At 39.1% G+C, this 72,089-nt stretch overlaps 3 protein-coding genes and 1 non-coding gene across 5 annotated transcripts; 2 read left to right on the top strand and 2 right to left on the bottom strand.

The window, feature by feature from the left end:
* Positions 1-4,108: 4,108 nt before the first annotated feature.
* Positions 4,109-4,215, bottom strand: LOC133827963 (small nucleolar RNA R71). The gene has a single exon (XR_009890611.1). It is a non-coding gene; the product is annotated as a small nucleolar RNA R71 (small nucleolar RNA).
* Positions 4,216-21,155: 16,940 nt separating this feature from the next.
* Positions 21,156-23,239, top strand: LOC133822907 (eukaryotic translation initiation factor 5A-2). Its single transcript, XM_062255372.1, has 5 exons — positions 21,156-21,542; positions 22,106-22,228; positions 22,322-22,378; positions 22,603-22,677; positions 22,925-23,239. The coding sequence occupies exons 1-5, from the start codon at positions 21,420-21,422 to the stop codon at positions 23,024-23,026; spliced, it is 480 nt and encodes a 159-aa protein (XP_062111356.1). The 5' UTR covers positions 21,156-21,419; the 3' UTR covers positions 23,027-23,239.
* Positions 23,240-24,097: 858 nt separating this feature from the next.
* LOC133822906 (isopentenyl phosphate kinase) lies at positions 24,098-27,716 on the bottom strand. 2 transcript variants are annotated; one of them, XM_062255370.1, is made up of 12 exons: positions 27,562-27,716; positions 26,836-27,066; positions 26,435-26,532; positions 26,118-26,160; positions 25,932-25,993; positions 25,763-25,819; positions 25,213-25,248; positions 25,052-25,129; positions 24,832-24,898; positions 24,659-24,718; positions 24,445-24,548; positions 24,098-24,363 (listed from the first exon to the last, which is right to left on the bottom strand). In XM_062255370.1, exons 1-12 carry the CDS (start codon positions 27,617-27,619, stop codon positions 24,268-24,270), a joined length of 990 nt encoding a protein of 329 aa, XP_062111354.1. In that variant the 5' UTR covers positions 27,620-27,716; the 3' UTR covers positions 24,098-24,267. The 2 variants fall into 2 exon arrangements, with proteins under 2 accessions (XP_062111354.1, XP_062111355.1); XM_062255371.1 differs by lacking the exon at positions 24,098-24,363 and having other exon boundaries at positions 24,444-24,568.
* A 24,669-nt stretch (positions 27,717-52,385) lies between these two features.
* Positions 52,386-55,647, top strand: LOC133822908 (probable WRKY transcription factor 4). Its single transcript, XM_062255373.1, has 4 exons — positions 52,386-52,996; positions 53,409-54,109; positions 54,197-54,355; positions 55,033-55,647. Exons 1-4 carry the CDS (start codon positions 52,562-52,564, stop codon positions 55,310-55,312), a joined length of 1,575 nt encoding a protein of 524 aa, XP_062111357.1. The 5' UTR covers positions 52,386-52,561; the 3' UTR covers positions 55,313-55,647.
* The last annotated feature ends 16,442 nt before the right edge of the window (positions 55,648-72,089 follow it).

Genomic DNA, 72,089 nt, shown 5'->3' on the forward strand with positions numbered 1-72,089 from the left:
TTTTTTCTTTTTTCTCTGAAAGTTTAAAATACGAAAGTGAGGGGAAGAAGATGGTATGGGCATATTTATAGACCATAAAGAATGTCAAACGACGAAATGATCTGGATCGTTGGCCGAACTCGATATTTGATCGAACGAATGGGCACAGACGTCACAATGGCGGCATAAAGGTGGCAGATGAATAGATGTGGGCATGGTACAAAAGCACTCAAGTGCTCTAGTTGAGCAACCCCTGGCTAACACGTGTCCACTCTTGAGTACATTAGACGGTACAGTTTCCAAGGAGGGCAGTTCAAAAGTTTCCTTCTCATAGGATTCGAACTGATACTTTTGAGGGGGCAAAATGTTACACCTATATTTCAAGATTGAGGAATTATGATCTCGAATTCTAGGCTCGTTAGGTGTAAGCTCGAAATAAGAACAGTCGTCATATGATCCTTCAGTCAGACAGTTTCGCGATAAATGACGACCTCGTGAGCTCGAGTAGTGTGTAGCCTCAAAGATTCTCCGAGCTTGTGAGGTAAGCTCGCAATAGCAAGGTTTCAACACTTTTATATATTTCCTGATGCATCTCTTGCCCTCAGACAAGATGGTTCGAGCTCGTAATAGACAAATAGTCTCGGAGGTGGACTCAGTATCTGAGCTAGTCAGTTATGGGTGAATGTATTTATTGTTATAGAATCCCTATGGATAACATTATGTAATTTGTTAACCAATCCCACATTTTTTGAATTACAGAATATCTTCCCAAAATATGTGGGAATGAATTCTGAAACCTTCTCTATAAATAGAGAAGGAAACTCCATTTGTAAAGGATCGAAGTTTTGAGATCTTGAGAGAAAACTCTGGGCAACTATTCTTTGAAAGTTTCTAGAAGACTCCCAAGGGTTAATAACACAAACTCATGGACTAGGCAGATTTAACTGCTGAACCACGTAAAAAGATTTGGTTTTCATCTTCTTATTTCATTTCTTCTGATATATTCTTGTTTAATTGCTCTCCTTTTTAAGTTGACGAAAAACAGCGTCAACACTTGGTTTTGATGGAATGATTTGGAATATTTGACATGGATATAGTATTGTGATTGTGTGCTATTTATTAGTTAAGGCTAATTTTCATAGCAAGGATTGAAGTTGATTATTGAATTGATTTTACTGAAATTCTAGATGAAATGTAGTTGAAAATTCTAAGCTTGTATTGCATGGTTATCATGAGGTGGAGGCTTGTTAGGTAAACTTGATTCATGTGTGTGATTAGTTTGTTTTAGAAAGTGTCAATAGATTTTACTCGCAGACTAGTAAAAGTTATGTTTGGGGGAGTTTGATAGAGTATTTTTTATAGTGTTTTAAAGGGTTATTTTATTTAATTTTTGAGGTTTATTTAGTAATTTTTTGTGCATTATAACATTTTGTTGCCTATGTTTGATAATATTTCAGATTTATGAGACGTAATTGATAAATGGCCGCATTTGGTGTTAAAAAGATGGAATTTGATGAAAAAAGACATTTGAGTTGCGACGCTTCGAGTTAGAGCTGTGGCATTGCGATTAGACAAAGAGGTCAATCTATCGAGAAGCAAAGAGTCGCGGCGCTGCCTTTGAGAGTCGCGGTGCTTTTGGTTGATGAATTTGAGCCACGGCGCAGGTCTATTAGAGTCGCGACGCTTGAGCAAGTCAAAGACGAGAGAATTCAAGATTTTGGATACGGGCCGCGACGCCTCATTATAGAGTCGCGGCGCTTGAGAGGCATATTTCGCAGAAAAGGTCATTTTATGCAGAGGCAAAAGCAGGATTTCACATCCAAAGCACAAATTACTATTTAATCATCATTATGAAGATTTCTGAAAGAAAAAAAAACCCCTAAGGAGACTGCTTGTTTGATCTATTTATTGTTCTCTAGATTTCTTCTTCATCTTAGTTCTTTAGGTTATTTTCTATGAACAATTATTTGAATGTAATGGTTATTATGTCTGATATGAACTAAATCCTCTATCTAAGAGTTAATGTAGTCACTTCGATTTCTATTTAATGTTATTATGATGTTCTGTTGATACTTCTTCTTTATTCTAATTGTTTTGGTGATGTTTTTAGTAGTCTTTTATTTTGTTTTTCCTTCATTTAGCGTGGGTTTATGCTTTGTTTGGTTGTTTTTGTGAATATCAGGAAGAATTGAGCATGTGGAAGAAAATTCCAAAGAAAGGGAAGAAATAACCGAGTTTTCCATCATATTTCGATCAAGAATGGTTTTTAACACAATTTGGAAGTGTTGGTGAAAATTTGGGATGAAAACTTGAAGAATTGGGAATTCCCTTAAGAGCCACGGCATGAGCAAAGTGGAGCCGCGACTAGGTGGGAAACAGAAGCATTGTTTTTCAGGAAGTCTTCGGGCCACGGCATGGATGGGCACTCTGCCCAGAAAACGACGATGTGGGCCGCGGCATGGCTTCAGAGGGCCGCAGCATTGAGAGGATCTTCTGCCCAGAAATTGTGATACGGGCCGCGGCATAGTGTATGTAGAGCCGCGGCCCGCCTCTTTAAAATTTGAAGATCCTAGGTTTTAAATGACGAAAAGGAGAAGAAAAGGACGAACGGACGAAGGGAGGAGTTCTGGTTTTGAAGGCTCAAGCTTAGAGTATTTTTACATGTTTTTCTTCCTGATGTTATCTTTAGTTTTTGTTGTGATTAGTACTATGACTATGAACTAATTTTCTGTTTAGGATGTTCAATTGAATCACTTGAATCTCTGTTATGACCTAATGCAATTTTAATTTCTTTCTTCTTCAATCTTCTTCAATTCCTTATAACCTGTTCTTATAGATTGATTATTGATTGGCCATCTTTAGTCATATATATATGTTTTCAAGTCAAAATCTGAGAAGTGAGATTTAATTCTGCTGTGGTTATATTGGACATAATTTTAATTTAGAACGAAAGTATCTGAATTAATTGTGTAACTGTTATTAAGTTGATTGAGATTAATGCTACCTTTGTGGTTCAATTTACCATAGAAATATAGGAAATTGTCACCTAGGTTGAGTTTATAATTCATAGTATGATTATAGGCTGCTGTAACAACTTGTTAATTGAATTAGGTAAAAATAAGAAGAATTCACACTTTGCATTAGGGAATAATAGGGAGGATAGTTGATGAGATTGAATATCCTAATTGTTTCTCAGTGATTAAATTAAAAGTTTTACTATTAGTTATTATTCTATTTAATTGTCGATCATTATTTCTGCACTTTATTGGTTCTTTTGCTGTATTTTACAAAAATCAAGAATTTCAATTCATCAAATAGAACAAGAAATTAATTGACTGGTAATTGATAACTCAGTCCTTGAGGACGATACTTGGTTTTACCATTTTATTACGAGTTTGCGACTGTGTGCACTTGCATAGCAAAATTATCGCAACATGGTTTTGGCGTCGTTGCCGGGGACTGGAAATAATTATCAATATCAGTCTAATTAATTTTTATTCTAATTTGATTTTAATTTATTTGCTTCTAATCTGTTTAGTTGCTAAATTTTTCTGTCTCAGGTGAATTTTGGTATATGCGTGGCAGAAAAGGAAAAGCCACACTTGTTCCTTTGAATCTCGAGATTGAAAAGTCCTGCAATCAAATCAGAAAGAATAAGAGAAAGGCCCAGAATTCTGTGAAGATGGCACAAAATGATGGGGATGGCAGGAATGGTCTAAATCCAGGAGTTGTACAAGGGGTTCAGGCTCAGACCAACGCTGAGAGGAGCCTGAGAGATTATATGCTACCCACTCTGACGGGAGTACAAAATAGTATACGCCCACCAGCTGTAGAGGCCAACAACTTCGAAATCAAGCCTGCTATTTTACAAATGGTGCAGTCCTCTGTGCAATTCAATGGGTTGCCCTCTGAAGATCCTCACACCCATTTGTCCAACTTTCTGGAGTTGTGTGGAACCTTCAAATATAATGGGGTGAGTGATGACGCAATCAAGCTTAGGCTCTTCCCATTTTCTCTAAGGGACAGAGCTAAAAGTTGGCTGAACTCTCTGCAGCCAAACTCCATTGTCACTTGGCAAGATCTAGCTCAGAAATTTTTATCCAAATTCTTCCCTCCGTCAAAGGCTGCTAAATTGAGGGGAGAGATAAATAACTTTTGCCAGAATGACGGAGAGTCACTGTATGAAGCTTGGGAACGGTTTAAGGAACTCCTGAGAAGATGTCCTCATCATGGCATTGAACAGTGGATGCTAGTACAGAATTTGTACAATGGTTTATGTCCAACAACCATAACTATTATAGATGCTGCAGCAGGTGGCACTTTTATGAGCAAGAGCGCAGCTGGTGCTTATGAGCTGCTGGAGGACATGGCTACAAATAACCATCAGTGGTCTGAGGAAAGATCATCAGGAGTCAGAAAGGTAGCTGGGGTGCATGAGCTGGATGCAATCACTGCTTTAACAGAGCAAGTAGCCTCTTTGACCAAGCAGTTGCAACAGAGTAGTGTATCTGCTAATGTGGTTCAGATGGCAGTGAGGTGTGAAATGTGTGGTGGTGCTCATTCTGTTGATCAGTGCCCTATCTGTATTAATAATAACACCCCAATGGATCATGCCCAAGTTTAGGCGGTGGGAAATTTTCAGAGGCCACTCAATAATCCATTCTCCAACAACTACAATCCAGGGTGGCGAAATCATCCAAAATTTTCATGGAAGAATAATCAAGGCCAACAACCTCAGTTTCAGGGCCAGTTTCAGAATAACATGCCTCAACCACCTATGAATCAAGCTTCGTCATCACTGCAGCCTAGGCCTCAACAATCAATGCCTCAACCTGAGAGACCTAATGAACTGCAAGCTGCCCTGTTGACTCTTACTAATACTCAGACTCAATTTATGACTGAGACCAGATCATCTATTCGAAACCTTGAGACACAGGTTGGGCAGTTGGCCAATATGCTCAATAACAGACCCCAGGGAAACTTGCCTAGTAATACTGAAGTCAACCCCAAGGAGCAAGTTCAGGCAATTACTCTGAGGAGTGGGAAGCAAACAGAGCAGCCTAGACCTCCACAGGCAGTGGTTCAGAAAAAAGAGATGGGTGCACAGTCTAATTCAGAAAGGGTTACTGAAGACCATCAGAAGTCAGAACAGAGTCCCCCAGTTGTCATTGAGCAGCCAGTTAGAGTTCCATACCCTCAGAGGCTTAGAAAGACTACCCTTGATAAACAGTTTTCTAAGTTTCTTGAGGTGTTTAAAAAGCTGCACATAAACATTCCTTTTGCTGAGGCCTTGGAGCAGATGCCCAGTTATGTTAAGTTCATGAAGGAGATTTTGTCAAAGAAAAGGAGAATGGAGGACTATGAGACTGTAGCACTCACTGAAGAGTGCAGCGCGATTTTACAAAGGAAGTTACCCCAAAAGCTGAGAGATCCGGGGAGTTTCACCATACCCTGCACCATTGGTAAGTTTGAATGTAAGCACGCCTTATGTGATCTGGGGGCAAGTATCAATCTGATGCCCTTATCTGTGTTTAAAAGACTTGGTTGGGGGGAGGCAAAACCAACAACTGTCACTTTACAGCTCACAGACCGATCGTTAACACATCCACGAGGTATTATTGAGGATGTTCTTGTGAAAGTGGATAAGTTCATATTTCCCGCTGACTTTATTGTTCTGGACATGGAGGAGGACACAGATGTTCCTATTATTCTTGGTAGGCCATTTCTAGCCACAGGCCAAGCTCTTATTGATGTTCACAAAGGAGAGCTTAAGTTGAGAGTTCAAGGAGATGAGGTGGTCTTTAATGTCTTCAAGTCTATGAAGTATCCGGTGGCTAGTGACAGTTGCTTTAGTGTGGATATGATAGAAAAGGCAGTCTCCAAGAGAAGGATGAGCAGTGATGCCTTAGAGGCAGTATTATTGGGTGATGAGGGCGATGATGATGAGGATGCTGAGATCAGAGAATGTGTAAACTGGATCAACTCTTTCTTACCATATTGGAAAAAGTTCCAAGAATTAGCGGATGCGACTGATAAACCGCTAACCTCCATTCAGCAGCCACCACCGTTGGAATTAAAGGTCCTCCCAGATCACTTGCAATATGCTTATTTGGGAGAGAATGAAACTTTACCGGTCATTGTGTCAGCTGACCTGTCAAAGGTAGAATTGGAGAAATTGTTGAGGGTTCTAAGGGAGCATAAATTGGCCATTGGGTGGACATTGGCAGATATTAGAGGAATAAGCCCAGCGACAGTGATGCATAAAATTTTATTGGAGGAGAATAGCAAGCCATCCATAGAGGCCCAGAGAAGACTCAATCCAGCCATGAAGGATGTAGTATTGGAGCAGATTCTTAAATGGTTGGATGTTGGGGTGATCTACCCAATTTCTGATAGTGCATGGGTGAGCCCTATGCAAGTGGTGCCTAAAAAGGGTGGAATGACTGTAGTGAAAAATGAGAACAATGAACTCATTCCAACAAGGACTGTAACGGGGTGGCGGATTTGTATAGACTACCGCAAGCTCAATAAGGCAACAAGGAAGGATCATTTTCCTTTACCTTTCCTTGATCAGATGCTTGACAGATTGGCAGGCCATAGCTACTACTGTTTCTTGGATGGGTATTCTGGGTATCATCAGATCGCTATTGCACCAGAGGATCAAGAAAAAACAACCTTTACATGTCCTTATGGCACATTTGCTTTCAGGAGAATGCCATTTGGACTGTGCAATGCCCCTGCAACATTTCAAAGGTGCATGATGGCCATATTTTCAGACATGGTAGACCGGTGTATTGAGATTTTCATGGATGATTTCTCTGTTTTTGGCTCATCATTCGACCTCTGTTTGGGTAATTTGGAGAACGTGCTGCGTCGTTGTGAGATGGCTAATCTGGTGTTGAATTGGGAGAAATGCCATTTTATGGTGAAAGAGGGGATTGTTCTTGGCCATAAAATTTCAAGTGAGGGAATTGAGGTAGATAGAGCGAAAATTTCTACCATTGAAAGGCTGCCTCCACCAGTTTCAGTCAAAGGAGTTAGAAGTTTTCTTGGTCACACTGGGTTCTATCGAAGATTCATCAAAGATTTCTCAAAGGTGTCTAAGCCTCTCTCGAATCTGCTTATGAATGGAGTTGTCTTTGATTTTAATGACGAATGTTTGAGGGCGTTCAATTTCTTGAAAGAAAAGCCGATTTCTGCTCCAATTGTGATAGCTCCGAATTAGGAATTGCCTTTTGAGTTGATGTGTGATGCCAGTGATTACGCAGTGGGGGCAGTTCTGGGACAGCGGATTGACAAGGTATTCATGTCTATTTACTATGCTAGTCGGACTCTAAATGATGCTCAGCTGAATTATGCCACTACAGAAAAAGAGTTACTAGCTATTGTGTTTGCTTGCGATAAATTCAGACCATATCTGATTGGTAACAAGGTGATTGTCTACACTGATCACTCTGCCATTAAATACTTGATGTCAAAGAAAGATGCCAAGCCCCGCCTGATTAGATGGATTCTGTTGCTTCAAGAATTTGACATGGAGATTCGTGACAAGAAGGGCAGCGAGAATGTGGTAGCTGATCATCTCTCTAGACTTGAGGTGGAGGAGACTGAAAATAAGAAAGCAGTGCAAATCAATGATCACTTTCCTGATGAGCAGTTGTTTGGGGTAAGTGAGACTTTAGCTGTCTCGTGGTTTGCAGACATAGTGAACTTTTTGGTTGCAAAAATTGTGCCTTCTGAAATGTCAAAGCAACAATTAAAGAAATTCTTTTCTGAGGTGAAACACTACTATTGGGAGGAACCTATTCTCTATAGGCACTGTGTTGATCAGATTATCAGAAGGTGTGTTCCTGAAGAAGAGATGCAGTCCATTCTTAATCCCTGTCATACTCAACAATGCGGAGGGCATTTTGGAGCATCAAGAACGGCGGCTAAGGTATTACAAAGCAGTTTCTATTGGCCTTCATTATTCAAGGATGCCAATGTGTTTGTCAAGGCTTGTGATAGATGTCAGAGAACTGGCAATATCTCGAGGAGAAACGAAATGCCTCTACAAGGGATTCTTGAGGTGGAACTGTTTGACGTATGGGGCATCGATTTCATGGGGCCTTTTCCATCGTCTTACAACAATGAATATATTCTATTGGCAGTGGATTATGTATCCAAATGGGTGGAGGCTACAGCAACTAGAGCCAATGATGGTAAAACTGTGCTTAATTTTCTGCATAAACATATTTTTACTAGATTTGGCACTCCCCGAGCTTTGATTAGTGATGAAGGGAAACACTTTGTGAATAAGCAATTGGATGCACTGCTGGCTCGTTATGGAGTTTATCACCGAAAAGCTTTGCCTTATCATCCTCAATCAAATGGGCAAGCTGAAGTTTCGAACAGAGAAATCAAGAGCATCCTTGAGAAGACCGTTGACAGTTCGAGGAAAAATTAGTCGAAAAAGTTAGATGATGCGATTTGGGCATACAGAACTGCATTCAAAACACCAATAGGCATGTCTCCTTATAGGTTGGTGTTTGGTAAAGCGTGTCATCTACCAGTCGAATTGGAGCATAGGGCATTTTGGGCTATGAAAAAGTTAAATTATGATTGGAGTGCCGCTAGTGAAAGAAGACTGTTGCAACTGAATGAACTTGACGAGTTCAGAAATGAGGCTTATGAGAATGCCAAGATTTATAAAGAAAGAACAAAGGCTTGGCATGACAAGAACTTAATCAGAAAAGAGTTCCAACCAGGGCAGCAGGTACTTCTTTTCAATTCAAGACTGCGGCTGTTTCCTGGCAAACTGAAGTCAAGGTGGTCAGGGCCATTCACTGTAGTTCAAGTTTTTCCATATGGTTCTGTAGAAGTTCGGGGCAACTCAGGTGATTCCTTTAAAGTCAATGGTCAGAGATTGAAGCTCTACTTGGGTGGTAGTTTTGATCAAGCGAAGTCTATCCTCCTTCTGAAGCCTCTCTGAAGAGGGGTTCAGCGTCCGGCTAAATGACGTTAACGACAGCGCTTGTAGGAGGCACCCTATATTTTACTTGTTATTTATTTTACTTTTGTATTTGTAAACAATGGATATTTGGTTTAATTTTAGACTTTTAGAATCGTGAAAAACGTGAAAAATGAAAAAAACTTTAAAAAATCAAAAAAATAAAAAATTCCTTAAGGGCCACGGCATAGCCATATGATGCCGCGGCATTGGGGGTTCCAGAGGCCCACGGATTTGGCAGTATAGGGGCGGGTCGCGGCATTAAGCCCCATTTTTCCCAGAAAAACAAGGCGGGCCGCGGCATATGTTTGAGAGGGCCGTGGCATTCAATCTTGGAAATTTTATGCGGGCCGCGGCATAGTCAAGGTAATGCCGCGGCCCTAGTCCGAAAATTGGGATAAAAAGCCCTAAATCAGCCATTGTCTCATTCATTCACTCTCACAATCTACATCACACTCCAAACTTCTTTTTCTCTCTATTTTTTTGAGACTTCCATTAGTCAAGGCGACCAAAAGAAGAATTTTTGTGCCATTCAAGTAAGTGTATCATCTCTATTCTAATGCTTTTGATTGGAGAATTAGATTGCATTGTGGTGTTGTGGATTGTTCTATGTGTTTCTTGTGAGAAGATTAAGGGTTTTGCCAATTGTTGATTGTGGTAATTAGTGTTTGGGGCTGTTGATTGTGGTAATTAGTGTTTGGGGCTATTGATTGTGGTAATTAGTAAGTTTGGGGGGAGTGACACCAAAAGGAAATTATACTCAAGTTCTTGAGAGCATATTTGGGGGTTTAGTTGGTTCTTCTTTTTGGAAAGAAACTATGGGTCCTAAGCGAAATCCCCCTAGAGGCACCTCCTCCAAGAAAGCATCCTCATCACGCACTCAGCCACCACCAACACCACCTGCCCCAGCTGAGTATGACACTAATTTATTTGTCAATAAGGACGCTGCCGAGTTGTTTAAAAAGATTTATAAAAGATCGGTGGTAAGGGAAAGGGGGTTTGACCTTAATGAGGCCCCTGCTGTACAACACCCTGGTTATGAACTTATCAAAGCTGAAATAGTGCGACGTAAATGGAATTTGTTTTGTGACTCGACCTATGTGGATTCAGCCAACTGCTCTATTATATATGAATTTTTCGCCAACTTCTCATATCAAGATGCAGAACAGAATAATTTTGTCAGGGGAAAATTGGTGCCTACAACATCTTATGCATTCAACCAATTACTGGATCTTCCCTCATTTTCTGTACAAGAGGATGAACACTGGCAGTTGGCCCATTTCGAGGAGCCAGACTATGATGCGGTGGCTGCGGTCTTAAGTATGGAAGGGGCGTGTTTCAGTTATCATAATGGGAGGCCCAAAGAGTTGTTCAGGTGGCAGCTAAACCCAGTTGCGAAGGCGTGGGTTTATTTTGTGAGTGCACGTTTACTGCCGACGTCTCATCTGTCTTCTGTTGATCGAGAGCGTTGTTTGTTAGTGTATGCTATCATGACCCAAAAGAAGGTCGATGTGGGCCGCATTATTCGCTATAGCATTCGCAACATCAGTAGATTCAACACTACAGCTGGTGTCGCCCATGGTACCTTCCTCTCGACTTTATGTAACACTTATGAGGTACCAACCTTTCCCAGCGATCTAGTCTGGAGGCCAATGGGGGCAATCAATCAGACCTTGTTTACGGCCTTCCCTCCAGCCTCTCTTACGCAGCCTGCCTCGACTCAGCCAAATAAGCGCAGCCGGGCTGATGAAACAGGGGACCCTGATCAAGTTGAGGAGGAGGAAGTAGAAGAAGCAGGTCCCAGCAACCCACCTGAAAATTTGGCAATTGGAGGACCGATTGATGAACACACGCAGCGTACGCATGCTCGATTGGATTACATTATTCAACAAAATCAGTATTTAATCCAATCGCAGCAGGCGCAAAATCAGCACTATAATGACTTTATGGTGCAACAAAATGAATATGGGCGGGCTCACATTGAGGAGTTGAATACTTTGGTCACGAGGTGGACTATGAGTTCAGCTGATGAGAATTATTTCACTCCACCGCCACAGTACACTCCATATCAGTGGCCACCTTCGCCACCTCCACCGCCATACTGATGTGGCGTCAGGTAAGTTCTCTTCCCTTGTTCTTTTCTTTATCACATTGGGGAAAATGTGCATCTTAAGTTTGGGGGGGAGCTTATTTTGTTTTATTTTTTGTTTTCTGCGTTGTTTAGTTTAGTTTTCTGTAGTGTAAAGGTTAAACCATCATTCTTGTCTGTACTTGCTTTGTCTTTGCTCGTGAAAAGGAAATTGAATTCAACTGTGTGCTTGGTTCAATTGTTTTAGAGTTGAATTTAGAAAGTTTTGTGGGAAATTTTTAATATGTTTTGAAAAGACAACATTTTGGATTGTATTATATGTGTTTGACTAGGGTTGGTGGAATGACAATTTGAATCTAATAGAACTTGCATTATTTGGCTTTTGAGGCGAAATTCTTGATGACATGTGTTTAGAAAAGTGATTTAGGCAATTTTATTGGATCGATTGTGCCTTTCAAGCCGACCGTGAGTTAATTATCCTTAGTTACTCTTTTTGAGCCTTAAACTTGGTTTTTGTTCTTGATCATACTACTTGAGCCTAAATTTCTTAACTTCTTTATTTGTGTTTTCCTTTCCTTTTGTTATCATAAGCATATAATTTGTGGGGAAGAAGAAGGAAAAATAGTAAGAAATTGGTATGATTGGGAATATAGTATGATTGTACAAAAAAAAAAAAAAAGAGAGAGAGAAGTCTTTGAAAAAAAATAATAATAATAATATCACTTTGTCACACTCCTTGATCATATATATATAGAAAATAATAAGTTTGGGGGAGTGTGATTTGAAAAAAAAAAAAAGTGATAAGTCTAGAAAAGAAAATAAAAGAAGAAAATAATGAAAAGTGTTGTAATCTCTCTCTCTCTAATTGTATAAAAGGGTGATTTTTGGTGTGGTAAAGAGAAATTTGGTGGGTCTCAAGGTTTTTTATGCTTATGGTAACGACTGAGCCTAAATGAGAATTTCATCTACCCTTACCTAAGCCTAACACTATAACCTGTGAAAGTCCTTTTGATTTCAAAACATGTGTTGTTGACATTAGTGGAGAAGGTCAAGTAATGCAAGCATATTGTAGAGTTGGTTTGTGGAATTGTCTGGAATGAGTTGAGCATATATGATAGAATCCAAGTGTTGTAGTCATTTTCATGATATATTATTGATTTCCCTATTTGAATTGTATAAGTTGGACTTTAAGGCAATTGAGCTGAAATTCTGGTTATAAATATTGCAATTGAGATTTCATGAGTTTTGGCAAAGCAGTGTAGATGGTAATGATGGTTTAGCTTGTTCGTTTGTGTTTGTTTCTTTTTGTTAGTTTAACTTGGTCTTTACTCGAGGGCGAGTAAAGGTTAAGTTTGGGGGAGTTTGTTGAGTCTAGTTTTTATTATGTTTTGGTGATGTTTTTAGTAGTCTTTTATTTTGTTTTTCCTTCATTTAGCGCGGGTTTATGCTTTGTTTGGTTGTTTTTGTGAATATCAGGAAGAATTGAGCATGTGGAAGAAAATGCCAAAGAAATGGAAGAAATAACCGAGTTTTCCATCATATTTCGATCAAGAATGGTTTTTAACACAATTTGGAAGTGTTGGTGAAAATTTGGGATGAAAACTTGAAGAATTGGGAATTCCCTTAAGAGCCACGGCATGAGCAAAGTGGAGCCGCGGCTAGGTGGGAAACAGAAGCATTGTTTTTCAGGAAGTCTTCAGGCCACGGCATGGCTAGATAGAACCGCGGCATGGATGGGCACTCTGCCCAGAAAACGACGATGTGGGCCGCGGTATGGCTTCAGAGGGCCGCGGCATTGAGAGGATCTTCTGCCCAGAAATTGTGATACGGGCCGCGGCATAGTGTATGTAGAGCCGCGGCCCGCCTCTTTAAAATTTGAAGATCCTAGGTTTTAAATGACGAAAAGGAGAAGAAAAGGACGTACGGACGAAGGGAGGAGTTCTGGTTTTGAAGGCTCAAGCTTAGAGTATTTTTACATGTTTTTCTTCCTGATGTTATCTTTAGTTTTTGTTGTGATTAGTACTATGACTATGAACTAATTTTCTGTTTAGGATGTTCAATTGAATCACTTGAATCTCTGTTATGACCTAATGCAATTTTAATTTCTTTCTTCTTCAATCTTCTTCAATTCCTTATAACCTATTCTTATAGATTGATTATTGATTGGCCATCTTTAGTCATATATATATGTTTTTAAGTCAAAATCTGAGAAGTGAGATTTAATTCTGCTGTGGTTATATTGGACATAATTTTAATTTAGAACGAAAGTATCTGAATTAATTGTGTAACTGTTATTAAGTTGATTGAGATTAATGCTACCTTTGTGGTTCAATTTACCATAGAAATATAGGAAATTGTCACCTAGGTTGAGTTTATAATTCATAGTATGATTATAGGCTGCTGTATCAACTTGTTAATTGAATTAGGTAAAAATAAGAAGAATTCACACTTTGCATTAGGGAATAATAGGGATGATAGTTGATGAGATTGAATATCCTAATTGTTTCTCAGTGATTAAATTAAAAGTTTTACTATTAGTTATTATTCTATTTAATTGTCGATTATTATTTCTGCACTTTATTGGTTCTTTTGCTGTATTTTACAAAAATCAAGAATTTCAATTCATCAAATAGAACAAGAAATTAATTGACTGGTAATTGATAACTCAGTCCTTGAGGACGATACTTGGTTTTACCATTTTATTACGAGTTTGCGACTGTGTGCACTTGCATAGCAAAATTATCGCAAGACTAATCTATATGATGTTTGCTTAATGCTAGTAAATACTTTATCACTATTTGCTTGATTTATGATTTTGATTCAAAATTCAAAAGATGCGAATTGAATATGTTATCGTTATATAGACATAGGTTACATATTGGACGAAAGTACATGTATGACTTGTGTAGCAATTAGGTTACCAATCTTAATGTCTGCTATGTGTTTAAGTTTATCACAGAGATGTAGAAAACTTGCATATAGGTTGAGATCTTATATCTTAAAAAGAATAGGAATCAATTTTTGTTAACCTGCTATTAGAATAGGAAGAAGAGATTTAGAATTGATTAGTAAAATTAATAGAATGAAAAGTTGATGAAATTAATTCCCTAGGCTTTTTATTATTTATTTTTAATCTGTTGATTCATTGTTCTATTTACATTGTTTAAATTGTGTTCGTAGTTAGAATTATTCACCTTAATTTTAATTAACAAATAAAAAGTGAAAAGCAATTATTGGCAATTAAGTTATTGTCTATGTGGGAATGATTCTTATTTACTATCTATATTAATTGAATCAATTGTGTATACTTACACATTACATTTTCGCTATCAACCTCCTCGTGGCGCACAACAAACCATGACTGAATTGTGAAACGAATGAAGTTCCACAAAAGTAGTGACTGGGAAGGTTCTTGCATCTCTAGTTTTGTTGTTGAAGCTTTGAGTGTAGTTGCTTGTCATTACATTACATTGTATCGATTCCTAGGAAAGTAAGCACGAGTCCACTTATCCAAGCCAATTCCCTCGAGATATCGAGCGATGGCAGGATCAATTTGCTTTATATTGTTGAAGAACCTGTGAAATTTTGACTTCTGAAATGCATAGGCTACATTCCACATCTCATTGTGACAGTGATCAATCTTGAACTTAGCGATTACATTCATACTTATGTGATGGTAGCATGCACCGTGGTAAGCATCAGGGAAGACCAACTCAAGAGCATGAATAATGCTAGCATTCCTGTCTGATACAAAAACCAAATTATCAACAACTCAAATGATTTCCTTCAATTTCATCATGAAATACTTCCAAGAATTATGATTCTCACTGTCCATAATCGCAAACTCAATTGGATAAATGTGGTTATTTGCATCCAATGCAACAACACACAGCATGTGGCCACCACACCTTGCCTTTAAGAAAGTGTCATCCACACATATAACTGGACGACATGATGTAAATCCCCTTCTACAAACTCCAAATGAGAAAAAACAGTAAAGAAAGTGACCGTCCTCTGTGACAAAATCATTTATTGTACCTGGATTCTTTTGTTGCAGCATGTACAAGTAAGAAGGTAACTTGAAGTACGATTCTTCAGGCGTCCCCCTAACATAACCGAGTGTCTTCTCTCTGCATCTCCAAGCCTTCATATAACTCATATCGATCCCAAAATTATTTTTCATATCCTCCTTTATGTTGTTTGCCGGGTAACTAGTGTCATCAGTAGCATATTTGTTCTTGATAAGGTGCCCAATGACCCAAGGTGTTGCTTGACGATGGTTTTTATGTCGCAATTCTAGTGAGCACGTATGTACACTATTATAAACAGTGATCTCAAACATCTCCGACCGCGCTACATTTTTCCCCCTTATTCTCCAACCACAATCAGAATCATTGCAGGTGATATACAACACATCAGTACCAGACTTCTTAACCATAAATTCAAAATTATTCTTCATTGCGAAGAAAGCTGCTTTGGTTTTCAAAGCCATCTTGTTCTCAAACGTCTTCCCAAGGTGTAGTTCTCCCAACGGTACATCGGATGAGGGTGTTTTAGATCGACCAGAGGCCATAAAATCTTCTTTTGTAAACATGGGAGCACTCCATCTTCTGTGATCTTCTATTGAAAATATTGGAACATTCCCTGTATTGTTATATTCTATTCCACCAGGATGACTAGAGCTGGTGCCAGGTGTTTGACGTCCTTGACTTGGTGGGTTCGCCCGTGCAATAGGACATACTGGCTGTTCTTGTACTTGTTCGACTTGTAAATCATTAGACATGTCAATCGGCACTATAATATGCCTCTGAATCGTACCCTGAGTCCTCATTATGTTCAGCTACTGGATCTTCATTCACATAGTTGTCATACTCATACTGGTTGTCCCTCAGGTCACCAATAGGACCTCTTAAAGTAGTTCCCTCAGGTTCAGCAGGATCTCCCACAAGATCTTTTTCTGGAACAAAAGTGCCCACCTCACTATGAACTTTATTAACATTGGGACCGAGAGTGGAATATGGATCTACAATGATAATCTTCTTAACAGGAGTGACACATAAAACTAACCTTTCTTTAGATGTTACTCCTAAGAATGCACTGACACTTAGATCACTTTCAACATGAACGCGTGTAAATGGTTGGTCGCCGCATATGTAAGGAACCTCCAATTTCAACCCATACATCTGTTTATCAACTATAAGTTCCTTGTGCAATATGTCAAGAAGTTGCAAGTACGTTACATTATCCTCCATCAATATCACCATGCATCGAGGGTCCTTGAAAATCCACTTCTTCCCTTCTAATTCCCAAACACCATTGTAAGATACAAAAATATAGACAATGGAACCTGTGTTGAAAAAAAAATAAAGAAATTGTTAAAAAAAACTATAAATTTTTCACAAAGTCATGAAAAATAATACTATCGAGCTCCAATCGAACTCTATCGAGTTCCCATCGAGCTCTCATCAAGATATTATCGAGCTAACAATTCTTAAACCGAACATAACCCTTACTAAAACCTTCATTGAACCCCTAAATAGCACTCACCATCGAGCCACAATCGAGCTACCTCGAACTCGAAACATTACATATGTAACGCCTTGGGTAGCCAAGACCGTTACACTGTATGTTTATAAATGTACAAGACTTGCTAATCAAGTCATTTAGTTAGAAACGTGTTACTGAAACCATAATTGAACTAGGGTTAAAAGATTTTGGTCATAAAAGATACATTTCATTTAGATAAACATTTAGTACATGGGATCCCAAAAGAAATAGAGTTTAAAAGATAGTTTACAAAAATTCCAGGTTGTAAGCAAGTACTGGCCACTCTAAGGGCAAAACAAACATTTAGGCTTCTCCTGTCCTGTACCACTCCTCGGTCATGGCGGACGATCAGCTGACTATGTACATTCAGCCTCAAAGCTCTCCAACTCAGGACTGGTCCACCTTGCTCTTGACTTTACCTACACCACGAAGCACCCATGAGCCGAGGCCCAACAAGAAAGCCACAATACAGAGTATAAATGGTAAACAACAGTCAGATATTTCATGAATTATCAATCAGATACAAACAAGTCATATTGCTCATATAAACGGTGATATCAATCTACAAGCCAATAATCAGTTATTCAGATAACATACTCGCCACAACCATCAATTTAAACAACATTAAACATATCACGCCAAAATCCAGGGTCGGCGCCCTTAGGCCGCACCCTCTGATTATCCCACTGACTTCGGCTTGCATAGGCCGAGCTCAGTGATTATGTACTTAACCTCAGCTACCAGTGGCTAAGCCGCGCCCTATGTGCAAATGTTGATTCCGACACTCTTAGGTCGTTTATCACATGTCCCCATGGCATAATACCATCTCACAACATCACATACAAATATAGGGAACTCTTAGTCCCGACATATTCACATAACCGGGTGCAGTTTCTTACCTTTGATTCCGATAGCTTTGATTAGTGAAATCGACCTTCAAGCACGATCCCGTCCGAGCCCTAGCGTACACCTAGTCACAGCCATTAATTAGAACCATCACTAAACTTCAATTCCGTAACCTAACCTCGTGACCAATTCCGAGCCCTCGGGAAGCCCCAATTCCACCAAACGGGGTGGTGGAATCAAACCCCGAGCCCCCGGGAAAAAAGCCTAAGAAAATACCCAAAAATCCATTTATGAAGACAGGGTAGCGCTATAGCACCACAAAGTGGGCGCTACAACGCTACAAGCAGAGACAAAAACACCCATGAAAACCAGGCCTAGCGCTATAGCACCCTAAAGCTAGCGCTACAGCGCTACTCTCAGCACTAGAAAACCCCCTGAATTTTCCTTCGAATTTCCCCGAGCCAAACCTCCCTAAAACCCCTCCAAACCTCAACCACACTTCAAAATAAGCCTACCATCCACTACATCTCATCCCACATGGCCCAACAACATCAAAGTTGGCCACATGCACCATCAAACATAGCAAAACAAGAATTGAACTTAAAACTCAAGAACTCATCAGAAGAACCAGAAATAACCCAGCAACTCAGATGATCAAGCTTAGAATTCCTTACCTTTGATGGGGAATTCGACCCTAGATTGTCCTCTAAGCCTTTCCAGCCTTTAACTCCTCAGTTCCCAAAGCTTAATTCCCTTAACTTCCATCCAAAACCCAAGTTCAGAAATCAATTCTAACAAAACTCAAAAAAATCATCAAAACCTTTAAACCTTACCTCAATTGAGTAGCTAATTCCTGCTAAATCCTCTAGCTTCACCAAGGATCCTAGCCCCAAGCTCCAGCTAGGGCTGAGCATCGATCAGTTTGGGCGGTTTTTTTATAGTATTAAATCAAGAATTCGATTTTCAGTCCGGATTGGTGCAATCCAAAAACCGACCGTTTTGGACTGCGGTTTGGTCTGTTAAACCGACCAAACCATTTTTTTTTTTTAGAAAGTTTTAGTTAAAAAAAACTAAATTTTTTGGATTATTGGAATTCATTCTTGTGCGTTTTTAAAACATAAATACATAGAACATAATTACATTCACAAATTTGAAAGTTTAAAACATAATTAAAAGTCCATAAGCATAACATAACCTCAAATCACAACACATCATCAAAAGTCCAATACTCCAATGTCTATTGTCCAACTCCAATCCAAGACACAACACAATTAAAACCAAAAGCCAACACATTTAAAACCAAAAGCCTACAACCACAAATCTCAACACATGGTTAAATTTTAAACTTAAAGTCCAAAGTCCATAGTCCATTATAACACAAAAAAAAAAAAAAAAAAATCTAAGTCTAGTCGACTAAAACAACACAAATCAAGTTCAAAAGAGTAGATAGAAAATAAAGTCCAATCCATTTCTAATTTTATAACTTCATTTTTATTTAATAATACAATATATATTATATACAAATTAAAAAAGTATAAGGCATAGGCCTTAATCGGTCGGTGTCGGTTATTTGGGTCAGTTTTCCCTATAAAAAAACCGACCATCTAACGGCGGTTTTAATCGTTGTCGGTTTTTTCGGTGTTCAATTTCAACGGTTTCAGTTTTATCGGTTTTCGGTCAGTCGGTTTGTTCGGGTTTTTGGATTTTTTGCTCACCCCTAGCTCTAGCCTAAGCTTTCTCTAAGTTACAGCTTCAGAAATCCTCAAGAAATGGTGAAAAATTGGCAAACCGAGTGGAGGAGAAGGAGGTAAGCTCAAATGTTCTGTTTTCTCTTCTTTCCTTCTTCTTTTCTTTTCTTTCAGCTTCTACTACTTTCTACAAATTCCACTAAGTCTATAAAGGCGGAATGACCCCTTATCCCTTTTTAAATCAAATGACCATTTTGCCCTCCCATTAAGACCTAAACCTTTAAACATACCAAGGGCATTTTGGTCATTTGCTCCCAATTCCTGCTAATTCCTCAAGTGTCCCTAATAATTACTGCTTAAACCCCGTCACCTAATTAATTACCAATTATTTTCCTCAATGTCAAATAGTCTCCAATATATTTTCCAAATTCCCAGAATACCCCCAGGCTCCCCCAAGCCGAGTATAAATCCCCACCGTGACTTTTTCAATAAACCGCTCACTAGGATCGCCTCGAGTCACAAGCTGTAGATTTATCCACATAATAATGTGGTTTCAACAATTTATCACAAATAATTACATTTATGCACTCAACTGGCCAAAATTACGAATATGCCATTATAATCTAATTAGGGCCTACATGTATACTAATACTCATAACCATGCATCTCATATATCCATATAATCATATAAGCATGCTTATCACATAATCATGCATTTAATCATTTAAATCACACATAATCCAGTTATGCCCTCCCGGCACACTAATCAAAGTCCTTAAGCCTTATTAGTGATTTTGGGTCGTTATAACATACCCATCTGCCAATTATCGAGCCCCTATCGAGCTCCTATCGAGCACATATCGAGAAAACTACTAAACTAAATATTCTAGGGTCCAATCGAACCCCTATCGAGTTCATCGAGCACAATTGAGCAACAAAACTTAAAACTATCAAGCTATAATCGAACTATATCGTGCAACATCGAGCTCATGAAAGAACCATCTTCTACATACCATCGAGCCCCTATCGAGCTGTTATCGAGATCCTATTGAGCTGTTATAGAGCTCATATCGAGCAAAAAAGTTGCAGAAAACCCAGAAAAATGCAGACCTCGAAATCTCTCTAACAAACCCAAAAAACACACCAATATAGGCTCAGATCTGTTTGAAATAGAAAAAAAAAAGTAAACAAACAATACCCAACACAAAATATGAACAATCTTCTTACCCGTGGTTTTTCTCCTCAAAAAATCCTCAAAATGGATGTTGCCTTTGATATTGGGGACTTCATAGAGACATTGGAGATGACTAACAACGATTTCAGCTAGAAAATGATACAAATTTGTGGGTTTTGGCGAGGATTTCGTGAGAATGAGAGAGAGAGAGAAGAGAGAAGAAGAGAAGATTGATTCTTGATATAATGGGATGGGTATTTTGGGTATGAGAGGAATGTTTAGCATCAAATTGAAAAGATGAATAGTGCTATAATAGTTTGATAATATTAGACACTATTAAGTATAAATAATGAAATTTCTCTACCTAAAAAGGTATGCACCGGTGCATACCTTTTGTGTTTCCCGACTCGTTAACAGTTTTCGACACGATTTTTTTATGACCGTGTATATTGTAGTTATTTAGAGTATCATGAAAATTTTTATGAAATTCTGAATAATTTACCGTGCTGAAAACTAGGTTCAAACATGTTGTTTTTCTTTCTTAAAAAAAAAATATGTTGTTTTCCACGTGCATAAAAAAAATTAGTCACGCATGTAACAACTTATTTAAACCTAGTTTTTATAACAGTACATTATCCAAAATTTCTTAAAAATTTACATAATGTTCTAAATAACTACAATAAATATGATATTAGAATATAGAATTATCTTATACATATAAATATTTAAAAGAAAAAGTTACTGCCCTTTTTAAGAGGCGAATCGTGACAGAATCCCACATGCGCAAGCGTCACCTAAACGCTGATTAATAAACATTCGATTCCCTTCAGCTCATTCCATCCAACGGTGGAAAATTACTTAGAAAACTGCTATTCCTAATAAGATTTTATTTTATTTTTATTTTTATTTTTATTTTTTGAAACCCTAGGTTTTTTTGAGATCAAGTCCCACTTCTTACCTCCTTCTTCACAAATATTATTTCAAAACTTGTGGTGGCTATATATAAATTCTCACACTCCTGCTCTTTCCCAGCCCTTCTTTTCTCTGCCTCATTCTTTTTTAGGGGTTTTCTTCTTCTTCACCTTCACCTTTTCCGCTCAGTTAGCTATGTCGGACGAGGAGCACCAGTTTGAGTCCAAGGCCGACGCCGGAGCTTCCAAGACCTACCCTCAGCAAGCCGGTACTATCCGCAAGAACGGTTACATTGTCATCAAGGGCAGGCCCTGCAAGGTTCTCTTTATCATCTTCCTTCTCTCAGATTGGATTCATCCCGGATCTGGGACTTGGATTTATATTTGTTTATTGTTTATTTTAACTAAGCGATGAGGGGCGTGGTTTGCTTTTTTTTTATTTTTTAACTTTCTGGGACTTTTGCGGTTAGAAGTTGTTTCTGTATATTGGGGTTTGTCTGGGCTTGTGGTAATGATAAGCGTGTGTTAGTTTTGTATGATAACTTGCGGTTGATGATGAGAAATTTGGTGCCGGTTTTAAAAAATGTTAGTTTTGAAACCCTTAATAATTTTCTTATTGCATGCGTTGGGACAATACTCTAGGGATTATTTTTCATTATGAATTAAGAATGTATAATGAGCGTGAGCGAATATACTCCTTTGATTTCGTTTCGTAATGGTGGTTCAATATAGCTAAGCTTCGTTTGATTTCTCTAATAAACAAATTATTGGAGAAGACTTTGGAGGCGAGAAAGATCTTCACATGGAAATTATTTTTTTAGTGAATCTATTGGATGAGTTTATTATTGTTCTTATGGATCTTTCACTTTGCTATTTGTACAGGTTGTTGAAGTTTCCACTTCCAAAACTGGAAAGCACGGTCACGCTAAGTGCCACTTTGTTGCAATTGATATCTTCACTGCCAAGAAGCTGGAAGATATTGTTCCATCTTCCCACAATTGTGATGTATGATTATTCCCTTTTCTTCTATTTTGTGTTCTATCGTTTTGATATCTTTTCTTATCTCAGTCTCTGTATTTTCATGTCCTTGTATTGCAGGTCCCCCATGTTAATCGTACTGACTACCAGCTGATTGATATCTCTGAGGATGGATTCGTAAGATTTACTTTCCCTTTTTTCTTCTTTGGTTGCTTTCTTTTGGGTCATATTTGTGTGCGTTTGGTATTGTATTGTATTATATTAAATTTTATTGTATAGCATATTTTTTTATACAACATAGTTCAGTATAAAAATATGCTATATACAATATCGTATCAAACGCACTGTACTGTTTGGCTTTTCATATAAATATTGGGCTAACTTAAGTTCAATTACTGTAGGTGAGTTTGTTGACTGATAATGGAAATACCAAGGATGACCTGAAGCTTCCAACTGATGACAGTCTTCTCACGCAGGTTAGTTGACTTTAATGCTATATCTCTGTAGATATCTCCGTATACATGATGTGTCATTAATACCATTAAAGTTTAGATCTTCACGCTCTTTTGAGAATTGATGTATCTGTCTAATCATTCTCATGTTTATCTTTTCTTTGGGGCCTTTGCTATGCAATGGTGATTTCTTTTAATGTTCATTAATGCTAATAGAATTATTTATGTCGTGAGTATCAATGCTAATGGTCATGGTTTTGGAATTGTACAGATCAAGGATGGATTTGCTGAGGGGAAGGATCTTGTTGTGTCTGTCATGTCCGCAATGGGAGAGGAGCAGATCTGTGCCCTTAAGGACATCGGCCCCAAGTAGTTCATTGCTTGTTGCTTATTAAAAATGTTTTTTATTTTAAGACCATAAATTTATTATGATACAGCTTTGTTGCTGAGGGTTTTATTTGCGTTGAGAATCTGTGGTCACCTTTTTTTTTCTAGCAAATTATTCTGATTGAGAAGCTGCCTGGGTCCAAGTGCGATGCTACCAAAATTATCATGTTCAACTTCAATATATATATTTTTTTTCTAATGTCGTAAGAACCAGCAAAGACTTGCAATCTTGTCTACGTTTCTATTTTGCCAGTATTGGCTAACAAGTCAGATAGCCACCCAATGCCACGAACTAAGCGAGAGAGGCTCCCCTGTAGCATAACTTTATTGTCTCTGGTTCGTGCATATGGGTGCGTCTCTATATTGTAGGTGACGAGGGAATGTTAGCCTAGCTATCGATAGTGTCTCTAGTTTTAGGCTACTATATCTGTCTTGTGTTGGTTCTCTTCTCTTTAATTTGGATTTGTGTCATTGATACGAATTTGGCCTGATTTTACTGTTGTGATGCATCGAATGGAATTATGATTGATAAATTCAAAATCAAAAGAGCAAGCCAATATTAATGGCCAATAACTAGGACATTCTTTTACATTGTTTTGGGAGATTTTAATTGTTGTGTCGTGTTTATCTTCTCGGCATTGTGGGATTTAACCCATTACTATCGATTTGATTTTGTTCTTTCTGATTCCGTTGGATCAGTAGGCCTAATTAGAAACCCTGCAATTACGTCTCTGTTTATTTTCTTTTTGGCTTGTTTCGGCTTTCCAAATAATCTTAAATCTCTGGTATATATCAACTTCTAAATTTTCTATGTATTTTTTATACCATTTTAAAAAAAACTGATTATGGAATTGTTTTGGGGATGGTTGCTGAACCCTAACAATGCTCTTCCTTCCGATCCTTCTATTTTTTAGATGAGCTTTGTTTACAAAATTCATGTGTTTATATAACCGGTCAATAAATCTCGAAAGAAAAAAATAATAGTAGCAAGTGGAGTTATTTTCATTTAAGCAATCAAAAGTACTTGAAACTCATGATTTGAGTGAAAACAAGTATGTGCTTGCAATATGAATTTGTCAGAATTTATTGCGTCTTCATCTCATTTTCCCCACAAAATAATAGCTTTAGCGTCTCTCATTGAAGCTTCAACAATGGGTTTTGTACGCTTTATCACCAAGTTAATGGCCCATGAGGACAAAAAAAAAAGTCATTTCAATTCAAGTTAGATCATTTTAAAAACCGAATTACTGTCCCAAGCCAGTCTTCAGGAACATTGCCTCTCAATTCACCACGCAAGGCCCTCAAAGAATGGCTTGTTCCTGCCTGTAATGGAGATAATTTCAACACCCTGAACATGATATCTAAATTGAGGAAGATTGACAGATTTCTTAAAAAAGAAGTTACCTCGACAATGTAGACATCGATTCCGAGTTTCGCAATCATGGCAGCTTCCAAAATCTTGGTCTCCATGCCCCCCGTTGTATCGTGAGCTGCTACATCTGTTTTCACTGCAAATATAACCAACGAACTGGATATTTCATAATTGTTGTTTTATGTGCTGAAACTGGCATATCTTATATTCTGATACAAAACACAACAACACTTGATTTTTACTAACCTTTATTCATGTTCTCAAGCGTTGGCTTCACAACTGACCAACTCCCATCTTCATGCACCGCTGTGGATTACAGAGTTTTTTTTTTCAGGAAAAGAAATAATTCCACAATTTCAATTCATCATTACAGAACATATTTTTGGTCTAAGAAAGCAAGGTTTTGATGGACTCATCACCAATTTCTCTCAAGAGTACTGCACTGCTATCCAATGGTGGTCGGTCGTATACCCCCAGAACATCTGTCTTCAATCCACATAAAATGACAGAACAAAATTATGCTTTATTTCTTGTTTTTTGTTCAAGAATAAAAAGTTATTGATTCATCTATAAATTTAGACACCCCTTCCTAAAACGTCAAATATGTGAGTGAAAGTTATAACTCAGCAGAGTTGATACCATAAAAACCACAAACTCGGGCTTGAACTGTTCTGCAAGATGTCGTATGATGACATCTCCACTCAATATGGTGCATCCCTGATTAGGAAAGTCAATCAGCTAGACTTCCTTACAAGTGAACAACAAAACTGAGATGATTAATTTAGATAAAGGGACCGCACCAGTTCATCATCAAGTACAGCATCTCCATGGGTAACCTATTAAGCAGATAATGATCATCAATAACTTATTCATGCATTACTCAAAACACAAGGATATACAAGGTGGATGTTTATTCTGTCGCAGTCTTCAAGAATTATATGCACTATGACATGTGCATGGCTAACTTCTACTGGTTAAATAATGTGACTTTACCATTAAAACCAAGTACACTAAACCAATCCCTTAATGCTATTTGTTTTTTTTTTTTTGGTCCTTTTAGAGGCATTGGCTCTCATAACAAACCTCCCTTCATGAAATGCCTCCACATCTATAGAATTTTGGAAAGAAGCTAACTTTATTAATATATTACAGTAGCCAATTTCATTTGTAACCAATCTCAGTGTCAAGTAATAGTTCTAAACTTCTTTCAGCTTAGCACGACAATGAGTATCCTTTCTTAGGTGAAAAAAAGAAGGGGGGTTTAAGAGAATTCATAAGGTGAAACAGAAAGAAGAAGTTAAGCTAATTATGATGAAAAAGTACAACAATAATTATAGGCCAAAAACTTACAGGTACAAAGCCAGAATCAATGGCGTTAGTCACCGCAGACAAATCAGCTGAAACTATCTGCCAAAAAGATCATTTTTTAAACTTAAAAAGAGCTTTAATGTCCTTTTTCTTTAAGAAAAGGTAAAGAATAATTTTAGCATACGACAACTGGAGTAATAAAGTTACTCACATTTCTCATACTGGTTGACCATCCACATGAAAATGGAGACACTCCAATAGAAGGAATACCCTCTGAAACAAAAGTGCAAACAAACTGCATTGACGTTATCTTATATATTTATCAAATTAGTGCAGAGAATAACACTAATTTGAAAGAGAAATGGTTATCACTATATTGTATTAATTGGCTTGTCACCTCTAGCTAGAGCTCTAACAATTTCAAGATTGAGCTTTGTAACCTGTAAGAGCATCAAGAAATTAACAAAAACATAGAAATCTAGTAAACTTTTTATGCATGATATGTTGGAGAGAAAGGCACAAGCAAATTCTAAGATGAGTAGAGTTGCTAAACACAGAAACACAACAACTCAAGGAGCTGACTTTTATCAGGTCAAAAGAATCATAAATGTTAACTTTATTTGTATCTATCTCCAATAACTTTGCAGTTTCTAGTAGTGCCTGAATATAGAACTTCAAAAGAAACACAAGAAATAAAAAAGAGGCAAGTCTTACAGAAATGCGTGTAGCAACAAAACCAGCCTTAACAAGAGGTTTGTTCAGTCCTCCTTTATGAACCCCAGATTTACTAGCTTGAAAGTGCCCAAAAGAACCTGAGGCCATAGTGGTGGAAGACAAAACCGCTTATTGCATATCTTCTGTTTAAGATTTCTCATGTGGTAAATCCTATAAATAATGGTGTTTCTATATTGTTGTTTCCATATTATGATAAACCATATAAAACACATGTCCAAGCTTGGTTTCTAAAGCCTAAAGACATCAAATTTGTGGTTTGATTTTGAAAACTTTCTACTGACAATATAAAGGGTCAATAGCTAAAGTAATATGCAATATGAATACCCAGTAATTAATCTCATATATTTCAATTCGTGAATGAAGCTTGCCACAATACTAACCTGCACCGTGAACAACAATAAATGAGCTGGAATCCACTGCTGGCTCAGCACTAAAATCATTTATGCTGCATGAAATTTCTGATTCTCCAGCTCGTTTGCTCCAATCCATCCCGAGAAACTTGCCAGAAGGCGACTGCGCAATCATGGATTCCCTCAGCTGCAATGAAACCTCCTTGAGATTTTCATCATGTATTGTCTCTAGTTCATTCTTGCAAGTAATTGCTGCCCCACCTACTCCATAAAAATACCACAGTGGGATGGTGTAGGATGCATTGACAAATTATTTGCAAATGCATTCTATAGCTCTTACTTTACACTGACCCCAACAATCCAAAACAAACAAAATATATGGACCACATATTTACAATCATCCATTTATCGAAATAGCCAAGTGAACTTGTGAGTACCTTATTTGGGGTAACCAGTGTAATGGGTGCATGAAAAAGCAACAAATTTAACTAATGTACACTGACCCGAATAAGATCCTAATCCCAAAACAAACTACTGTAAATTCACAATACACCCATTGATCTAATAAGCTAAGTGAACATGTGAGAATCTTATTTGCGTTAATTAGTGTAATGGGTTTCATAAGAAATCAATAAATTTGAGACCTTGTATCGGATCATATCAGAATATGGGAGACTGAATTTTAAAAAATAATAAATAAATAAAAAACTAATACTCTTTCATTGATGAATTCTAAACATTTATAAGATGACAGACCAAGCTTGACGATGCATCTGATTGGTCTGGAGAGATTGATGGAGGCGCTCTGTTCCATCGTTTGGTTTCTTTCCTCCTTTTCTTGCTTTTTTTGGGTTTTGAAATAGCTTCGTTACTGAGTTCTTAGGTCCTAAATTTGTGGCCAATTATGGGAGTGCCACGTGGTTTAAGTCAAACACACTCAACTCTACTCGACTCATGTAATGCCTATTAAAGAGGGAATAAAACAAGCTTCAAGTGAAAATTTCCATATAAAAGACTAATGAAAAAGAAAAAGTTTATTTTATTAATCACATGTTTACTAATCAGCAAGTTGAATAAACTATTCACATTCATTTTTACTTTTATTTCCACATAAATTTGTGCCAAAACAATAAAAATATTTATCCTTCCATTTTCATAAGTAATAATAACATTACTAGTAATTAATTTTTATTTATTTTATTTTATTATTAAAAATTAAAAGACAAATTTATCCTAAAATATATTATTTTAAAAAAATATATACATTTTTTGATAAATAACAATTTAGTCAAATTAAAACATTTCGATTACCTTTCCTAATTATGTAAACAAAATAAAATATTTTTGATTCCCTTTCTGCTAATTTAGTAAACAACATAATCAAATAGTGATTTTGATTCTGTTGACTGTGTTTTTAGCCAACGACGTGAGAACGTCAATAACGACAAGCCTTCAAGAGAATGTAAACGACAACAGACAGTTTTTGCAATAAAAGTAAATAACACGAGATTTTATAGTGGTTCAGCCCCGATAGTCGGTAATAGCCTAATCCACTTAGAGATTTTATTACTCTAATCACACTCAAGATCAGATGAACCCGTGTCAACTGAGTTTCTTAGTGTAAATATTCCAGAATACAAAAAAAAAGGGGTTCTCTCAAGAAAAACACAATTTCTCTCTCTAGAACACAGATTAACTCTCAATTTGCCAAAAAGTCCCGTTACGATCCTCCCAACCCTCTATTTATAGGTCTGGGATCCTCAACTGATATCCCCTTTAGATAGGGATATTTTATTATTCATCTTATATTTATATTACAGGAAATATTTAAAATACAACTGATTCCTCAATTTGAGTGAGGAATGAGAGATTCCCGGGTGCTTAGACCAATTCTTGCTGAAGCCGTTCTGGGGATTTTGACGTAGTCTCACATGCATGTTGATTACTCCTTCAAGCTTTCCTTGGACCAAGGCGATATATGCATGGCGCTCCTCGGACCAAAGGTCATGCATGCTTGGCTCTCCTCGGACCAAGGTGGTCCGAGCCAACTCCCTTGGCCTCCCTCCTCGGGTAAGTCCGAGCCTACCTCCTTCAATCAAGGTCCGATTGGACCTTGTAGCCTTCTCCTCGGACCAAGGTGGTCCGAGCCATCCTTCTCATGCCTTCTCCTCGGACCAAGGTGGTCCGAGCCAACCTTCTCTCTTGCTTCTCACCTCGGACAAGTCCGAGCATACCCCCTCCAATCAAGGTCCGATCGGACCTTGTGGCCTTCTCCTCGGACCAAGGTGGTCCGAGCCACCCTACCTGGCATTTCACCTCGGACAAGTCCGAGGCATCTCTCCCTTTGGCATCTTCAACCATGTCCGATCGGAGATTATGTGGCCTTCCCTTGACTGAAATCTAAGTCCCAATCCTTGGCTTGCATGGGACTTCTTTTCCTTAGCCTTCTTACCTCGGACACATCCGAGCCAAATGCTTGAGAGGCTCCCAAGCTAAGGTCCGATCGGACCTCCTGCCTTTATCCCTCGAGCCAAAATCCAAACCCCTCCTTTAAGCTCCTTGGACTTGGGTTTGAACCAATCAATTGGGTCTTCAAACTGGGGTCTGAGCCAAGCACTCCTTAGACCAAATATTCTCCTCGGGTGTATTTGACTTGACTATGCATCTCTCAAGCAGTCCAAATTCTTAACTGATGCATTGGGCTACTCCTAAGCCGGATCACCCAACTAACTCATGCCACGTGTCAATTTCATTGCCGCATCATCCTTTTCAAATTTTTGGGATAACATTTGCCCCCCAAGTTTATTATATGATACATTCACATAATAAACTTTTTCTCCAGCTGACGTCATTATAAAAAATAATTAATTGTTCATCTCCATGCAGCAGACCCACGATCACTGCAAAAAACCACCCATGATCGTGGAGAGAAAAATAGTCCCAGAATGCCAAAGGTCCAAAAGTAAATAAAAAACCCACTTTTTTCCCTTTAATTAACCCAACTTTACACACTTTTCTTCACACAAGCAAAAAATCGCATCTTCAAAAACCTCTCATCTTCTTCCTTCCCTTTTGGCCGAAATCCCCAAGAATTTTCTTCTCCTTGCCGATTCCAAAAACTTCAAGGGGAGCTCTTCATCTTCAAGCAAACCAAAGGTCCTCCAACCTTGAGTAAGTCTTCTTTTCCATGCCTTTACATTGTTATAATTTTTCAAAAATTTTCTAAAAAAACCATGCCATGGCCGAAACTCCCCATAGCTTTGCTTGTTCTTGAAGTTCTTGTGAATGCTTTGTACAATGTGTTAGCTTGTTGCCTTGATGATGTTTGTGGCATGGGTAACCCGAAATTACCTTTAATTTCATAGGAATTTCAAGACAAATGGGCTAATTTGACATGAATATGAGTATGGGTTTTGGGGTTTTTGATAGTATAATGGGTTTTCAATAACATAAGAAAAACCTTTCATTTCCATGCTTTGATCTTGTTTTTGCATGTGTGAATGAAGAAATGTGTTTAAAATAGGGATTCTAGGGCTTTGCTTACACGGTTTGGGTTTGAGGTATGAAAAGTGTATAGTCAATGATTTTGCTCATTTAATTTGCCAAGAAAAATCTGGGCATGTATGTGGTCCGATTGGACCACATTTTATCTTCCTTGGGATCCCATGTCCGATCGGACATGGTGGTTCGCTGCTAGCTAGTACCCTTGGAGGCGTAAGATGCGCCAAGCCTTCAGACACCACTCATTCGGACCTCGAGGTGTGCATCTCCTTGGACGAGCCAAGCAAGTATATCCGATCGAGCCATTGAGAAATCTGGGCAAGTTACCACACTTACCATTTTTTGACTGCCCATGTCCGATCTGACACGTTAGGCTTCGGACGCTCGAACGCCACCGTTCGGACCGCGCGGCATGCCTCTCCTCGGGTGTGCTTCGTCCGATCAGGTCTCTTGGGAGGACTTCATGCTGGGCTCGCACGGAGGCATCTTCCTTGGTCTCCCACGGCTGCTGAACGCCCCTTTGGTCACGTGTACTTGGCATGTCTAGGCATCCGATCGAATGCACTAGGCAAGGCCACTTCGTAGAGTCCATAACATGGTCCGATCGGACCACACCTAATCTCCTAGGCCTCGGCCTTCTTTCCTTTCTTTCAAATGCATACCCAACCCTTTGGCATGCTCACTCACACGCATAAGGAATTAAGCCTCAAAGGAAGACCCCAAAAATTTCCATTTATGTAAACTTTAATAACTTTCAACACCCAAGTACTTCTTAGGCATTCTTGGGCATTAAGATTATTTTTCCTTATGTGTTATATTTTTATAACTTAGATAAATTTTTCTAAGTATAAAAATAAATTTTATTCTTGGTGAATTTTTTCTGTATGGTTACTCACCTCCCCATGTTTTATTCATTTTTGTAGATGAATCGCTCTGACTATAGGGGAGGTGACAACCATACGGACTCTGATATATCCATCCCGCAATCAATCGACACTCCTCTAAATAGCGATTCCTCCTCAAACTCGTCCACCGGTTGCACTCCAGAGGACCGCCTCCGCCGCTTCAAGCAAATCCTCCCTCGCTCAGCTTTGTATCTCCTTCACGAGGAACAGTTCCTTCAACAAGTTTCTCAGTCGACGATGAGGGTGAAATAGTCCAACAGACTTCCTCAGGAACATGATCCACAGGTTGCCCGCAGGGCGGTGCAGAAGGTGGTAAAGCGCAGTCACGCCCGCACTGCCACAACTTCAGACAAGCCTTCCCAGAAATTTGCTACCGCGATCCAGGACTTGGCTGTTCAAAAACCACGCAAGGAGGGAGAAGAAGAACCCTCCTGGTTCATTGCCGAATCTTCAAAGCTTAACCCCGCGTTGTTCCAAAAATACATCGAAGCTTTAGGCTTGAGCGAGGCAAACGTGATATGTCCGAGCTCTCATCAAAGAGCCAATAGGCCTGGTGGAACATACTGCGCCTGGTCCAGGCACCATGTGCACGCCGGAGCGACACTTCCGCTACACCCATACTTCCGGTCTATAGCGGATTACTTCAATGTTTCCCCATTCCAGATTGCACCGAATGGGATCCAGGCACTCTCTGCGTTGTACATCCTCTACTTCCTGCATGGTTGGGACAAGCCCACCCCTCACGAAGTGCACTACTTGTTTGACCTTAGGACCAATCCCTCCCACAACAACACGGGCTTCTTCCACTTCTACCATAGGCATAGGGGGATTACATATCTCAATGGTATCTCTCACAAATCGAACCTCGGGAAGTATCACAAAGAATACTTCCTTACATCGGACATTGAGGCCAACAACTTGGCCTTTACAATCGGGAGTCCATTCGAGCGACCATTGCCTACTAAGGGGATGTTTGAGCGGGCCAAGAAGTTGGCTAGCATGAGTCTTAGGGAGAAGGATGTGAAAAAATTGGTCACTTTGGACTTCCTTCAGATGGTGGGCCTGGTGCCGTGTGACCAAGATATGGTGGTGAAAAGTACCACCGGGGAGAACAACATGACTGATCAGTCCAACGCGGACACGGAGCTGGTGACCGATCAGCTTTCTCCTGGACCTTCTCCGCTTTCTCGTAGACCTGGTGACCTGGTCATTAGGGAGCCTGAACCTCAGCGCAGATCTGCCATTCTCGTTCAACCCGGGAAAGGAAAGGCTATTCAGGTTGAGGAGGAACTTAGCTCATCCTCGGAAGACGAGGATGAATTCCTCGATCAGATCCTCAATGCAGATAACATATGTCTAGCAACTACAGGAATATTTTTGATAATTTGGTGATTCGAGAGTAACAAAATTGTAGTATATACTTATGCATATTCTATTATGTTTATATATCTAACAACTTTGTGTTTTCCTCTTTTGCAGATCTAGACATGTTCAGACAGTGCGTTGCTTCTGCGCCAAAGAGGAAAGTTGGCGATGGAAGTGGCTCCATGCCACCGAGGAAGATTCAGAAGGTAGTACCGCCCAGTCAAGGGAGACAACCTGATGGACCTACCACACTCCCGCCACTGACTCCCTCTTCACTTCCTTCCTCTGCGAGCTTAACCCCCACTCGCCTGGGTAGCTCGAGTGAGGTCCTTCACGCTGCCAGTGACTTAGGAAAAGGACTCCTTGAGGAGATCGACCATGACGCTTCAATGCTCCAAAACTTCGAATCCTACCCTCGGCTTAGCGTTGAAGTCGTCCTGAGAAGAGGGCTTGCTCAACTGATGAAGGTAGGTATTTTGTCCTAAGACAATTTGTTATTAATATTTTTGCTTGTAATAACCTTTACTCTTCTATGCAGTCACTTGTCACCATCAGTCATGCTCAGCTTCGAGCGGTGAATTACAAGGAGTTGATCAAGGTGCTAAACGATCAACTGGTGGAGGCCCGGGCTACGGTAGAGACTTTAACGGCTTCAGAAAAAGACTCCAAATCTAAGTTGGAGCAGGCGGAAAGAACCGTAGCCGAACGGGATGAGTCTCTCAGGAAACTTTCTGAGGAGAATCAGCAGCAGGTTCAAAACAAAAATTCCTTGACAGCCCAACTAGAGAAGCTGGCTCGGGATAATGAGAGACTGATCAGCAAAAATGAAGAGTTGAAACAAGAAAAGGAGCTTGATTTAATTCGCTTTGAGGAGGCCAGCTTCGATTGCTTTTATCAAGTCTGGAAGCTGAACAAACCTCTCAATCTCGACTTTTTCACCAAGGAGGTCCAGGCAGAAGAGCTTGCCAGATGCGAAGCACGGGCTGCTGAAGAAGCTGCCAATCCTCCTGCACCTGCTCCCGCCTCCTCTGCCTTATCATTCCGAGCAAGAGGAGCGGCCGAAGCCGAGTAAGGGGTTGATCAACCCACAAGAGATGCACACCAGTGACTCCTTAGCATAGTCTATCATAGTTTGCTTTACTTTGTATATTGTTGCTCGGATCAGTGAGCTATTTTGACACTTAGCACTTTACTTTTTTCTTTTTTGACTAATTCTAAACTTTTAAGTCTTTATTGTGAATAGTAAAGTTTCTGGATGCCTTGAATTTCACATGAGTATTTAGTTTTCTAAATTAGAAATTCTAACCATTCCATAAGTCCCTACTAAATATGCTTCCTCATGCTCTTATTGCTCTAACCTCTTATGAGCATAAATTTTGTCATTACACGAATATCTGTTTCTAACTAAAAAATTTTATTAAAAATTCTAAGTTACTCAAGCTTTGTTAAACAAGTTAGCTTAATGGCCTTTTTAGACTTCCAATCATACAAGTCAGCCCAAAAACAGATATACTTGCTCGTGCTCTTATTGCCTGTGTTGAAGTGTTGAAGTGTTGAAGTAAACCCAGTATACCCTATGTGCCCCCCAAGTGATTGAGGGTTGATAAATCCTTGATCACTTGCTACTTGATCGAATTTGTCCGAGTAGTCACTACTCGTGAAACACATAAAATATACGAACATATTTCAGTAGTTGACCACTACAAAAACATTATTTAAACGTTGGTCTTTTGTTTCATGATACCGACCAGTTGAACACCGCCCGGTATATATTTACACTTAGTTTTTAGAAGACCTGTTTTGTTTAAATTATTATGACAGTTGAACACTGCCAAGCAAGAATAATCAACACATATGCAAAATTTGTAGCAAGATTCGGCCACGCTACGCGTGGTCTCTTTTATTACTCGTAATAATAAGTGACAAAACGTGCCTAACAACAAGTTCTAAACAGAATAACATTGTTCAAAATAATGCGACTGGGTAGCAAATAACCAGTTCACAAACGAAAAACTTAAATAACAGGTTAAGCACTTGATACAAAGCTACTACTCTGCAAGCAGTATTTATTGATAATATTTTCTCAAGTGCTCGCCGTTCTAGTAGTTCCTGATCAGCTCTCCATTCAACCGAGCAAACTTGTAGGTGCCAGGCGGTAAGACTTGCTCAATTTGATACGGCCCTTCCCAGTTTGGTCCTAGCACACCAGCTGCTGGGTCTCTTACAAACACCTTTCTAAGGACCAAATCTCCGACCTGGAACTTTCGATCTCGCACTCTGGAATTGAAGTAGCGTGCTACTTTCTGCTGATGAGCAGCAACTCTTAGGCTTACCTCCTCTCTTCTCTCTTTGAGGAAGTCCAATGATTCTGCTAACAACTGATGGTTCTCCTCTTGGTTGTACATGGCCCTTCTATGAGATGGTGGATCTATTTCCACAGGTAGCATGGCCTCATACCCATATGCCAAAGAGAATGGGGTATGACCAGTTGCCGTCCGAGCAGTAGTCCTATATGACCAAAGGACCTCTGGTAGCTCTTCTGCCCAAGCACCCTTAGCTTGCTCCAGGTGCTTTTTTAGAGTGTCCTTCAATGTTTTGTTTACCACTTCAACCTGCCCATTGGCTTGAGGATGGGCTACCGAGGAGAAACTTTTGGTGATGCCATGCCGAGTGCAAAAATCGGTAAATATGTCGCTGTCAAATTGGGTGCCATTGTCAGACACTATCTTCTTAGGCAGACCATAGCGACATATTATGTTCTTAACCACAAAGTCCAATACTTTCTTCGATGTGATTGTGGCCAATGGCTCGGCTTCAGTCCACTTAGTAAAATAATCTACCGCGACCACTGCAAACTGCACTCCTCCTTTTCCTTTGGGAAACTTCCCGATCAGATCAATACCCCACACCGCAAAAGGCCATGGACTTTGCATTTGCTTCAAGACATTTGGGGGCGCTCTGGGTACTTTAGAAAATCTTTGGCATTTGTCACACCTCCTCACATATTCCATAGAGTCCTCGTTCATGGTAGGCCAGAAAAATCCTTGCCTCAAGATCTTTTTAGATAGACTCTGCCCCCCAGCATGATCTCCATAAAACCCTCCATGCACCTCAGCTAGTATGCTCTTTGATTGGTTGGGCGTTATGCACCTGAGCAGAGGTAGGGAATACCCTCTCCTATACAACACTCCATCTACCATGGTGTATCTAGCAGCTTGCCTCATAACCTTCCTTGCTTCATTACGACCATCTGGGAGGGTCCCTTGCTCAAGGTAAGCAATGATGGGAGTCATCCAGGTATCGGCTATCATGATTGGCATGGCTTCTTGTTTATCAATGCTCGGTTCTGCTAAGTATTCTACCGGTACTATATTCAGAGTTTTGGCGTCCTTTGCACTAGCAAGCATTGCTAGAGCATCGGCATTGGAATTCTGCTCTCGTGGTACTAGCTTGATGGTGTACTCCTCAAACTGGGCTAACAAATCTTTGGTTTTGTTTAAGTATGCCACCATGCGTAGGCCCCTTGCCTGGTATTCCCCCAATACTTGATAGACCACCAATTGGGAATCACTGCTTATTTCCATCGATCGGGCACGTACATATTTAGCCAGTCGCAAGCCTGCTAGAAGGGCTTCATACTCCGCCTCATTGTTAGAAGCATTAAATCCGAATCTTAGTGCACAGTGAATTCGGTGCTTCTCTGGTGTGACTAATATTATCCCAGCTCCTGAGTGGTGCTCATTTGACGACCCATCAACAAAAAGTTGCCAAGCAGGAATTTCTTCTTTTTGCCCAGTAACACTCTCCTGCTGGTTGGGAACATCAGTGATTCTAGTGCATTCAGCGATGAAATCTTCCAAAGCTTGACCTTTAATAGCAGTCCTCGGTTGGTACTTGATTTCAAATTGGCCTAGCTCAACCGCCCATTTAAGTAGCCGACCAGACGACTCCGGCTTCTGCAAAACTTGGCGAAGAGGCTGGTTAGTGAGGACCTTGATGGGGTGTGCTTGGAAGTATGGCCGTAATTTTCGTGATGCAAGTACTAAGCAGTAAGCCAACTTCTCAATCATGGGGTACCGGGACTCTGCTCCTATCAATCGCTTGCTAACATAATATACCGGGTGCTGCACCGTATCCTCCTCACGTACTAAGGCAGCACTAATAGCGTACTCCGTGACTGCTAGGTACATAAATAGGTCTTCTCCATCAACTGGCTTAGAAAGAACAGGAGGTTGGGCCAAATGCTCCTTTATCGCCTGGAAAGCTTGTTCACACTCTGCGGTCCACTCAAACTTCTTGCCTCCTTTAAGCAGGTTAAAAAACGGGACGCACTTGTCCGTTGATTTCGAAACGAACCTACTTAGAGCCGCAATCCGCCCAGTCAAGCTTTGCACATCCTTTATTTTTGTTGGAGACTTCATCTCTATGAGAGCTTTGATCTTCTCTGGGTTTGCCTCTATTCCTCAGGAGTTAACAATAAACCCATGGAATTTTCCAGAACCCACTCCAAATGAACACTTGAGGGGGTTTAACTTAATGTTATACTTCCTCAATATTGCAAAGCACTCCTCTAAGTCTCCCACGTGCCCCTCAGCTTGCTTTGACTTCACCAGCATATCGTCTACGTACACCTCCATGCTCTTGCCGATTAAGTCACGAAACATCCCATTCACCAAGCGCTGGTAGGTAGCTCCTGCATTCTTCAATCCGAAGGGCATCACTCTATAGCAGTACAACCCTATATCCGTTCGGAAGCTGGTATGCTCTTCATCAGGAGGATGCATGCTGATCTGGTTGTACCCCGAATACGCATCCATGAAGGACAAGGTCTCATGACCAGAGGTTGCATCTACCAACTGGTCTATTCTCGGTAAAGGAAAGCAATCCTTCGGGCACGCTTTGTTTAGATCAGTAAAATCTACACAAGTCCTCCACCTTCCATTGGGTTTGGGCACCAACACTGGGTTTGAAACCCAAGCTGGGTAGTATGCCTCTCTAATAAACCCGTTCTCCTTCAATCGCTCTACCTCCTCCTTAAGAGCCTTTGCTCGATCCTTGTCAAGCAATCTCCTCTTCTGCTGTACTACTGGATATCTTTCATCCACGTTGAGCACGTGGCTGATCACAGTTGGTGAGATACCCACCATATCCTTGTGAGACCAGGAGAAGACATCTTGATTCCTTCGCAAGAATTCTATCAGCTGTACTCTCACTTCAGCTTTCAACTTCTTCCCAATCTTGACCCCTCTCGTTGGGTCATTCTCATCTATAGGGACCTCCTCCAACTCTTCGGACGGTCCCACATCACTTTCATAATCCCCAAAGCGAGGATCAAAATCTCTTCCCTCGCTTTGGGCAACGCCTTATTTGGTGACTTCATCACCAGATGGGGTCTTCTGCTCTTTTAAACTAGGAGTGCTCTTCTGGCTACACTCCTCTAACATCTCTTCATCATTCACCACTACAAGACTCTCGTCTACATCCATCTCATCCACCTCCTCTTTCTCAACACACACAATCATGTTGTTCTCCTTGGCACCTTTCTTCGCCTTAGCTATCGGGTCATTATAGCACTCTCTAGCTTCCCTTTGGTCTCCTTGGACACAGCCTATGCCAGCGCTGGTCGGGAACTTCATAGATAGGTGCCAAATTGAAACTACCACATGCAAGTTGGTAAGTAGTGGCCGACCAATAACCACATTGTAGGCGGACGGGTAGTCAACAATCAAGAACTCAGTCATCACGGTTTCATGCTTGGGAGCTTCCCCTGTCGTGACTGGTAACTTGATTGTCCCAGCTGGTGGCAGTCCTTCTCCAGTAAACCCATAAATGACGTGAGAGCAAAGCTTCAAGTCATTGATGGATAGCTTCATCTTTTCAAAAGAGGACTTATAAATAATGTTTACGAAGCTTCCCGTATCAACCAGGCATCTTTTCACCTTCATATTAGCTATTTGGACTGTCACCACAAGAGGATCATTGTGAGGATACCTCACGTGTTTGGCATCTTCTTCAGTGAAAGTGAGGGACTCACTTTCATACCTTGGGTTCTTGGATGGTCGCTCCTCCACCGTCATAACCTCGGAGGTGGATGCCGCACCCAACTCATGACGAAGGGTGCGAGCATACCTCTCTCTCACCTTGTTGCTATCCCCAGCAAGATGGGGTCCTCCACATATAGTATCTAATGTGAAGTCCACAGGTTCAGGTTGCAAAGGTGGGGAATGTTGCTGCTTGAAACCAGGATTATTGTTGCTTCCCTCTCCCTGGGTCTTCTCTGCTTTGTACTTCTTTAGTTTTCCCGACCAGAGGAGAAACTCTATTTCATCCTTAAGGTGATTACACTCATTCGTGTTGTGACCATAGTCTCCATGGAAACGAAAGAACTTGTTCTTATCCCTCTTACTCATCTCCTTCTTGATTGGTGGGGGTCTTCGGTAAGGGACCTCCTGATGACTGGCTAGATAGATCTCCGCTCGGGTCGCCGAAAGAGTGGTGTAGTTGGTGAATCGAGGTTCATACTTCGTTGGCTTGTCATTTGATCCCGACTTAGCTTTTTTCTCACTGTGGCGGTCAGACCCGTTATTCCCACGTTTCTTACTACCGCCTTGATCATTTCCGCTATCCTTCGGAGTATCATCTGATCCACTTGGATTGTTCAACCCATTTTCTCCTTTCTCAATAGCATCATCCAACTTCATGTATTTATCTGCCCGGTCCAAAAACTGCTGTAAAGTTGAAATTGGATGGCGGTGGATGCTGTCCCATAAAGGACTTCGATAAATAATACCGGAGGAGATTGCCACCATTTTCCCTTCATCTCCAACCGCGGTAGCCCAATTAGCTTCTCTCATAAACCTTTGAATGTAGTTCTTGAGAGACTCATCTTTACCCTGCCTAATATCCACCAAATGGTTGGCATAAACAGGAGGGGTTCAGGCAGTACTGAACTGCCTGCAGAACTCCTTCCTAAAGCTCTCCCAAGAGGTGATGGAGTCTGGTTTGAACTTCCAGTACCACTCCTGGGCAGTGTCTGATAACGTGGTGGGGAAGACTCTGCAGCGGTAGTCATCACTCACACCAAGCAGCTCCATCTGATCTTCGAACTTTCCAACGTGTCTTACCGGGTCTGCCTTTTCTATATAAACTAGCAATACTGGTGCTTTGTATTTCCTTGGTGGTTGGGCTGCTCTTATTCTAGCACAGAAAGGGCTACCACTTCTGTAGTCCACCGGATCAATAACTGGTTGTTTTGACAAACTTTGGACTGCCACCGTCAAAGCATCAAGCTGGGCTTGGATGCCCGGGGCCACTGCTGGGGACGCATCCTCGGGACCGCCTGGTCGGGCACTCCTATCCGGCACACCATCATCGAGTATTTCTACTCGACTGGTAGGACAGATTGGCTCCTGCCCTTCGATCGGGACGGTCCTCCTTCTGTCATCTATGACATCCCTCAGGTCCTTCTGAGCAGTGTTCTTTCCCAACCGGTCGAACACCGTACTCCGAGTCTTCTCTGAAGGTCTGCTAGGTGGAGCGTGCTCCTTGCCATTACGCTGGTTGGGATGCCGTGGTGGCTTTCCTGTTTGAGCTGGTTGACCTTCTCCTCCTCGTCAGTTATTATTCTTCTCCTTCGACTGGTTGGTGTGGTGACTGTCAGCTTCATCACGCCCATGTCCATCTTTGAATTGGGAAGTCTCTTTGCCACGAGGAGCTTTATTGTGCTCCTGCTCAGAAGGTGTTTTCTTGCTGCCTGACCTATGACTCCCTAACCTGGAAGTCTCTGATCTGTGGCTCCTTGAGGGGGTCTTAGAGTTTCCCCTCTGGGTTGAGGCAGTGCGCGAACGAACTCCCTCCTCCTCATGACCAGGTGGGTTATCACCATCCCTGCCTGGCCTATCAGTTTTCTTACGACCAGCTTCTGTGGTCCTTGCCTCTGGGGTGGGTGTCACCCCAGGTGCAGCTTGAGCATTGGCTCTGGTCAGTTGCGTAGCTTCCTCCAGAGCAAGTGCAGCTTCGCAATGTCACCTGTCGGCCTCCTCCTGCTGTCGACGGATCTCCTCACTCCTAGTGTCCATTTCCCGTCTCTGTTTGGCCATTTCCTCAGCAAAGGCCTCCTGCCTAGCGTTGAACTGAGCTAGTTCCTCCTGGAATGCACTCATGGTCTCCTGGAGCTCTTCAACTTCTGGAGCTACATCCTCGAGCACGACCCTAGGCTCATTCTCACGATCTTGAACGCTGGGACCCTCTGATCTAGCATGCTCCTTAGAGGTGCTTGCCCTCTTGGAGGCCGCGGTGGTGTTCTTAGGCGCCATATTACTTCAGGGACTGTCTGTCTTTCTCTTCAGGCTCTCAATGAAAGCACCAAAATGTTGACTGTGTTTTTAGCCAATGACGTGAGAACGTCAATAACGACAAGCCTTCAAGAGAATGTAAACGACAACAGACAGTTTTTGCAATAAAAGTAAATAACACGAGATTTTATAGTGGTTCAGCCTCGATAGTCGGCAATAGCCTAATCCACTTAGAGATTTTATTACTCTATTCACACTCAAGATCAGATGAACCCGTGTCAACTGAGTTTCTTAGTGTAAATATTCCAGTATACAAAAAAAAAGGGATTTTCTCAAGAAAAACACACTTTCTCTCTCTAGAACACAGATTAACTCTCAATTTGCCAAAAAGTCCCGTTACGATCCTCCCAACCCTCTATTTATAGGTCTGGGATCCTCAACTGATATCCCCTTTAGATAGGGATATTTTATTATTCATCTTATATTTATATTACAAGAAATATTTAAAATACAACTGATTCCTCAATTTGAGTGAGGAATGAGAGATTCCCGGGTGCTTAGACCAATTCTTGCTGAAGCCGTTCTGGGGATTTTGACGTAGTCTCACATGCATGTTGATTACTCCTTCAAGCTTTCCTTGGACCAAGGTGATATATGCATGGCTCTCCTCGGACCAAAGGTCATGCATGCTTGGCTCTCCTCGGACCAAGGTGGTCCGAGCCAACTCCCTTGGCCTCCCTCCTCGGGTAAGTCCGAGCCTACCTCCTTCAATCAAGGTCCGATCGGACCTTGTAGCCTTCTCCTCGGACCAAGGTGGTCCGAGTCATCCTTCTCATGCCTTCTCCTCGGACCAAGGTGGTCCGAGCCAACCTTCTCTCTTACTTCTCACCTCGGACAAGTCCGAGCATATCCCCTCCAATCAAGGTCCGATCGGACCTTGTGGCCTTCTCCTCGGACCAAGGTGGTCCGAGCCACCCTACCTGGCATTTCACCTCGGACAAGTCCGAGGCATCTCTCCCTTTGGCATCTTCAACCATGTCCGATCGGAGATTATGTGGCCTTCCCTTGACTGAAATCTAAGTCCCAATCCTTGGCTTGCATGGGACTTCTTTTCCTTAGCCTTCTTACCTCGGACACATCCGAGCCAAATGCTTGAGAGGCTCCCAAGCTAAGGTCCGATCGAACCTCCTGCCTTTATCCCTCGAGCCAAAATCCAAACCCCTCCTTTAAGCTCCTTGGACTTGGGTTTGAACCAATCAATTGGGTCTTCAAACTGGGGTCTGAGCCAAGCACTCCTTAGACCAAATATTCTCCTCGGGTGTATTTGACTTGACTATGCATCTCTCAAGCAGTCCAAATTCTTAACTGATGCATTGGGCTACTCCTAAGCCGGATCACCCAACTAACTCATGCCACGTGTCAATTTCATTGCCGCATCATCCTTTTCAAATTTTTGGGATAACAGATTCTTTAATAGTTTATTTTCATTCATTAATTTATTCCGAATACGATTATAGTTTAGTAAACATGTCATTAGTATACTCGATAATTGTTGTTGTTTTTTGAAAGAGTTTTTATTTTTGAGTGGCATGACAATTAGTTACACCTATATACAGTGATGGAATTAAGGGGACTCAGGCACCATGACCCCTCCTAGCTTTTCTAAAAAAATTAGAGTTTATATTATTTCTGTTAAGAAAGTTTAGTCTGTGTGCCGCTTGTGTACCAGCACCACACCAGATTGTTTTCTAGAATATTTTGAGCACTGTAGTACAAATTCTATTAATTCTTATTAGTATTATTTTATATTTTGTGCCCTTTTGTTATTGGACCACATGTAAGCATCACAATGGCTCACCACTGATACTATGTACCATACCCTACATATAAATAAAAAGTTTCTCCTCAGCCTCCTTTGAGCTGAATTTAGAATTATTCTGCTCCATAGTTTTTATTCACTTGGTATCAAAGCAAAGCACCGCCTAGCACCGATTATGTCGACTGGGAACAGCCAAGGCAGCCAAACACCTTAGCCAAGTCAAGGTGGAGCTCAGCCAACCACCATGGCAACAAATGCCACACCTCAACAAGTTATTGTTGCGCAGCAACAACGTGTGACTGTACCTCCTTTCTACAACACCCTCCATCAACCCTTCTTTGTGAAATTAGACAGAAATAATTTCACATTATGGAAGACAATGGTCTCGACTATCATCTGTGGTCATCACTTGGATGGCTACCTGAATGGAACCAAGCCCTGTCCTCAAGAATTCATTCCCGCTGGAGTTGCGACAGGAGACGGCACACCAGGTTTCGGACTACGCAACAACCCAGAATTCGAACAATGGATTGTGAACGATCAACTTCTCATGGGATGGCTATGGTTCAATGACAGAAGGAATAGTTACGGAAGTGATGGGCTGTAACTCAGCAGCTGCTCTATGGAGATCTCTGGAATTGCTTTATGGTGCCCACTCAAAGGTGAAAATGGATGAAACCCACACAAAGATGCAAACCACAAGGAAAGGAAATCTGAACATGGCAGAGTATCTTCAACAGATGCAAACGTGGGCTAACATCTTAGCCCTGGAAGGTAGTCCTTACCAGAGTCCCATCTGATTACTAATGTTCTAAATGGGCTAGATGCAGATTACTTGTCTATCTTGGTTCAAATTGAAGCAAAAGAAAACATGACTTGGCAAGAATTGCAAGATATCCTACTGAGCTATGATAGCAGATTGGAGAGGCTTAATGCTCTAGCTCTTTCAAACAAATTCCTGAAAGATATTGGGCATCCCTCAACTCACTTTGCCATCAAGCCTACCCATCTGAACCAAGGAAAATGCCCAACTCAGAACCAAAACTCAGGAGGACGAAACTTCAATCAAGGTCTGTCAAGAGGAGGAGGTAACTGTTCTAGAGGAAGAAATGGAAGAGGAAATGGTTCTAGACCTACATGTCAAGTTTGTGGGAAGTATGGGCATTCGACATCTGTCTACTACAACCGCTTTGATGAAGCCTACATGGGTTCACCTCCATTCACTGAAAACAACTTAGAAAAAGGGAACACTACAACTTACTTGGCCACACCTGAAATCATAGAAAATGAGGGGTGGTATGCCGACAGTGGTGCGAGTAATCATGTCACCTCAGATGTTGATAACATGAGTAGCAGGCCTGACTACCATGGTAAGGAGAAACTCACTGTGGGAAATGGAAGTAAGTTAGCCATAACTCATGTTGGTACTGGTATACTGAAATCTGAGAACCATGATAATTTGATGCTGAACCAATTACTACGTGTTCCAAAGATTTGTAAAAATCTTATTAGCATATCAAAACTTACTGTCGATAATGATGCTTATGTTGAATTTTTCTCTGATTGTTGTTTTATGAAGGACAAGGAAACATGGAAGGTGGTGCTGCGAGGGACACTTAAGGATGGTTTATATCAGCTGGAAACATCGAAATCAAAGCCAACACTCAATGCAAACTTTCAGTCTAAGTTAGGTAGTCTAGAGTCCTTTTCTTTCTCTACTGAAGCATCTCTGCAGAACAACAAAGTCAGTCAGCCCAATCTAGTTGAGTCTTCAAATTCCCTAAAAGATGTTTGGCATTGGCGTCTAGTTCATCCATCAAGTCGAGTCTTGAGTCAAGTACTAGGTCAAATCAATGTAAAAAGCTTAATTAATGAAAATAGCAATTCTGTGATGCATGCCAATTTGGCAAATCTCATTCTTGACCATTTGCACTTTTAGATAATGGAGCCAAAGCACCTCTTGACTTGATTCACACAGATATTTGGGGACCCTCTCCTATCATGTCAAATACTAACCTGAAATTCTACATTCACTTTATAGATGCACTCATGCCTTCATTCAATTTAAAAATTTTGCTAAAAACCAATTTGACAAGAAGATCAAAAAGTTAAGAACTGATTTTGGGGGAGAGTACCAAGCTTTTAATGATCTAGTCAAACAAAACGACATAATTCTCCAACATTCCTGCCCATATACCTCAGCACAAAATGGTAGAGTAGAGAGAAAGCACCGCCCCATAGTAGAAATGGGCCTAACTCTACTAGCTCAAGCAACCATGCCCTTAAAATATTGGTGTGAAGCCTTTACCATTGCTGTCTTCTTAATAAATCACCTACCTACACCTACTTTGAAAGGGAAGTCACCATTTAAGCTGCTGAACTCTAAGAAACCAGACTATAAGTTCCTTAAAACTTTTGGATGTGCTTGCTTTCCTTGTCTTAGACCTTACCAAATACATAAGTTTCAATACCACTCAATCAAATGTGTCAACTTAGGGTATAGTGAGTCACATAAAGGGTATAAATGCCTAAGTTCAAATGGTCGGGTATACATTTCTAGAAATATCGTGTTCAATGAATAAGTGTAACGCCCTACTTCCTTAGAGCCGTTACTTAGTGAGTTTTAAGACAAATCAGTGTGCAAAGATCCCGCTAACCGAGGTTTTGAAACGAAAGTGTGACTAATTAAAAGTTAAGGCTGTAATATTAGAAAAATGCGTTGTTTCAATAAAACTCATAATATTAAACATTGGGATCCCAAAATAAGGTTTGAAAACTATTTACATCAAAAAAATGAGTTCACAGTTGATAAATCATAAAAATCATAGATTATTACAGCCATTTTCAAATAAACCCCCAACCAAAGCAGTCGGGCAGGCCAAACATGTACGCGTCGCTTCACGCTCTCCGTACTCATGGTTGGTTGACTCAGTCATTGCCCTTACCTGCAACACAGAGCACCCGTGAGCCGAAGCCCAGCAAGAAAACTCATGCAGAACATAACATATGCAATGTATACAGTTTATCATAACAGATAATCCACAATAAACAAGTCAATCATTAGACTAAGCAAACACGGCCATGCCGCCCCAGGACCCTTACCAAAGCCCTGGGGTATCGGTTCTCACCGCGAGGATAACTCATGTATCCCTTGGGTCCCACCCTGAATATAGCATCCCATGTGCTAGGTGTTACTTTCGGCCCACGGCCGCCCCGGCCTACGCCGTACTCGGCCCACGGCCGCCCCGGCCTACGCCGTACTCGGCCCACGGCCGCCCCGGCTTACGCCGTACTCGGCCCACGGCCGCCCCGGCTTACGCCGTACATTTCATCATAATCACATATATAGTACATTCGAAATAAACATTCACACACATCACGGTTCATTTCAGGTTAAACATTTACACATAATACAATCCGGGGCCACGCCCTACAATCATCTCATCATGCAACATGCAATAAAGGGCCATGCCCGACCATCACACTACGGGCCCACGCCCTATCCTACGGGTGTTATAGTTTTCTTACCTGTATTCCGAGCCTCCTGATGCACTAAAGCCGCGAGCACGGTCCTCTAGCACGAGCCTCACCAACAACCTAGTCACAACACACAAGAAACATCCCTCAATACTAATCAACCCAAAACCACTTCCCGGGACCAATCCCGCACTCTCGGGACCTCTAAAACCTTAAAACAACACCCCGGAGACATCCCCCGAACTCCCGGAGCAAAGGCCTAAAATTGCCAAAAATGTCATCCTGAAATTTGCCTTGTGCCGCGGCACAACTTTCTTGTGCCGCGGCACCCATCAGTCAGGGGCTCCCTTGCCGCGGCACGAAAAACCTGTGTCGCGGCACGCCATCGCAGACCCAGAATTCTGGGTTTTCTCCTGCGTTTTCTCCGAGCTTAAACAATCCCAAATCATCCCAAACTCAAACCTAAGCCCCAAAACCATATCAAAACCCCAAGTAGACCATACATCAACCCATAAACATCATAACCCAACTCAATTACACAATCACACTCAAAATCACCCATTTGATTTCAAATTTCAGAAAACTCAAACCCAAGGCCAAAAACACAACCCAAGCTTGAAAATCCTAAACCATGGCTCCAAAATCTTAAACCACAACAGAAAAGAAAACCCAAGGATGTTTAAAACTCTTACCTCAATCAAGAATCCACACCAAGCTTCCTTGATCTCCTCCTAGACTCTCACTTCTCCTTCTCCTCTTCTTCTTGCCCTAACCTTCTTTCTCCTTCTCTTTCTTCTCTTAAATTTCTATCAAGACTCAAGTGATATAAATGCCCAAACCGAACTCCCCTAAATCCCAGCTGAATTTTGTCTATAACCCTTGCCAAAAGACCATTTTGCCCCTCCTTGCCTATCCTTTCCTACTTAAACCTCAAGGGTACTTAAGTCTTTTCATTTCTATTTCACTTCTACCATTTTCTTTCTAAAACTTGTTACTCTCAGCAGTAACTAATGGTTACCCAGGTTACTAAATCTCCAATAACCATTACCCGCTAAATCTCAACTTAACCATAAAATTCCCGAGGTACCCCTAGGCTCCTCCCGAGCCGGGTATAGAAATCCCGTTGTGACTCTTAAGTTAAATTTGCGCTCTAGGACCGTCTCGGCACGTGCATCACAATAATACAACCACACCCACGTGGTACAATTCACAGAATACAATTATCACATATATGCCCTCAGCGGGCTAAAATTACCAATTTACCCCTATCATGCAAACGGGGTCCACATGCGTAATTATTTCACCTAACATGCATACTAACCACGTAGTCATGCATTTCAATGTTCAATTAGTCATATAACATGCTTTAAATCATAACCATGCATTTAACTCATAAAATCACACATAATTCCCATCGTGCCCTCCTGGCACGCTAATCAAGGCCCTTAAGCCTTATTAGCGAATTTGGGTCGTTACAATAAGAGTTTCCATTTCAAAGTGGTTTTCTCAATAATTATCAGAGAGAAAATATAGTCATTGTCCAAATGCCAACATCCAGGTTTGTATTACCAAAAACTCAAGTTTCCTCACCTGAAAATGTCTCTCAACAATCCATGCCTACAACTGATATAAATCATCCAGAAGAGGACCAAGCTTCATCACCTGATCTGCACACTGAGTCCTCAAATCACAGCAATGAGGTAAGACCATCCGAGTCATTTTCTCCTGATTTAGCTGCTGACATTCCAAAAAATTTAATGACTGAACCAGGAAAATTACAAGCTCCAAACCTCTCTGTTGATAGCAGTAACATGTAGAAGGGAGTTCAACTATCTCACCACATGATCACAAGATCAAAAGATGGCATCTATAAGCCAAAAGTTTACATTGGTGAAGGCAAGTGGGAAGATAAAGATGAGGAATCAGACTCAATTGAAGCAACCCTTAAATGTAGCGGCCGGAAACAAGCTATGGCAGAAGAGTTCAATGCATTGCAAGCAAATAAAACATGATTCCTAATGCCTAAACAACTAGAGTATAATATTGTAGGCAACAAGTGGGTGTTCAAAAGAAAGTACAACAGTGATGGTTCTTTCCAAAGGTTTAAAGCAAGATTAGTGGCGAGGGGTTTTCATCAAAGCCCAGGAGTTGACTTCAGCGAAACTTTTAGTCCAGTAGTCAAAGCTTCTACAATTCTGGTTGTTCTCACAATTGCAGTAGCCAAAAATTGGGACATAAGACAGCTAGACATCAATAATGCTTTTTTGAATGGTCATCTAGAGGAAGCTGTCTACATGAATCAACCACAAGGATTTGAAGATGCCACCAAACCAGACCATGTATGCAAGCTCAACAAATCTTTGTATGGACTGAAACAAGCATCAAGGGCTTAGTTTGATCGCCTATAGCACACCTTGATTGAATGGAAATTTGAAAACTCACAAGCAGACTCCTCACTGTTTTTGCTCAAGACTAAAGAATATATCATCATGGTGCTTATCTACATTGATGACATAACACTGACTGGAAATGATTCAAAGCAGCTACAACTATTTACTTCCAAACTAAACAAGACTTTTGCACTCAAAGACCTAGGAGCTCTAAGCTACTTTCTTGGAATAGAAGTGGTTCGTGATTCATCAAGCTTGTATCTGTCTCAAGGAAAATATGTCACTGAAATGTTAAAGAAATTCAACATGGTAAAATTGAAACCATGTTCAACTCTTATGACAGCGGGAAAACTGATGTCTATTGAAGATGGTGAGCAGCTGAAAGATCCAACACTTTACAGAAGCCTCATTGGTGGAATGAAATTCCTTGCACACACTCGACCAGACATATCCTTTGCATTGAACAAGCTAAGTCAGTTCTTAAAGGCTCCAACAACCACGCATTGGTCTTCTGCCAAAAGGATACTTAGGTACTTGAAGGGAACCATACATCACAGGCTGCACATTAAATACAGCGAGAGACTCACTCTAACTAGTTTTTTCAGATGCCAACTGGGCCTGCTGTCTTAATGACAGAAAATCTGTTGCTGGCTATTGCGTTTTCTTTGGTGACACACTTGTTTCCTGGTCCTCTAAAAAGCAGACCGTTGTTGCCAGGTCTAGCACAGAATCAGAGTACCGTGCTCTGCAGAAATTGCCTAGCTGCAAGCACTCATTTAGGAGCTCAAGTTTCCTCTTCTCTCATCACCAGTAATATGGTGTGACAACATGGGTGCAAGTGAAATAGCATCTAACCCTGTATATCATTCTAGAACCAAACATCAAATTAGATGTTCACTTTGTTCGCAATAAAGTTCTAGAAAAGAAGCTTGACATCATGTACATTCCATCCCATGATCAAATTGCTGACTGTTTGACAAAGGGCCTGTCGCATTCAAGATTCAGATTCCTCATAGACAAACTCGGAGTGATTGACTCACCCCTTCGTTTGAGGGGTGGTGTTAAGAAAGTTTAGTCTTAGTGCCACCAGTACCACACCAGATTGCTATATCTAGAATATTTAGAGCACTACAGTACAAATTTTGTTAATTCTTATTAGTATCATTTTTATATTTTGTGCCCTTTTGTTATTCGATCACATGTAAGTGACTGTGAGCCACTGATACTATATACCATACCCTACATATAAATAAAAAGTTTCTTCTCAGTCTCCTTTGAGCTGAATTTACAATTACTCTGCTCCATAGTTTTTATTCACTATTTCATAGGTTAGTAAGAAATGAAAAAGAATGAGTTACATACTCTCAATGTGGTGATGTAGATTTTGCTTGCAATCAATAATTATCTTTTTAATTTGTTTTCATTTTGTATCTTATGAAATAAATTTTAGAAATTATTCGTATTCTTTGTGTATGTAGCCTTACAATGCCATTCACAAGATATTTTGAATGTTATGTTTCTTGTTACAAGCACGAAAAAGCTAGTTAAGAATTTTTGAGATTTGATATATGGTGATTTCTTTATGAAGGTTAAAGTATTATATGAGCAACATAAAATTATTATCTTGGATATGGATGCTGAATATGTTGCAAGGCGAAAGATATCAAAATTAATAAGATGATATTAGTGTTGAACATTATTATCAAACATATATCTTTATTACTATACTTAAATTATAGATACAATGAACACTCAATAAAGTTGTTTGTTCTTAGCATTGCTTTAGATTCTAGAGTATGCATCTATGAAAGATCGCCAAAGACAACTTACATTTACAAAAAAAAAAATTAATATTTTGAGGAATATGAATTTAACATAATTATTGGTTTTCTATTGAAAGAATATATTATTTACAAGTGTGTGTATTAATTGCTTTTTTATGTTTTATTTTTGCACCGATTATATATTAGATTTGGTGCACTTAAATCTTTAAATTGAAAAATTATAGATTATAGAGTATAAAAACATAGATTACACAATATAACTTTTATTAAAAAAAAATTGGTGTCCAGAAACATTTAGATATTATCGAAAGATAAAAAAAAATGATAAGCTAATTAATCATAATTATTATTATCATCTATTGGATGCTTTTTAAGTGTTGAATTTTATTGTAGGTATGAAGATAATAGAGAGAAGCTTTGAATTGTTTATATTTTACGTGCTATACACTAAGCATTGAATCATTACATTAGCAGTACCAGCAACTATCTTCATTGTCACACTTTCTTTCTTTCTTTTTATTTTTCTTTTCTTTTTTAAATTAAGGAAATTCATTGAATAAAACATAAAATCAGAATTACAATGGAATTGCATGTTTGAATTAATTAATCCCTATTCCAAATGGCAGTAACTTTCTTAGCGAAAGCCAATTTTGCTATTACCTAAGCAAGCAGCACAATTTGCTATATATCCTAGAAAAAAAAAACCCATAAAATGGTTACTAGAAGTAATAGAAGAAATCTGCAGAAAGACTCCATCTAGATCAAATTAATACAATCTGACTCGATAGAAAACCTTTTGAATTTAGTCCTTAACCTCACCTTGTACGGAATATACTAAATATCATGTCAAGTGTCACTAAATTTTGCATCTATATACATGTATATTTATAGATGATGTGAGCAAAGAAACAGCCGTTAAAAAGATTTCACAGAGAAATTATCTATATATTTAGGTCCCATTTAAAAAAAATTACTAACCAAAAAACTTAATACTTAATTACTGACTAGACATGAATGCAAGTTGTACTTATTTGAACAGTAAGGCACTAAGACGTTAGTATAATCATCTGTATGCATATGACGTCATAAAAATCAAAATACAAAAATTAAATTAATATATATATATATATATATATAAAAAGGGACCTGCGTAATAATTTCCATCAATTTCAATTAAAATTTCAGACCAACCACGCTTTTGGACCACACTCGAGATGAACATTCTCCACTCGACAATCTCAAATGTTTGTTATCTATAAACAGAATTTGTAAAGTAATATCTATTTTCATTGATTACTTTTATTTTTCTACTCAGAAATTTATAATCATACTGTTTAAAGTTTTTTTAGAAATATAAAAAAAATGATAAAAGAAGTAAAGATAGAGATGTAGTTTAATAGTTGCGTTGCTTTGTAATCAATGTCCATCTCTTACATTAAAAAAAAAATACTAATATGTCGAGAATGAGTTGGCCTTTTGTTAAATAAATTAATAAATAAAAGAAATGGTTTTGTGAGGTTGGCAGCTGTTAAGTACAGCTTGCCTCCAACAGTGACCAAAAAAAATAAAATTAATTAGTTTATTTATTTATTTTTGCATAGGAAGTATCCTAAACTCGAAAGTTGAAACATGTGGGAACTCTTTGATTGAGACTGTCACAACTTTCTTAACTACCCATAAAATATATTTTTAATGTTTTTTTTTTAAAAAAACCTCTCCTTAAAGTCTTCGGGGCAATAAGAGGGCTGTTTGGCTTAGGCTGGTAAAAAAAACTATCAGAGTTCATATACTTTTATTTTTGGATCTTCTATTTTTGTCAAGTCAACGGTAATAACTGCACAAAGTTGAGCATTGGAGAAGTGAACACGTGGCAAATAAGGAAGGATTCCGTAGTTTTGAGAAGTGATATCACGGAAATCATAGCTGTTTTCCCCAATCGCATCCACAACTCTATTACCCAATCGTTTTTAACCTGTACAAAATCCTTTATTTATTTATTTTTTAATAATAAAAAAGACAAGAAAATCATTGCCTTGTTTTTTTTTTTTTTTAATTTATGCTCTTTTTGGCTAACTACGGCGTGGACTTTTTATTTTTTGTGGGTTTAGGCGAGTTCAGATCCACACAGGCCAAAGACAGGGCGGGAGAGCGCGCCAGACAGCAGAGATAGAGAGAGAAAGTTAGGAGTTGAAAACTTTTGTCTAGTGGGATTTGATGATCAATGGCTGAGAATCAACATCAGCAGCAGCCGCCGCCGTCCAAATCTACAGGACCACCACGTCCTACGATCACTTTACCACCGCGGACCTCTTTCGAAACACTATTCAACGGTGGTGGTGGTGGTGGTAGTAGCGGGGCTGGTCCGGGGGTGGGCTTCAGCCCAGGTCCAATGACTTTGGTGTCTAGCTTCTTCTCCGAAAGCGAGGAGTGCAAGTCTTTCTCTCAGCTCCTCGCGGGTGCCATGACGCCTTCGGCGACTAGAACAAACTTTCCGATTGGAGACCAACCATCTTCCGGTGGAGCTGACGCCGATTTCCGGTTCAACCAGAATCGCCCCTCCGGCTTGACGATTTCACAGTCACCGTTTTTCTCCATCCCGCCTGGATTGAGCCCCGCCGGATTGCTTGACTCGCCAGGGTTGTTTTCGCCTGGTCAGGTAAATTCGGTTCTATGTTTTTACTTCTTACTTTTTAGTACTACTATTGCTCCTGTTTAGGAATCAGTATTGTTCGTTAAATGTCTGAATATTTATTTTAAATTAACAGTTTTTTTTTTCCTTCTCTGGTGCTGAGTGTAGTAGTCACCATTGAATTTAAAATTGAATTCATTTGTGTTGGTGTTGAATCTGGAAAATGTTCTGGGATCTTGAGAAATGTTCCAAAGTAAATAAAAGTCAAGGTAGGTAACTATCTATATCTGAGTAGTTACACAGTAGTTAGTAGCATCAACTTGAAGCGTACAACCGAAATTTGACATCAAAATATTTGTTCAAATCAGCTTATGGGATTTTGTGGTATAAAGCTCTAAGCATATCTGATTTTGTGGTCTATGAATGCAATTTTTTATAGGGACCCTTTGGAATGAGTCACCAGCAGGTGCTAGCACAGGTCACAGCACAGGCTGCTCAATCCCATTCTGAATATTTAACTTCTTTATCATCAGCATTGACCGCACCAATGGCACAGCTTCCGCCATTTTCAACAACAAATGCGGCCACACAACAGGAAGTACCATCTTCAATGTCTGACTCCAGCATTGCAGTAAAGGAATCATCAGATATCTCTCATAATCCAGACCCAAAATCCCATTCGTCTTCTTTTACAGCTGATAAGCCTAATGACGATGGATACAACTGGCGGAAATATGGACAGAAGCAAGTGAAAGGCAGTGAATTCCCTAGAAGCTATTACAAGTGCACACATCCAAGCTGTCCTGTCAAGAAAAAGGTCGAGCGCTCACTTGATGGTCAAGTAACCGAAATTATCTACAAGGGCCAGCACAACCATCAGCCTCCTAAAAACAAGCAGCGTGGAAAAGATAATGGAAACTCAAGTGGGAATTCTAGTGTGCAGGGGAATCTTGATTTAGCTTCCCAAGTTCAGAGTGGATATTTTAACAAACCAAAAGAAGGGACGAGTTCTTATTCGATGCTTAGGAAGGATCAGGAATCTAGCCAAGCAACACATGATCATTTATCTGGGACGAGTGATAGTGAAGAAGTAGGAGATGGTGAAGAAAAGGATGAAGATGAACCTGAGGCCAAGAGACGGTAAAATCTATATACTTGGAATGATTTCCTCTACGTTTGTCTATAATGTCTAAATTTTTTTCTTATATTGTTTACGTCTTTAAGCAGGAGTACGGAAGTCAGGTATTCAGAGCCAGCTTCTTCACACAAGACTGTGACAGAGCCTAGGATCATTGTGCAGACGACCAGTGAAGTTGATTTATTAGATGATGGCTACAGGTGGCGGAAGTATGGCCAGAAAGTTGTCAAAGGCAATCCTTATCCGAGGTGACTATGCTTCTCATTTTTACTATTTTATCTTGTGAAAACGATTTGCTAAAATCAACTAGATAACCTAATGTCGCTACAACTATTTAATGAATCATTAAAATTGGAATCTAGTTCATGACTTCTATTGGGAAAAAAAGAAGAAGACAATTTTCAAGTACAGCACAGCAAAATAATAAAGAAGCAAAAAAAATTATTAGGCACACTAAGAGAGATCTATTTCACTTATAACTTCAATATTACATATGCTCAAACTTTCTTAATCTCTCCACCCAAATCCTAATACCTCATTTGCTTGACACTCTTTTACTTTTCAAACTCACTCTCACTTTCGTTCCTTCTTCCTCCCTCCACACAAATAATACGTATTTACAGAATTATAAAGCTTGGCCAATAAAATATCTCTAAAACTTGGTCAACAAAACTCTCTTGTCACACAAATGAGTAGTTACCCAAACTCTTTTAAACATATATGGTAACTTATCTAAATTTAAAAATACTATAAATACAAACCATAATAAATTTTAATCAATAGCTTCCCAACATAATACTGGTCCTTCTCGGCCTTTGCTAAAGGCAGTAACAACATAGAATATAGTTTATGTTGATTAATGTTTCTTGATTTTTGGGTCACATAATCCTACTAATTTTGTTTATCATCTTATTTGAATCTACAGGAGCTACTACAAATGCACAACTCCAGGTTGCAATGTACGGAAGCATGTGGAGAGAGCATCAACTGATCCTAAGGCCGTGATAACAACATACGAGGGCAAACATAACCATGATGTACCAGCTTCTAAAACTAGCAGCCACAACACGGCCAACAATAACAGCTCAAACTCAAATCAGAGAATGCAAAATACAGGTGGCTTAAATAACAAAATGGATCTAAGAAACAGGAGCCAACAACAGCCCATAGGACATTTGCGCTTAAAAGAAGAACAAATAACATAAAGGTTCTCTCCATCTTGAGTTAGAAAGATTAAAAATTTAAAATTGCCTCAATCTTTAGCCAAAAGCTGCAAATTGTCTCTTAAGTATGGTTTTTCAATTTTCACTTCAGAGCCAGAGTTTCGAACAAGGCTCATATATATACTCCCCAACTGCTAATGTATACTAGGGAAAACCCGGCCGGGTCAAACAAGTTTGCTATAACATTGTATTGGAATGTATTTTTGAGTGTTGTATGTATATGATGAAGCATTTTATACTAAAAACCTTATTTGGATTCTTTTGTACATGCAAATACGGAAATAATGTGGTTATATACGTAATTATTTGATGTTGTACTTGCTTCTTAATAATATTTATGGTAAATAAATTCCTATTGCTTTTAAATTTTGTTGTTTTGCTTCTTCCACATTCATGTTTTTTTTTTATTTTATTTTTCAAACAAACAAGCTCTTATAGTTTTTTTTTTTTAAATCAGAGGACACGTCTTATTAAGATTTGTGGACATGGAAGGGGACAGACTCTTTGGACATAGTATTACTTATACATTTGGTACTCGTACTAAGATTTATTATGTACTATGTTCTCACTATTCACTCCTAATTTATACACTCAAATTATACACTATGATATATAAGTAATCTCAACTATAAATATTTTTAAGTAGGACCCATATTGTATTTAATTGTATTGTGTAAATAATCTCATCTAGGAATATTTTTATCTGAGTCTATATTATATTTAATTGTATAATTGAGATTACTTACACATCATAATATATAATTTAAGTGAGCAAATTGATATTGCATCTATCATTACTCTAACTTATATTAGATCCTCTTAATAATACATGCAACCAAACATTATTATAAGATAAAACTAACACTACATTTTCATATATAACCAAACATAATTTTACATATTTCTGAATAATTACATAAATCCTTTTAACTTTTTTTACATTATTCACACTCTCCTTATTTATTTATTTTTTCACAATTTTTTACTTAAGTTCTTTTTTTCGTATCACTTAAATTCCTAAATTATCATTTGTACTTTATTTAAATCCCTAATAGATTTTGTCCAAATCAGTCGTTAAATATCACATGTATGGGACATCAAGTTATAAGTGATAATTATGCAAAAACCGAATACTATTCTTAATAAAAATATTTTTTTTTGTCAAAAACAATAATATATAATATCCTTATTTTCTTTATAGAACTCAAACATATTGAGTTGTTTATAGAACTCAATGATTCACTGGCACAAAACTAGATTTTTTCGCAATCAAGTTCTTGAGTTCTATAAACAAAAACAAATCCTTGAGTTACTCAATTGTTAACGAGGATAAAATTTATGGGCATTTATGCCAAAACATCTTTAGAAAAACTTAATAATTAAAAAAATAATAAAGACAATAATTTCAGTGCATAAAAATATTTAAATAACATTATTTGATTGACATTATATTATTATTAAATAATTTTATAGTGGTAGGAGAAATTGTAGGATCTCATTTATACAAGTCTACATACATATATGCTTCATATTATACAAAATAACATGCAATAGAAAACATAAATACATGCATAAAAGTGATTTTGATACAAATATTAGTAAATAGCACAATAGAGATTAGAATACTTACGAAAACACAGCTGAATTAGACTAGACCATTTGGACTCCTTAACCTTTTGTCCTTGTTGAATGTCAGATATTGCAAGAAATCCAAACCGCTTTGAAACAAGATCACAGTCTTCCAAGTCTTTCTCTGAAACAACCTAGTGTTTGTGTGGACAACTCTCAACACATGAGAAGAGAATTCCACAGAGAAAACTAAGAAATAGGGGCGGCTAGGTTTAGAAAATTAGGAGTGAATTTTTACCTTGTAAAATCCATTAACCTAATGCATTTTATAACACTACTATATATAAGCAATTAGCTGGGACATAAAATATGTTTTAATTTCTCATTTTATTTTAATTATTTAATAAATAAATTAAAGGAAATAAAACACAATATTTTGTGTATTATTCTATACATAATACTCTAGGGAGTTATTTCCAAGTTTGAATTTTGTTTCCAAAATTGTCTAAAATCAAACATTTATTTATTTATTTAAATAATTATAATTAATTAAATACTTGTCAAAATTAACCCATTGTAATTTTGACCTTTATTTAATTCATTTTATTAATATTAATACAAATTTATCAATATTAATAAAATTGCCTCAATTGGCTATAATACTGTCTTTTTGAGACTTTGCAATAAAATCCTCAAAGTTTCTTCTATTTCTTTTATCACAAAATATCAATAAATAATTTAACATTATTTATTTCCATTGACCTAGTCAATATGATATTTTTATAATTAATAATTAAATTAATTATTCAAAACTATTAGGTTTATTTTGATAAGAGCTGACATAAGGACCATGAATCTATGAACTCAAGCTCCAATAAGTTACCATAAATAATTTTTAACAAATAATCACACTATCTTATTAATTCCTCGTGACTCCACTATAGACTCGAGATTACACTCTTAAATTCATAAAACGATTTACACCAAATGTAAATACGTTATCCATTGTTATAACAATAACCATCATTCAATCCTCTATAGATGATCTACTAATGAGAATGATACAAATTACTGTTTTACCCCTCATTGGAATTCTATCCTTAACTCCCACTAAGTTCTTTGTAAATGATATTTCCGTAAAATTAATTACAAAATGAGTACTCTATCATTTAACACTTGAACCAAGCGGTAAGGAAATCATTGTTTCGCTTCTTAAACAACAGGTATAGATTTCATGTCTATGATAATTACTTATACTAATTTATACTACCAAATCTCCAAAATGTAAGTATGAGCTAGTCCGTAGGGTAAGCTGGTAACAAATAAATCAAAAGACTTGAATAATATAATTAGCAGAATATTAATGACTTAGAATTAAGATTGAATTGACCTTGGTCAACGTTGTCATATGATTAGATTAGATAATGACGATACTTACTTATCTTATCAATAGTCAATATCGCTCCAGTCCAATGTAACAAAATACATCCGATCTTATCTACTTGGTCAATGTCTTAGATAAGACATCACACCAGATGTGTAAGTAGTTCTTATCGTAGATTACCAAATCAGTAAAAAACCAGTGTACTGATTTAATCTTAGAACAAAATACTTTTGAACATATAATTACAATTATAATCCACTATGACCGGGTCACTATATTTGTAACTATACATATGTTTGAGATTTTATAAACGTTTATATTAATAATAATTAATCATGTAATAAAACATGTAAACAACATAATTTGATTAAAGAAAATGATTTCTACTACTCTATTGATAATGAATGAATTTCATAAGAAATGTGATTTTATAAGGGCATAAAACCCAACAAACTCCCACTTGCACTTTTAAAACAAATCGACATTTCTCTCAAATCCATTCTCTCTATATGCTTTAGAAAAGTTGTCTCTCCTAGTGTCTTTGTGATGGGATTCGCAAGATTTTCTTCAGACGCAATCTTCATGACCTTCACATCTCCCCTTACCACATATTCTCTGATGATGTGGTACTTCCTCTCTATATGCTTCTCTCTCTTGTGGCTCTGAGGTTCTTTAGAATTGGTTATCACCCCATTGTTGTCACAATAAAAAATGAGGGGCTTATCCATTTCTAGGATAACACCAAGATATGTATAGAACTTCATCGGCCAGACTATTTCCTTAGCTGCCTTAGAAGTAGCTATGTACTCAGCCTCCATGGTAGAACTTGAGATCGCAGATTGCTTAACGCTTCTCCATATCACAGCTCCACCCCCAAGAGTAAACACCATTGCAGAAGTTGACTTCCTGTCATCTACATCAATATGAAAATCTGAATCGATGTAGCCTAACGGGTTAAGAACTCCACCCGAGTAGACTAGCATATAATCCCTGGTACGTCGAAGATATTTCAGTATGTGCTTGACCGCAATACAATGTTCCCTTTATGGGTTTGACTGGTATCTTCTCACAACTCCCGCATGACAGATGTCCGGTCTAGTGCACAACATAGCATACATTAGACTTCCAACTGCGGATGCATAAGGAATCCTTCTCATATCATCTTCCTCTTCATGAGTCTGTGGAGACTGCTTCTTAGAAAGACAGATTCCATATCGAGACAGTAAACGTCTTTTCTTTGAATATGTCATAGAGAAACGCTCAAGCACCTTATCTATGTAAGCTGCTGTTGTGATATAATTTGATCAATAATGTGCAAGTGTACACAGTCAACAAGTAATATAATGATAAGTTAAGTATCGCCTCCACATGGATTGACTTAGCAAATAATTGTGCACAAAACAATTACCAAACAATTTAATAGTGGTGAAAAGTAAATTGAAAACGCTTGAAATAAATTAAGATGACAATCTAAAAGCAGAGAAATTCAATTGGTTGAAATGGGCTTGAATTATTGAATTCCTCTATGTCAAGTAACCTGTACCTTTTGTTGCAGTAAAATCTCAGCAAAATTCCCAAAGTTAACAAGAATTCAAAATAAGTTCATAGAACTTTCCCAAGTCCTATGGTATTAATTCTTTCGCCTAATTAAATATATTCATATGCCAATCAAGTTTAAAAATTAAATTTTAAGCTTTAATTCACAATTGTTACACAAGGTAAATAACACATTCCTATTCTATTCACAAAACATAACTTAACAAGATTTTCTACTCGTGTCATGCAAGTTCATTAATTATATTCAAACTTTCCAGCAACAAATATAACTCAACGTCTTGCAATTGATGGCCAAACAACAACAATAATTAACCATTAAGCACACTTGAATGAACAATGGATATTTTTGCTAAAATAAAGTGCTAGAAATTTAAACACTAAGACATAGGGTTCATTAATAATTCAAGCCTCAAAAGATCTAGTTCATGCCTAAGTTAAGAAACAACAATCCAAAATCAAAACAACCCATGGGTATTTAAATAGAAAAAGTTATAAAAATTACAAAGTTAAATGAGATTAAAGAGGAGAAAACAAGTCAAAGATGATGAATCAATAATCTTGTCTTCCTCCTCTTCCTTTTCTTCCTTGGATTCTCCTCCTCAAGCTTGGAATTTCCTCTTCTTCTATCTACAATGGAAGCTCTAGCGTTTTCTCTCAAATGGTGGCTGCTTTCTTTTTATGATGCTAGGGTAATAATCATTTCCCTAATTAGAAGGCCCACCACATTTGACTCTATTTTTGGGCCATTCCTTTTGTCTTTTTTTTTTCTCTTCTAGAAAATGCTTCAAAATGCAGCTCATTGCCTCTGATTTTTGCCACCTCATCACTCCTTGCCAACTCAATTAATGACGTGTCAAGTCCCTCTTCTTCATATATTGAAATTCCCCACTTGAATCCTACGGAAATACTCTAGAAAAATCAGAAATTTCAGCACAAAGAAAACAACTTAGAAACCAATTTACTTTTCATATTTTTTCTTGGATAATTCATGCATAAATTCATCATTTTTCTACTTCTAGCTCTTAAAAACTAACAAGGCACAATAAAATCACAACAACACAAAAGTTAAGAAATTAACTAAAAATAACAACAAAAAGCGCTCATCATTCTTCCTAATTCTACATTTTCAAGTTTAAAAGAATCAAAATAACTACTTATTCAAGAGTTATCAGCTGTTTGAGATAGAGCCAAAGTTTTGTTCTTTCTATCCCTCAAAATCTAAATACCAAGAACATAACTTGCTTCACCCCAAGTCCTTCATCTGGAATTGAGTTCCCATCCGGTTCTTTATGTCTGATAATTTCTTGATATTGTTTCCAACGAGCAATATATCATCCACATAGAGAATCAATAATACCACAATGTTATTTTTCTTGAGTTGGTAAAGGCAGGGATCATTAATATTTTGCTCAAAACCATATGTTTTAATAATTTCATTAAACCTTAGATTCCATGAACGTGAAGCTTGCTTAAGTCCATAAATGAACCTATTCAACTTGCATACTGCAACGTCCCAAATTCCCTAATATGGTTTAGTGCCTGGATTAGGGGGCCTTGAGGGAAACAATTAGTTTATTGTATTATTATGTGATTATATGCTTGATTATGTGAGTTATATTATTATATGGCTGTATTTGCATGCATGTGGGCTCATTTCTTATTAGAAGGGCATTTTCGTAATTTTGACTCGTTGAGGGCATATTTGTATATTTGTGTGTATATATATGATATAGGTGTGAGACCAAAATATTATGTGGATATATTTGAGATACTTGGCACGAGGCCATCCTAGGAAGCAAGTTAGCGATAACAAGGTCAAATATCGGGCTCGGGGAGAGCTTAGGGGTAATTTAGTACATTACTGGGATTGATCGGGTAATGGGAAGTTATTTGTTAATTATTTGAAGATATTAGGAGTAACGAGAATTGTGAGACGTTAATTATGATTAACGGGACAATTGGCTAATGACGAGTTTACCCTTGTGGCATAGGAAGGCAAGTTATTGGACTTAAGGGCATTTAGGTCTTTTAGGGGCTTTGTCTTTTAGAGGCAAGTTATTCTCTCTCTCTCTCTCTCTCTCTCTCTCTCGGTTACACTCTCTCTCTCATTTCCTCTTTGATTTTCTTGAGAAAAACTTGGATTTAAAGAGAATTGGAGCTAGGATCTTGTTTGTGTAAAGCTAAAGGACAATCTAGTGATTGAGGTAATAATTCTAAGCTTGAATTATGAAGTTATTTCTTTGTTTTTATGGTGTTTTTGAGTTTGAGAGCTTGGTTATGGATTTGAGTTTGTGATGGTGTTTTGAGTGTGTTAAAGCTTGGGTTGTGATGCTGGTAGTGTGTTGATAATGTTTGGGGGACTTAGTTCTGGCTTTGGGAAGGATTTTGACATGGTTAGGGAATTCTAGGTTCGTAGGGTTGTGCCGCTACCCTGTTCTTGGGCGTCGCAATTCGTGTGAACCCAGGGCCAGGAGGGGTTTCTTCCTAAGAGTCGCGCCACGACTCTCAGGGGCAAGTCGTGGCCCGCATCTCCTTCCAGCCAGGGGGGGAGGCTGTCTGTCTGGGAGGTGCGCTGTGACCCCCAGGGTCAAGTTGCGGCCCACCTAGTTACATATAGCCACCTTAGGTTTTAATGATGGGATTTCAAACCTAAAGGCTCGGTATTGAATCTACTACCCGATTTGGTATAATTCGAGGTCCCGAAGGCTAGGACTTGGTCTGGAAGCCTTTATTTGCTCGTTATTGACGGGATTCTATATTTGATTATGACTAGGTTACTGCTAGGGGCTCAAGATCAGGATCATGGTCAAGGGTTGTTCTTATTTTACATTATACTCGAACTTGAGGTAAGAAAACTGCACCCATTATGTGACATACATGATTAGGGCTTGACCCGAATGATGAATATAGTTTTGATTGGGCATTGGCCCCTGTAAATGCGCATAATTATAATTATGCCTGTGAATGGTTGATTAAAGCATGTTGAATGCTTTGTATGTGGATATTTGTTATATGATGAATGTCTGTTAGCATTATATACTTGAGAGAAAATCATTGACTTATCAGTCAAGAATGGCAATAGCTCTGAGCACTGGTTGTAAAGCATTAACTTATGAGTCAAGGGGAGCCATATTGCGTTGAGTGCTGGTTGATATGATTAGACCTAATCAGGAGTGCATTACAGACTTGTTCGACCCAATGTTCGTTGAAAGCTAAAGCACCAGGTATGCTGGGCCAGCTCCAAGGATGGTTATGCAGAGGATAGGGCAATGGGCCCTAGGGTGACTTACTAATCCCAGATCCTAGGGCGCTGGGCCCCAATATGATTTATTAGTCATGTACTTGGGAAACGGGAACCGATACGATTCTGTTAATTAATTATTAGGGCATTTGATTCCATATGACGCAGTAGTCAATTATGTAACGACCCAAAATCACTAATAAGGCTTAGGGGCCTTGATTAGCATGCCGGGAGGGCATATTTAGTTTATGTGGGATTTAAATGATTAAATGCATGATCATATGATTATATGGATATGTGAAATGCATGTTTATGAGTATTAATATGCATGTGGGCCCTGTTTATCTTAGAAGGGCATTTTCGTAATTTTGGCCCTTTGGGGGAATATTTGAATATATGTATGTGTTATGATTGAGACCACATTATTATGTGTATATATTTAGATTAATCGACACAAGGCAATCCTAGTGAGCCAGTTAGCGGAAGTTCGCACCAGATCTTGTGCCTACTGATGCAACTAGGTAGGACAGATTTATCAGAGGGCTTGATGTTATGATAGCTCGAGATGTGAGAATTACAACAGTACCTGGGGGGACGACTTATGCCCAGGCTGTTGAGAAGGCTCTTACCGCTGAGGAAGCAGAGAACAAGATCTGGAGGGAGAATGCTGTGAGATGAGAGGTCCGCAGAGCGGTGCCTCCATATTCAGGATCTGGTAGGGGCAGAGGCCCCAGTGATCTGAAGAGGAAGACCCCTGACACTTCGATCACTGATGGTCCCGATAGGAGGGGTCAGGGTGTTCAGGGTGGCCGTCAGGAAGGCGGTGACACATGGATGAGCTACCCAGAGTGCATGAGGTGCAGAAGATGCCATCCGGGTGAATGTCGGGCCAAGGCTTGTTATGTGTGTGGGGTGGTGGGACACCTCAAGAAGGACTGCCCAACAGTGAAGAAAGGGGAAATAGGGAAGGTGGATAGCTTGACTCCAGCTCGAGTGTTCACCTTGACATAGGCAGAGGCCGAGGCTAGTCCCTTGGTGGTGACATGTCAACTTTCTAGCGCTAGCTCTCATTTTACTGTATTGATTGACTCTAATGCTACACATTCATTTGTTTCTAGTAAGGTGATTGATAGATTGTGTAGACCTAGTGAATACTGTACTGCGGGGTTTGGGACTATATTGCCTACAGAGGAACTGGTAGTTTCTAGGAGATGGATTAGAGCATTGAAAGTGATGGGTGATGGTAGGGAGCTATCAGTAGACTTGATTGAGTTGGGTATGGAGGACTTTGATATGATTTTGGGGATGGATTGGCTAGTTAGATACATGGCTACTATTGATTGTAGGAAGAAGATGGTGACCTTTGAGCCGGAGGGAGAGGATCCCTTTGTTTTTGTGGGTACGGTATGTGGACCCCACATACCTATGATATTAGCGCTGAGAGCCAAGGATCTATTATAGGGAGGATGTGTAGGTTTTCTGGCTAGTGTGGTGGATACTACCAGACTTTTGCCAACAGGGCCAGGAGAGACTAGACTGGTTTGTGAATTCTTGGATGTATTCCTTGAGAATCTACCAGGGTTGCCGCCGCACAAAGAGATTTGGTTCGTCATCGAGTTGGCACCAGGGACAGAGCCAGTGTCAAGGGCACCATATAGAATGGCACCAGCAAAATTGAAAGAATTGAAGATACAGCTACAGGATCTTCTGGATTTAGGGTTTATCAAGCCTAGCTACTCGCCGTGGGGTGCTCCGGTTTTGTTTGTGAAGAAGAAGGACGGGACTCTGAGGATGTGTATAGACTACAGAGAGTTGAACAAGTTGACTATTAAGAACAAGTACCCTCTGCCAAGGATTGACGACTTGTTTGATCAGCTGCAAGGAAAGACGGTATTCTTGAAGATTGATCTTCGATCTGGTTATCACCAACTGAGGATCAAGGACGAGGATATAACGAAGACGACCTTCCGAATGAGGTATGGGCACTATGAGTTTTTGGTCATATCATTTGGTTTGACCAATGCCCCAGTAGCCTTCATGGACCTAATGAACATGGTATTCAAGGACTTCTTGGACCAGTTTGTAATTCTCTTCATCGACGACATCTTAGTGTACTCTAGTTCAGAGGTAGAGCACGAGAAACATCTTTGACAGGTCTTACAGAGATTAAGAGAACATCGGTTGCACACTAAATTTAAGAAGTGCGAGTTTTGGCTACCAGAAGTGACATTCCTTGGACCTATAGTTGGTGAAGATGGGATTAAGGTGGACCCATCTAAGGTGGAGGCAGTGAGAGATTGGCCGATGCCAAGGAATGCCTCAGAGGTTCGGAGTTTCCTCGGGTTAGCATGATACTACATATGGTTTGTGGAAGGGTTCTTAAAGATTGCGGCTCCGATGACAGAATTGACACGAAAGAATTTGAAGTTCGTCTGGTCAGGCAAGTGTGAGAACAGTTTTCAAGAATTGAAGCGGCGACTTATTACTGCACTTGTGCTGAGTCTTCCTTCGGGGAAAGGAAATTTTGTGGTATATTGTGATGCATCTAAGTTGGGTTTGGGCTGTGAGTTGATGCATAACGGGAAGGTTATAGCTTATGCATCACGTTAGCTGAAGGAGTATGAGTAGTGGTATCCTACCAATGATTTAGAATTGGCAGCGGTGGTATTCACATTGAAGGTATGGCGACATTATTTGTATGGGGAGAAGTGCGAGATATACACTGATCACAAGAGTCTGAAGTACTTCTTCACCCAGAAGGACCTGAACATGAGGCAGAGGCGTTGGCTGGAGTTGGTAAAAGACTATGACTGTGACATTCTTTATCACCTAGGGAAAGCCAGTGTATTGGTAGATGCATTGAGCCGGAGAGGCCCGGGTCAGTTATTTAGTTCTACTCAGATATCGAGGGAGTTGGCTGGGGAGATGTCTAGAACGATGATAGAATTGGTGGTGGGCCAGTTGGCCAACATTACTTTGCAGTTGACCCTACTAGAGAGGATTAAGGAGGGTCAATTGGTGGATGCACAGTTACATGAAGTTAGAGAGAATGTCTTAGCGGGAGCAGCTAAGGACTATTCTATTTATGAGGTTGGTTTGCTACGGTATCAGGGTCGGATCTGTGTTCCGACTGATGTGGGGATTAGATGAGAGATATTAGATGAATCACATACTACGCCGTACTCACTTCATCCGGGTACCGCGAAGATGTATCAGGATCTACGGACGTTGTATTGGTGGCCTGAGATGAAGAAGGATATGGTGGAGTACGTGGCTAGGTGTTTGACCTATCAGTAGGTGAAGGCTGAGCATCATTGACCAGCAGGGTTGCTTCAGCCCTTGGGTATTCCTGAGTTGAAATGAGAGGAAATTACGATGGACTTTGTGGGAGGTTTACCAAGGACAGTGGGGCTTCATGACTCAGTGTGGGTGATAGTGGATAGATACACCAAGTCAGCTCATTTTCTTCCAGTGAAGATGACTTATACGGTGGATCAGTATGCAGAGTTGTATGTGAGGGAGATCGTACATCTCCACGGGGTTCCTAAGTCTATAGTGTCAGACTGGGATCCCATCTTTACCTCCAAGTTTTGGGGTAGTTTGCAGAAGGCTAAGGGGACTCAGTTGAAGTTTAGCACGACCTTCCATCCTCAGACTGATGGATAGTCTGAGAGGATGATTCAGGTGTTGGAGGATATGCCTAGGGCATGTGTGATCGACTTTGAAGGATCTTAGAGTAGGTATCTCCCGTTGATTGAGTTTTCATACAATAACAGTCTTCAAGCAACAATTGGAGTGGATCCATATGAGATGTTATATGGGAGGAGATGTAGATCACCCATTCATTGGGATGAGATGGGTGAGAGGAAGTATTTGGGGCTGGAAATGGTTCAGAAGACTGAAGAAGCTATTGAGAAGATCCGAGCTAGAAGGTTTGCTCCACAGAGTAGACAGAAAAGCTATGCTAATCCTAAGTGTAGGGATGTGGACTTCTAGGTTGGGGACCACGTGTTTCTGCGAGTTTCACCACTGCGAGGGGTGAGAAGGTTTGGGAAGAAGGGCAAGCTGAGCCCTAGATTCATTGGACCTTTGGAGATCCTTGAGAGGATCAGACAGGTGGCTTACAGGTTAGCTTTGCCACAACCATTGTCGAGAGTTCATGACATATTCCATGTTTCTATGCTTTAGAAGTATGTTTTAGATACTACAGATGTGTTGAAGTACGAAGACTTGGAATGGCAGACAGATTTGTCTTATGAAGAGCGACCGGTTCAAATCTTAGACTGGAAAGATAAGGTTCTACTTGTAACGTCCTATGTTTTTGGGTACCTTTAAACGACTCGGGTCGGGATTTTTCCCCCGGGTTAAGAATATTATTTTAAATAATATTATATTTTGTTTGTAAGTATTCCATGAGTTATTGCTAGCCAAAATATGAATTTTGTGATTTTAAAAGTCAAGATAAGACTTTCGGTCCTGGACCGACACAAAAACCCTGATCGGGTAAAAATCTCGGAAAATAAAATGAAAAATCATGGCAATTATATTTTGGGCATAAAATACATTCATAAAAGTTAAAGTTTGGTCAAAAATAATAAACCTAAAAGAAAATGGAAATTTTAAGGCATTTTGTGCTAAATGCCTAATTTTGCCGAAATGGGGAATTTTATTCCATGAATGGACCTTAGGTTAAATTTTATTATGTGATTAATTAAATTAAATGTGAGAGACATTTAATTTAATTAATTAATGTTAAGTTTGGTAATTAAAACTTAATAAGAGTGAAAAAGGTGTCAAAAGTCAATTTGGACTTTTCTTCTTATGAAACATTTATTAACCCTTAAAAAAAAAAAAAAAAAAATGAAATGATCATATATGGCAAAGGGTGGCCGGCCATGTGGTCTTTTAGAGTTGTGTGAACCCACTTTTATAAGATTTAAATCCCATTTAATTAAAGGTTAGGGATAAAAGCAAGTGGGCAAAACACTTGAGTGTTTTTAGGGTAAATTAGATAGTATATATCTCTTCCATCCCTCCCCAACCGACCACACCACTCTCTCACATTCAATCATCTGATTTTTGAAGACCTCTCAAAGTGTTCTCTCCATTTTTCAAGCCCAAGAACACCAAGGAAACTTTGAGGCTAAGTCTTGGTCTAGGAAGTATTTTCCCTAAGGTAAACTTTCACTAATCTAGGTTTTTGTAAAGTTTTAAGCATAGAGTTTCAAATAGCTAATTGACTATGTTGTTGGGGGAAGTTTGTTAGGGTTTTTGAAAGGTTTTGAAGGAGTCAAAGCTTATAGGAAGGTCCAAACCTTAAGCAAGAACACCAAAGAGGTAAAAAGTTTACTTTTGATGAGTTTGTTGTAGGGTTTTTAGTTTTAAGCATTTTTTTTGTATATCTAATGCTTAGAGTTTCTTGTTGATGATGTAATAAGGTTATGGTAGTTGTTTAATAATTTTTATGATGCATGTGTATTGATTTTTGAAAATGGGAACCAAAACCCCCAAGGGTTTTGTAGGATACCCTAAAACAAAACATGTTTTAAGCTGTGACTTCCAAGGGGTCAAGCAGCCACTGTATATTGTTTTTGTAAAATTAAATTGTACTGTTATGTTGTTGAGATTGAGTACATAAAATTGAGCTTTTGAAACACTAAAAAATGTTTAGAAATGAGTAAGTTATGCTATTTCAAAGTTTAGGTAAAAAACTGTTTTTTCGTATTCTCATTTTCGGAACCAAGTTTGGACAGCCACTGCATAGGGCAAATGAACCCAGTTTTTTCTAAAATTTTGTGGACACATTTCTGGCATAACCTATTAGTCCACTGTTAAATTTGGTAAGAAAATATTAAACGGTTTGAAAGTTATTAGCTGTCAAAGTTTGGAAAAAAATAAGGACTTGAAAATAAGGTAATTTTTACCTCATTGTTGGAAAATGATTTCACCAATCAAAAATGCTCATTTTGACCTAAGATTTTACAAAGACCTAAATGGCATAACAAAAATGGAATTGGGAAATTTTGGTAACAATTGGGTAAGTAAATTTCAAGATATGAACTAACGAAGTATGTAGTTAAAAATGTGAAAAATAGGTTTTTCACACTTAGTGTAAAAATGATATTTTGGAACATAAGGTAAAAAAAAGTAAAATTTTGTTTATTTCAAGATATAAAATGGTAAGTCTTGAAATCATATTTTCACTAAAATTTACCCTTTGAGTTTAAATGAATTATTTTTATTAAAGAGTTTTTATTCTTTCTAAAAATAAGAGATTTAATTTATTAATAGTTAATAAATTAAAAGAGGGTTTAAAACCCTATATTTTGAGAAAATAATTAAATGAATGATTTTTCTAATAAGTAAAATTGATTAATTTCTTTTAGAAAATTAATTAGTCAATATGAGAAATTTATAACGGTTTTCCTAATTAAGACAAATTAGGCAATTTTCTTAAAACGGTTTTTAGATATTAAAACCTTAAGAAAAATAAAAGGAAAATTTAAAGAGTTTATTTTCTTTAAAAATAATTAAGGAATTTATTTGTATTTTCTGGATATAATACCGGCTAAAATCTTACATATTTTAACCGACTAGTCGAAAGTGCGGGTTAATAGCGATACCTTGAAAGAGTAAGATTTTTAGCGGGTTGTGGGGAAATACCATTGTGATACCCGAGCCTAGGTATCGAGACCTTAGGATAGGTCTCCCCGAGACTTAGGGTTTAGTCTCGAATATTTTGTATAACTTTCCTTAATAGGTTTAAAACCCAAATAAGGATTATAAATCCTTACAAATGACTTTTATTAAAATGACCAAACTGCCCAAAATAATAATAACGAATTATTAGTGCCATAATTAATCCGAGTATACTGTATGGATAACTACAGTATTGGCTAAGCGTAACTGGACTGAACGTTGGAGGGTGAAAACTTGCTGAGCGCTAAGGACTCCAAGTAAGTCAACTTATATTGTATGGCTGCAACATGAAATGATTATTGTCTTGTATGTTAGTATAGGGATACATGCACATATATAGGTTGTCATAGAAAGTTGCTTAGAGACGTTAGTCTAGTGAGTGCTGATTTAGAAAATATGAACGGTAGAAGTCCGTCATATCCTAGACGGTTGATTCCTGTCACACTGCTTGATTTTATTTATGTTCGGTTCATTACCGCGACGAGTGGCAATGAGATGAGGATAAGCTGGTTAAACCTATGGGCGCCAAGATAAATGGGACCTAGGGGCCCTCATGCTTACTTAATCATTGGACGGTTAGAATCTGAGCAAGTGCTCTGATAAGTTATTCCCGGATAGCAGCCGTGAATATTGGCCATTCCGTGAGAGTGCCTAGAGATACTAGGGGTTGCCAAGATTGAGTGAGGCTGAACACCCTAGGGGCAGCTGCTCACCAGCACCACTGATTAACATAGAAGTCTCCGTAAAACCGTGTAAATTGGATTACACTCTTGAATATGTAGCGATGCCCTAAGTAACACGATAGTTACCCTTCATGAGAATATTTATTGGCTAGATCTTAGTGTGGAGACTCGGTTCTCTTTTATAGATTAGCAATTATGTTGGAGGGCGCGTTACGTCTGAATTGTTGGAAATTGTCGAGCGTTGGTCTCGAATTATATGGTGATATAATATATCTGCTTGCTCTGGGATTTTCTGAGTGCAGGGATATAATTGTTGATAAGATATAGTTGTGATATAATATATCTGCTTGCTCTAGGATTTTCTGAGTGCAGGGATATATTTGTTGATAAGATATAGTTGTGATATAATATATCTGCTTGTTCTGGGATTTTCTGAGTGCAGGGATATAATTGTTGATAAGATATAGTTGTGATATAATATATCTGCTTGTTCTGGGATTTTTCTGAGTGCAGGATTTTTATCTAGATATGAATTAATTTATCCTTGGTTATCAGGCATGACCATAAGTTTGCCAGGACGCTTTAGCGTTCTTGAAATTGATTGTGTAGGGTCCGGATGGGTCCGGATCCCTATTTCTCTATCTGCTTTGTTTGAAAGTTGATCTTACTAAGCGTTTTCGCTTACCTAGTTGTTTCATGTTGTAGGTAAGGGCAAGGGCAGGGCAGAGCAGTGAGCGCTGGAGTCTTCCTTGCAAATGTACATGTGGACCGACCTTTTGGGAAGCCTTTTTATTTTTGGAAATATTGTGTAATTTTCCTAAACTAGGCTCACTCTAATCTTTATAAAACATGTTTGTTACTAAATGTTAAGTATGGCCATACGACTTTTTAAAAAGTTTTTTTTTTCTATGGGTTTTTGAGACATTTTGTTAAATGAAAACATTTATATTTCCGCATTATCGAGTCTTGAAAATCCGGGTCGTTACAGTTGGTATCAGAGCTCGAGTTGAGCCGGTTCTGTAGACAACCCACATGTACATTTCGCAAAGATAGACCGGCACTCACTGTAAGTACTGTTTCTTCCTGTAGTGTATTGTTTTCTTTTTATTTACCTAAATTTTTATAAATTGTAGGTTAGTAAGAAAATGGCTGGCGAACCAGAAGTGATGAATCCCATCGTAATCGACCCTCCTATGGTGTATGACAATTGGCAGAGAGTCCAAATTTTCCGTGCCTTCACCAGCATAGCGCCTGCCATGTTCAACGGAGAGGTCCATTCCAATGAAGTCTGGGCATGGACTTACTCGTTGGACACCATTTTTGAGAACATAGGTACCCCCTATAGGTTCAGGGTGGAGTTGGCAAGTTTATACCTCAGGCTCAGCTTTTCTATGGTACCAGGAGAGGCACATGAGGCCAGCCATCCCTTACTGGAATACCTTTAGGGCATCCATAGAGATGACCTTTGGACCTCGAGGTAGGATGTCAAGGTGGCATATAGACCTCCACGAGCTCCGGGCTGTGCAGAATGCCCGTGCACATGCGATAGAGGTAGCACAACGACAAGCGGTAGCAAACCCCATGGTAGTTGAGAACCTGCCAGCGGAGGAAGTGGTGAATGACGAA

Source organism: Humulus lupulus, chromosome 3, assembly GCF_963169125.1.
Source record: "Humulus lupulus chromosome 3, drHumLupu1.1, whole genome shotgun sequence".
In the NCBI taxonomy this organism is placed as follows: Eukaryota; Viridiplantae; Streptophyta; class Magnoliopsida; order Rosales; family Cannabaceae; genus Humulus; species Humulus lupulus.

Bases quoted from the DNA above. Each gene is read 5' to 3' on its own strand.
- LOC133822906 (XM_062255370.1), bottom strand. From the start codon at position 27,619: ATGGAACAGAGCGCCTCCATCAATCTCTCCAGACCAATCAGATGCATC. The intron at 25,249-25,762 runs GTAAGTTTTTGG...TCTGCTTAATAG, and splicing joins TTGATTCTGGCTTTGTACCT to GTTACCCATGGAGATGCTGT. The intron at 24,719-24,831 runs GTGATGAGTCCA...TGTAATCCACAG, and splicing joins AGTACTCTTGAGAGAAATTG to CGGTGCATGAAGATGGGAGT.
- LOC133822908 (XM_062255373.1), top strand. From the start codon at position 52,562: ATGGCTGAGAATCAACATCAGCAGCAGCCGCCGCCGTCCAAATCTACA. The intron at 52,997-53,408 runs GTAAATTCGGTT...AATTTTTTATAG, and splicing joins GGTTGTTTTCGCCTGGTCAG to GGACCCTTTGGAATGAGTCA. The intron at 54,110-54,196 runs GTAAAATCTATA...GTCTTTAAGCAG, and splicing joins GAACCTGAGGCCAAGAGACG to GAGTACGGAAGTCAGGTATT.
- LOC133822907 (XM_062255372.1), top strand. From the start codon at position 21,420: ATGTCGGACGAGGAGCACCAGTTTGAGTCCAAGGCCGACGCCGGAGCT. The intron at 22,229-22,321 runs GTATGATTATTC...CTTGTATTGCAG, and splicing joins CATCTTCCCACAATTGTGAT to GTCCCCCATGTTAATCGTAC. The intron at 22,379-22,602 runs GTAAGATTTACT...CAATTACTGTAG, and splicing joins ATATCTCTGAGGATGGATTC to GTGAGTTTGTTGACTGATAA.